The sequence below is a fragment of the Nicotiana tabacum genome, chromosome 6 (genome assembly GCF_000715075.1).
Source record: "Nicotiana tabacum cultivar K326 chromosome 6, ASM71507v2, whole genome shotgun sequence".
NCBI classification, from domain to species: Eukaryota; Viridiplantae; Streptophyta; class Magnoliopsida; order Solanales; family Solanaceae; genus Nicotiana; species Nicotiana tabacum.
The window spans coordinates 140891862-140963950 of NC_134085.1; the positions used below are offsets into that span (position 1 = coordinate 140891862).

Sequence of the window (72089 nt, forward strand, 5' to 3'; positions counted from 1 at the left end):
GAAAGTTGGTCCAAAAAATTAATCAATCAATCGATCATTTGACCAAATCCAAATCCAAATCCAAACCCGAACTCGAAGCCGAAACTTACCGTATTCTTAACTCTTTAATAGCTAGAAGAAGGACAATAGTATATATACCCATCAAAAATCTTTTCCTCCTCATATAGGACAATGTCCCATTGTCAAGGATGAAAAATTAAAATTTTATTTTTCTATGCATTTCCCAATCACCTCTTTTAAGCTAAAATAAGCTTAAAGGGGAAAAAAAAAAAAAAAAAAAAAAGGTAAGTTCAGGTGGAAGGTAAACTTGGTGTTTTGGAATTTCACCCCAACGTAACGACTTCAATTTTTCACGCCGACGTACGATACTAAAACTTTTTCTTTTCATCATTAACCTATTATTATATTGCTCGTACTCTTTAGATACGTCACAATTTTTATATATTAATGATTCTCTTTCAATATCGCCCCTTCTTTATATTCAGCAATAAATATCGATCCCATTGGTCTTAACGGCTCTCTCTACTACTATTGCTTTTCTCTTTATCTCTCTTATGTTCGTTCCTTCATATCCAAAACCAGTTTCACTCTCTCTTATTTTCTCGTCATATTTCCCTTTTTAGTCTCATTCACTCTCGGCCTTTTTCTTGATCTTGACATTCATAACTAGAAAATGGAGGGTGAGAGTTTGTCTGATCATTTCTTTGAGGATTCTGAATTTGACATCTTTAGTATTTTAGAGGCTTTAGAAGGCGGCGGCGCGTCGGAGTTTAACATGAGTAACCCCACAACAACAACAACGACGACGACAACTTCGGATGAAATTAATGGTTTAGTTTCGAAAGAAGAAGAGAAGAAAAGGAAGTTGGTTTCTCAGAAATCAACAGGTTCGAGTGCAACTTTACAAGAATACTCAGAAACTGAAGCAGACGGTGGTGTTACACCAAATAGCAATAAGAGACAAAAATTAGCAGCAGTAATTGGTGGGGTAGATGAGGGAAATAACCAAATGGAAACAAGGATTTCTCACATAACAGTTGAAAGAAACCGCAGAAAGCAAATGAATGAACATTTGTCTGTTCTTCGCTCTTTGATGCCTTGTTTTTATGCTAAACGAGTACGCTTCTAATTCTCTGTTCCAACTATATATTGCTATCTTTTCATTTTCTAGAGGTTAGTTTCAACCATATCTGCTTTTGAGTTTAATTAACTTTTATACTTTTTTCCTTCTTCTCTGTGGTTCGAAAACTTCACATAATACCTATCACTACATTCTCGTCCAAATCTTTTTTTTCAATTACTAAAACTGAATTTTCACACTAATCGTATCATGTTAGATAACTACAAGTAAAAGTTCAATAAAAAAAAGGTTAGGAAGTTGAAAACTCAGTCAGATTATCTGAGTTAAAATACATTAATAGTGTAAAAACCAGTGGGATTACACTAGGTTTGTTGTTGTTGTTGTTCAAGCATATACCGGGGCGAAACTATGTTGGCTCAAGAATGGTCAACTGACCACCATTTGCCGAAAAATTATACTATGTATAAAGGAAAATATTAGTACTTATTATTGACTAAAAATAGACTTTGAACACCCTTGCATAACCCACACGCAAAGGTGTTCAAATTTTAAACACCCTTATTAAATTTTCTGGCTTCGCCACTGAGCATATATATATATATATAAGTTAATTAGTTCTCAATCGTTTTGCTTACACTTTTGTTAATTACTTGTCTTGTATAATAATTTGATGAACTTACACATGTAAGAAACCTTAAATGAAATAATTTATTAGTGGGTGTGGGGGAATGCATGTCCTAAATGTGTTCTAGAAATCTTATACAAAGTTTGGAAATGTTCTACGTACTACACTTCTGAAACCATTTCCTTGTTTTGAAGTTTAGCATAAATTAAACTTCTTATTTCCTTTTTTTTTGGGTTGACATGTTTAATCAGGGTGATCAAGCATCAATAATTGGTGGGGTAGTGGATTACATAAACGAGTTGCAGCAAGTTTTACAATCATTAGAAGCCAAGAAACAGCGCAAAGTTTACAGTGAAGTTCTAAGTCCAAGACTAGCAATTCCAAGTCCAAGAGTATTACCTTCACCACTTAGTCCAAGAAAACCACCACTTAGCCCCAAAATTAACTTACCAATTAGCCCAAGAACCCCACAACCAACCAGCCCTTATAATAATAATAATAATAACAACAACAACAGGTTACAGCAACCAACAATTTCTGCTACTCCACTTGAACCATCTCCTACCTCTTCTTCAACTAATTCCTCCATTGACAGTGTCAATGAACTTGCTGCTAATTCAAAATCAGCAATTGCTGATGTAGAGGTGAAATTCTCAGGCGCTAATGTTATACTGAAGACGGTTTCGCCGCGTATTCCTGGCCAAGCTGTGAAGATAATTGCTGCTTTAGAAGAACTCGCACTGGAAATACTACATGTTAGTATCAGTACTATTGATGGAACCATGCTCAACTCTTTCACTATTAAGGTAAATTGATAAGTTTAAAGTTATGTACGTTACTTATACGACCAGATTAAATTGATCTATAACAATAGACAAGTTTAAAGCAAAGAATAAAAATATGTTACTATCTTCAATTAAATTGTACTGATATTTTTATATATAGTCAATGTATACTTAAATTCATACCTACATAAGGCTAGCTCAATAACTCTCAAATTACTATCTTGAAGCTGAATTCACCCTAGAAAGTTTCGCAGCTAGCACTATTATTACCTTCTTTTATGACCAAGTATAAATCTTTCACAAATTTGAAGTAAGTTCTACTACTATAATTTATTGCTAGCTCAAGTCCTGAAATGTATTTTCATGATAAGAACCTTAAACCACTTTATTTTATTATTTTTTCTATTTCAATCTCTTCCATTTAATGCACTTTTACCTAGAGGTGTACAAGAAGTTGAATATACATCTTTTTTGTTATAATTGACCTAAGCTTATTCCAGATATGACTATATATTACATATCATAGTTTGATATGGAGATAGAGTTGACAAGTCAGGACAATTGAGGAAATTTTTTACTAGCACAAAATGTTATACCTTCAAAAGTTCCTAGTAATCATTTGATTCCGATGGTGAAACAGACTTGTGGGCAATCATTTGTACTTTCTGGTTAACTTTTCTATATATGGCACCCTTGACAACCACACTTCTTCCAAAAGATTTTAAGTAGTAGTAACTTTTTTTAACTCCGGTATTATTTCAGTAAATTTAATTACTATCGGTATTAAAGCATTCTTCCTGTATTACTAACAGTGATATTTTTCAATATTTCATTAATATGAAGTATTTATAATCATACAAACACCATGACAACTTTAAAATCACATATCTTAAAAATCTTTTATTCTTTATTAAAATTTGTGTCAAGTCAAACTATGACGATCTTTTGAAAAGGAGAAGTAGTATTTATTAGAGAATGGGTGTGGTTTTATTAAATTAGTGAAGATTTCAAAGCTAATGATTGGTAATTTGTTGTGCTTTGACAGATCGGAATTGAATGCCAACTAAGTGCTGAGGAACTGGCTCATCAGATTCAGCAGACATTCTGCTAAGCACAGTACTCAATAATTACTGTAGTAGTAGTAATAGTAATTTAGTACATGCCCAGACCACCTTTTTTTTTTCTTTTTTCTTTTTAACGAAAAGAAGTGTCTCATTCCTCTAGATCGCGATCTGACTAGGGAGCTGTAATGTAACAATAAAAGAGAATGTGGGTAGGTTGAATTTACCACCATTCTGTTTTAACAGATGTTACGTATAGATTGTCATGACTTTTATTTACTAGCTAGTGATATGACCCTTATGTACTCATGATTTCGTTATGTTCAGTCTTTGTATTTTCATTTATAATGTGTTCTTTCACTTAATTTTATCTGTTTTTTGCTGCCAATTAATGACTTATAGATTTCTATGAAAAAAATAATAGCTCAAGCATCAAGGAATTAATTATATATCATTGTCAAAGAGTTTGCATGTGATCATATACTCTTAATAGAGCTCTATAATAGCCTGTTTGGCCAAACTTCTTTTTGGCCAAAAGTATTTTTGTTTTTTGCCAAAAGTATTTTTGACCAAAAATTAAGGTGTTTGGCCAAGCTTTTGGAAGGAAAAAAAAATGCTTTTGAGGAGAAGCAGAAACAGTTTTGGAGAAGCAGAAAAAAGTAGTTTCTCTCCAAAAGCACTTTTGAGAAAAATACACTTATAAGCAGTTTTTTAAAGCTTGACCAAACAATAATTGCTGCTCAGAAGTGCTTTTCAAACTAATTAGCCAAACGCAAACTGCTTCTCACGAGAAGTACTTTTAAGAAAAGCATCTCAAAATAAGCTGATTTTTGCAGCTTGGCCATACAGGCTATAAGTATTGTATATATAGCAGTTGGCTGCATTGTCATGCTTTAACAGTTCCTAATCTGTAAAACTTATCAAGTCGCCTTAATCTAATATATATTAAACTCCCAATTAGTGCTGCTTTTACAAGTAGTTTTTAGAAAAAATTACCTAATGTGGTCCGACCTTTCTTTGGATCGGACCTCACATATAGCATAGGAACAATATCAGGCTGAGGCGTAGGTATACGTCCAGATACGAGTTCAGCAGAACGACATAGTTTTGGTCAAACAATGTATTTGTACTAAGAAATTCATTAAATATATATATCAATTTTAGAATCCAATTATTAGCATTTAAAGTCTTCGTTCTAAGATTGAGAACCCATAAGTTGGTATTCTGGCTCCACCTCTAGCATCGTGTTGTCTTTTTTAATTTTATTTACCATAGGTGAATTTGTGAAATTAATATATTATGGGGTAATAGTTATAGAGATATTTATACATTCCAAATATAGAAGTGAAGATTAACATAGAGAACCCACCTTCTCTAGCTATTGCCAAATTGATACCTACGTTGTGTGAGAAGCTACAGTACATTTGAGCAGTGGGTGCAAATGCATTCATTATCATTTTACTAATATGATATTTAAACTAAATTAGCACATAAATGCAAAAAGATGAGTAGTATTGAATACAATGATAATCTTCACACATTCATGTAGAATTTATAATTTACATTTAGTATTTAATCCGTATGCCTCGTATCAGCCACATACAAAAAGCCTCTGGGCTGCATGCATTTCATCGATGAGTTTGCTAATTTGATGATGAAGCAAAAACCAATGTTTGCACCTTAATACATATGTTTGGAAACATACCGTTTGACAACAGGAGGAAATTATTTACGTTCTCCAGCCTTTTCCATTCCCACAATGAATTTAGGGGTCATGCACGAATTATATATATATATATGTTGAAGATATACTTAAATAAATAAAAATGTGATTTATCAAATAGCGTAAGTTTTTATATGAGAAGGCAATACACTTTAACATGGTATTAGAGCAAGCGGAGGTCCTGAATTTTGAGTTTCACCACCACTCATTACCAAAAAAAAAAAAACTCACTTGCTTGGCTCGTCAAAATGAATCAAGACACAGCACGTGAGGAGGTGTATTGAAGGCATAATTAAATAAAGAAAGATATACTCTAGCCGCTTAAACATATTGATGAAATTATCACACACTTCAAATCATATTAATGAACTCCTCTCTACGCCAAGTTAAATTTTGCATACCCATGAAAAATCACGTAGGTATATATATTATTAAGTTGGCACCATGGATCTACTAATATACCCATCTAAATATTACTTAACCAAGTGAGAGAGTAATAAGTCTAATGCAATATCGGATTCACCCTAGATCATTGAATGAGCTATGAGATCTTTATCAGTATGTCCCAATGATCACGACATGATTATCTTCATCTTCGTATCCTATCCTAGCCTACCCTAACAACTCTCTTTTGGAGTTTGTAATGAAGACCTGAACCTATGCTTCTAAATAGGTTCTGTATCGTTGTTCAATCTATACCCTGTTATAAGGCCAGAAACTAGCTACAAGACTAGAGTTGAGGCTTACCATTCAATTAATTGACTACTTCCAAAATGTAATAAAGATATATAAGAGTTTCTATAAGTCAGTTCAATCGTAATGTACTTGAATCTTCAGTAATTAATGATATAATAACTAATGTTACTCCCTTCATCATATTTTAACAGTTTTACAAGTTAAAGTTTAGGGTTGTGCTGAATTATTAGCCGTATATGATTTTTTGTTTTTTGTAGTGGATACTCGATGTAGAGAGGCAGAGCTAGCTTATAATTAGGTGCGGATTAAGCCGAACCCAATTACTCTTGCTTAGATACGGTATTTTTACTAGGAAATTCGTATATATATATATATATATATATATATATATATATATATATATATATAACATGATATTAGTTCTGAATTTGTCACGAAACCCATAGCTTGTTTAGTTATTAGATGGATTGAAGAGCTCAACACAACATGGTTAATATAAAAGTTATTGTAGGACATTCTTTTTTTTTTTTTTTGCTTTGCAGATGATGTGCTCCTGTTCTGCAAAGATGAATACCAATCTATTATGCTGATGTTAAGGGGACCAAACATTCTCCAACTCTTCAGGGCTTACAACTAATGCAGGGAAATCGAACATATATACTGTTAACATGGAGGCTAAGGAGATAGAGAATCTGTATGAAATAACTGGTTATAGTAGAGGCAACCTCCCTTTCAAATATTTAGGAGTTCCAATATCATCGAAGAAGATATCAAAAATGGACTGCCAAGTATTAGTGGATAATATAATAACAAGAATAAGGAGCTGGAGCTCAAAACATCTGTCCTATGTTGGGAGGGTGCAAATGATCAACACAATGCTAATGCATCTCCACACGTACTGGGCATCAATCTTTCTACTTTACAAAGCAGTGCTCAAAAGGATCACTTCAATATGTCGGAACTATCTATGGGATGGCAAGGTGGAGACAAATAGAAGACCATTAGTGGCCTGGGATCTTGTTTGTAGGCCAAGGCAAGAGGGAGGGATAGGAATAAAAGATTGTATAATTTGAAATGAAGCTGCAATAGGGAAGTATGTTTGAGATATAGCAACAAAGGCTAATTCTCTGTGGGTTAAATGGATCAATCATATATACTTAAAGAATACTGATTGGTGGCTATATAGTGTACCCCAGGATAGTAGTTGCTATTGGAAAAAAATATGTCATGTAAGAGACAAACTTGCAGAAGGTTACAACCAGGGCAGATGGCAAAGACAAATAGGAGGATATACAATCATGAAAGGGTACTCTTGGCTGAGAGGGACTCTGGATACTTTCCAATGGGGAAGATTGGTTTGGAATGTGCAAAATGTTCCAAAGTATAACTTCATTTGCAGGCTAATAATGCAAGGGAAGCTGCTAACTAAGGATAGGCTAACCAACAGAGGGATCAGTTCAGATGGCCTATGTGTATTGTGTGGAAATGCTCCATAATCAATATAGCACTTGTTCTATGAGTGTCACTTCTCTAAGTTGTGTATCAATGAAGTTCTGCAATAGCTGAAAATAAGCATAACAAACTATGAAGGGCAATATCTATGGAAAAAAATTGGTAGGAATATGGGGAGCAAATGAAGAAGGGAGTTCTCCTATGCTATATTGGCTGCATTGAGTTATCACATATGGAGGGGGAGAAATGAAACTTTATGGAAATGTGATGTGCCTAGGCCTCGCAAGATATGTGCCCGAATAAAAAAGGAATGCAAAATTCGTGTGATGGAGATAATCAACAAAAAGAAGCGGGACAAGGATAGAAGATGGATAGAATAAGTATATAGCTAAATAGAGGTTAGAAATAATACATGTACAATATAGGATGCAAATAGACTTATTTATGCCTAGACGAGTAAGTATAGAATTATATATAGTCAGGTGGTAGAGATGTCTTTTGCTTTACTTCAATGTATTTGTTTTGGTGATGAATAAAAAAATTTCATTCCACAAAAAAAAAAAAAATGCATGTGGTCCTATATATACATGTGGAAATGGTATGCAACTTTTACGCATTTGAATAAATTCCAAGTTTGTGTATTATTTAAGAGACATAGAAAAGTTTTATTCAAAAGTGTTATAAATGGTCCCGAAATTAATGGTGAGAAAATTTCATCAAAATAAGCTGTGATGGACCACACTGGAAGTGACGGCTCTGTGCTGCTATGCGCTATTAGCAAATTAATGATTTCCCTTTCTTTCTATCAGAATCTTAGTATTATTCAATTACATCAACAAAAAGAAGGAAATGCCATTAACGCTCTATGCTTTTGCAGGGATATGGAAGCCAATATGATGTTACGTGACGACGCTTTTGCATGAATTATGGTGATCTCTTCCTCTGGCACATATTAGTACTACTTGATGGGTATCAAATTAAGGGACAGGGTAGTTGAATTTGGGGAGGATCAAAATATCAAAGAGCTATTTTTATGAATTCCATATTCGTAGTTCGAAAGAGAGAGGATCCAGAAAATTTATTTGAATCTAATTCTCCCTAATTTTTTTATTCCAATCAACGGCCTCTTTCCACGTAAAACTGGACGGAGCAACCCGTCCAAATTTACGGGTTGGTCACCGCTATACTTAGATTTAACCGGTGGCTTGTTAGGCCAACTAGCCAAGGGACAGTAAGCATGAGAGTCTCATATACATATCATACTAATCTACCTTGGGAAATGTTTTAGGAAAATCTGGAAGGTGAGGTGAAAACTGTTATATGGGTACTATATATACCTATATGTTTATATACCATGTTGCTCCTCTGTACTTGTAAATAATGATTCTGAAAATTAGAACGTTAGCTTATAAACGTAAATATAAATAAAAAACAGAAATTAATTCGAGCCCACTGAATTCACAGTGTTTTCTTAAGGAATTTAATCTCCTCCTAGTACCCAAGGTTATAGATTATTTCCTCTCAGGATAGAACGAATTACACACTGGTATAGCGGTACTTCAAACCCCAGTGTTTCAGCGAACACAAAGTTCGACAGTAAATCACACTTATGGATGCTTTGTTTGTAGTTAAAAACAATGCAGAATAAGGAGGACAACTCAGAAGTCGAATGGAAATTCTGAGAGGAAGGAATGCAATGTATAGCCAATGTTGAATTCTTACTTAAGAGAATATCAGATTGCAATTCGTTTTTCCAGTGTATACGCAGTGTATACAGAGTGTATATCCAGTATATGCAGAGTGTATATCCAATGTATACAAAGTGTATATTAAGTGTATACAGAGTGTTTCAAGTGTTTTTTCCGATGTGTTCTTCTTTCTCTCCAACTTATGCTCTATTTATAGCAGTTATTTGAGATAAATCCGCCCGTTCCATGGTGCAACAAGCACTAGATCATGGAGAAAGCACTTACATGGTGGTATATACACTTGCTTGGTGGGAGGAGCACTTGCACCATTGTGGGAGGTGCACTAGGCTGCAATTGTTGTTTAGTGTTGCAACACAATACACGGATTGGAAAACATTCGTTACAAATACGGATTATATCACGTTAATATTCACTATTAACAAATAAATTTGGTCCAAAAAATTAATCAATCGATCGATCATTTGACCAAATCCGAATCCAAATCCCATTTCTCATTCACTCTAATTTTAAGACTATTTCATCTTAAACAAAAACTCAACAATCCCCCACATGAATGGGGAATGGCTATATCACGGAAGTATGCATGAAAAAACTTGTGTGATTTGCAAACAAGGATTAATTGCATCTGGATGAGTAGGTTTCCCTTTGAACTTTCCGTAGTGAACTTATGTCGGATATACTTGATCAATCGGTAGATTTGATATCTTTGAACCGTCGAACTTTAGTGTATACCTAGACAACCATAAGTCACACAATCAACCCTTAACCGTCTTTGGTTCTCATTGTTGTGTTCGTTTCAGCCATGAACACTGCCTGGTTTCATAAGTGCGTGGAGAATTGGCCTTGCAAAATTCTCCTTGAAGCATCTAACACTTCACACGTACATAGGTGATTCCTAAACGTGTCATCCCGTAGATACACTATTTGATATACCCTGTATCAAATTTAGAAATCATTAAAAAGCCTTAATGTTTTATCCTTGGTACTGAACATTGTCTCATCACGAGAATGGACTAAAACAAATTTTGTTGACAATGTTGAACCGTCATTAATGACCTTGTTTGATCTCTTTGAACCTAGATCTTGGGATCTCCAGTCTTCTAGGTAGAGTTACCGCCACAATGACTTGTTCTCGGCCATAGTCCCATTCCCTCGATGATTTCTCAACTACCTCTCTAGTTAGGCCTTTTGTAAGTGGATCTGACACATTATCACTTGACTTTACATAGTCAATCGTGATAATTCCTCTAGAGAGAAGTTGCCTAACGGTTTTATGTCTTCGTCGTATATGACGAGATTTACCGTTATACATAACGCTCCCAGCCCTTCCAATTGCCGCTTGGCTATCACAGTGTATGCATATTGGTGCCAACGGTTTGGGCCAAAATGGAATATCTTCCAAGAAATTCCGGAGCCATTCAGCTTCTTCACCGGCTTTATCTAAGGCTATGAACTCAGCCTCCATTGTAGAGCGGGCAATACATGTTTGTTTGGACGACTTCCAAGATACCGCTCCTCCACCAATAGTGAATACATATCCACTTGTGGACTTCGAATCAGTTGAACCGGTGATCCAATTTGTATCACAATATCCTTCAATCACCGCAGGATATTTACTGTAGTGCAAATCAAAGTTTTGGGTATGTTCTAAGTATCCCAAAACTCGTTTCATTGCCATCCAGTGAGATTGGCCTGGATTGCTTGTGTATCGACTTAGTTTACTTATAGCACAAGCTATATCTGGTCGTGTACAATTCATGATGTACATTAAGCATCCCAACACACGAGCATAATCTAATTGTGATATGCTTTGGCCTTTGTTCTTTGCTAGTGCAAGATTCACGTCAATTGGAGTCTTTGCAACTTTAAAGCCCAAGTGCTTGAATTTTTCAAGTACTGTCTTAATATAATGAGATTGTGACAATGCCAGACCTTGAGGAGTCTTTTGGATCTTAATCATCAGAATTAAATCCGCAATTCCCAAGTCCTTCATATCAAACTTGCTAGTTAGCATACGCTTAGTAGCATTTATGTTGGCAATGTTATTACTCATTATCAGCATATCATCCACATATAGGCAAACAATGACTATGTGATTTGGAACATTTTTAATGTACACACATTTATCACATTCATTTATCTTAAAACCATTTGACAACATTGTTTGGTCAAATTTCGCATGCCATTGTTTGGGTGCTTGTTTTAGTCCGTAAAGGGACTTAACAAGTCTACATACCTTATTTTCTTTACCTGGAACCACAAACCCTTCAGGTTGTTCCATGTAAATTTCTTCCTCCAAGTCTCCATTTAAGAAGGTCGTTTTAACATCCATTTGATGAATTTCAAGACCATACGCTGTAACTAATGCTACTAACATCCGTATGGACGTAATCCTTGTAACTAAGGAGTATGTATCAAAGTAGTCAAGACCTTCTCGTTGTCTATACCCTTTGACAACAAGTCTTGCCTTGAATTTATCAATAGTGCCATCATCTTTCATTTTTCTCTTAAAAATCCATTTAGAACCCAAAGGTTTATTTCCAGGAGGAAGATCAACCAATTCCCATGTATGGTTGTTCAATATGGATTCTATTTCACTATTGACTGCCTCTTTCCAGAACAATGATTCCGAAGAAGACATAGCTTCTTTAAATGTTCGAGGCTCATTTTCCAATAAGAAAGTCACAAAATCTGGTCCAAACGAAGTAAACGTTCTTTGACGTTTACTACGTCTTGGATCCCCCTGATTAAATGTACTTTCTTTTGTTTCTTCCCGATGTCATTTAGATCTTTCACCAATCGACTTGCATTCCTTTTTATACGGATATATATTTTCAAAAGAACTCAGCATTATCTGATTCTATAACCGTATTATTATGAATGTCGGGATTTTCTGATTTATGAACCAGAAATCGATATGCTTTACTATTAGTTGCATATCCTATGAAAACACAATCAACTGTTTTCGGTCCTATTTTCACCCTTTTGGGTTTAGGAACTTGCACCTTTGCCAAACACCCCCACACTTTAAAATAATTCAAGTTGGGCTTCCTTCCTTTCCATTTTTCATATGGAATGGATTGTGTTTTACTATGGGGTACTCGATTTAGTATTCGGCTGGCCGTAAGAACGGCTTCCCCCCACAAGTTCTGTGGCAAACCAGAACTTATCAACAATGCGTTCATCATCTCCTTTAATGAACGATTCTTTCTTTCCGCAATCCCATTGGATTGGGGCGTGTAAGGGGCTGTTGTTTGATGAATAATTCCATATTCTAAACATATTTGTTCAAAAGGAGATTCATATTCACCACCCCTATCACTTCTTATCATTTTGATTTTCTTGTTAAGTTGCATTTCAACTTCATTTTTGTATTGCTTGAATGCGTCTATTGCTTCATCTTTACTATTAAGTAAGTAAACATAGCAATATCGAGTACTATCGTCAATAAAAGTTATGAAATACTTCTTTCCACCGCGAGATGGTATTGACTTCATGTCACAAATATCTGTGTGAATTAAGTCTAAAGGATTTGAATTCCTTTCAACCGACTTATAAGGATGTTTAACATACTTAGATTCCACACATATTTGACATTTTGATTTTTCGCATTCAAACTTAGGCAATACTTCCAAGTTTATCATTTTTCGCAAGGTTTTATAATTGACATGACCTAAACGTACATGCCATAAATCATTTGACTCAAGTAAGTAAGAAGAAGCTGAAGTTTTATTATTAGTTTCAACAACTATTACATTCAGCTTGAAAAGGCCCTCAGTAAGGTAACCTTTTCCTACAAACATTTCATTCTTACTAATTACTACCTTGTCAGATACAAAAACGCACTTGAAACCGTGTTTTACAAGAAGTCCAGTAAAGACTAAGTTCTTCCTAATCTCGGGAACATGAAGGACGTTGTTCAAAGTTATGACCTTGCCAGAAGTCATCTTGAGAAATATCTTACCGTATCCTTCAATTTTTGCTGTAGCAGCATTTCCCATAGAGAGCGTCTCTTCGGGTCCAGCAGAAGCATATGTAGAAAATGCTTCCCTCACAGCACAAACATGGCGAGTGGCTCCAGAATCAATCCACCACTCCTTTGGGTTTCCTACCAGGTTGCATTCAGAAAGCATGGCGCACAAGTCATCATCATCATCATACTTTTCTACCATGTTTGCTTGACCCCTTTGCTTGTCTTTCTTCCGAGCACGACACTTCGTAGATTTGTGTCCGATTTTCCCACAGTTGTAGCAGTTTCCACTGAACCGCTTCTTGCTTAGGTTGTATTTCGGACCAGAAGCCTTCTTTCTCTTTTTGTTATCTTCAACAATATTTGCTCCCATTATTGTTGAATTTCCACGGCCTCTTCTCTCAGCAGCTTTATTGTCCTCTTCGATTCTCAATCGAACAATGAGATCTTCAAGGGACATCTCCTTTCGTTTGTGTTTCAAATAATTTTTGAAGTCCTTCCACAATGGAGGCAACTTCTCAATTATTGCTGCTACTTGGAATGCTTCATTGATGACAAGACCTTCAATGAAAATTCCGTTAGTAAAATTAGTAAAAAATTTACTTTCAATATCAGTATTTATTTGAAACATACCTTCAGCAAGTAGATCATGAATAATCACTTGCAATTCCTGGACTTGGGTAATAACAGACTTGCTATCTACCATTTTGTAGTCCAAAAATTTTGCGGCGACGAATTTCTTCATCCCGGCATCTTCAGTTTTGTACTTCTTTTCAAGTGCATTCCACAGTTCTTTTGACGTCTCCACGCCACTGTATACATTATACAGATTATCCTCCAGTCCGCTAAGAATATAATTCCTGCACAAGAAGTCAGAATGCTTCCACGCCTCAATCACGAGAAAGCTATCATTCTCTAGAGTTTCATCTGGAAGATCAAGAACATCTTCCTTGATGAACTTCTGTAGACATAACGTAGTCAAGTAGAAGAACATCTTTTGCTGCCAGCGCTTGAAATCCATCCCGGAAAATTTTCCGGGTTTCTCTGTCGGTGCCAACGCCGGAGTTCGACTTGTCGATGCGTTGGCAGTCATCATCGGAACAACTTGATTTCTGCCATTCGCCATTTTTACTGTAAAAATGACACAATCAAACGTTTAATAAACGTTTAAAACTGGAGTGAAAAATCACGTAGATTTTAATCTCCAACAAAATGCCACGAAGACTTTAAACTGGAGTAAAAATCACGTAGATTTTAATCTCCAACAAACCGCCACGAAGGCTTTACTCTCCAAACGGGAGTACACAAAAAACCACAAAGGTTATAGTTTCCAGAATAATAAAAGTAACACAACTACAGAAATTAAATTATTAAATTCTTAAATTCTTAAATTCTTAAATTCCTTAAGTTTGTTGCTCCTCTGTACTTGTAAATAATGATTCTGGAAATTAGAACGTTAGCTTATAACATAAATATAAATAAAAAACAGAAATTAATTCGAGCCCACTGAATTCAAAGTGTTTCCTTAAGGAATTTAATCTCCTCCTAGTACCCAAGGTTATAGATTATTTCCTCCCAGGATAGAACGAATTACACACTGGTGTAGCGGTACTTCAAACCCCAGTGTTTCAGCGAACACAAAGTTCGGCAGCAAATCACACTTATGGATGCTTTGTTTGTAGTTAAAAACAATGCAGAATAAGGAGGACAACTCAGAAGTCGAATGGAAATTCTGAGAGGAAGGAATGCAAAGTATAGCCAATGTTGAATTCTTACTGAAGAGAATATCAAATTGCAATTCGTTTTTCCAGTGTATACGCAGTGTATACAGAGTGTATATCCAGTATATGCAGAGTGTATATCCAGTGTATACAGAGTGTATATTAAGTGTATACAGAGTGTATATTAAGTGTATACAGAGTGTTTCAAGTGTTTTTTCCGATGTGTTCTTCTTTCTCTCCAACTTATGCTCTATTTATAGCAGTTATTTGAGAGAAATACGCCCCTTCCATGGTGCAACAAGCGCTAGATCATGGAGAAAGCACTTACATGGTGGTATATACACTTGCTTGGTGGGAGGAGCACTTGCACCATTGTGGGAGGTGCACTAGGCTGCAATTGTTGTTTAGTGTTGCAACACAATACACGGATTGGAAAACATCCGTTACAAACACAGATTATATCACATTAATATTCACTATTAACAAACAAATTTGGTCCAAAAAATTAATCAATCGATCGATCATTTGACCAAATCCGAATCCAAATCCCATTTCTCATTCACTCTAATTTTAAGACTATTTCATCTTAAACAAAGACTCAACATATCATATACATATGTTCCTTCTTATACATAGTTAAAAAACCTAGTCAATGGGCGGAAATTGTTAGATTATTAATTCGCAGTCATAGCAGAGATTAAGACATAATCATACAGATATAAGATCATAATCTTGAGTTAGAATCTAAGGAAACGTACTGTTAAACTTCATGGATTCAGCAGCGACAACAAACGTCGATTAAGCATGAGACCAACTTCCACGATCCACTAGCTACGCGCTCTCACAGACCGGAGAACTTGACTGATAAGACGTCTACCGTTACCACGTATTCAAGAGGCAGAATATGTTAGGGTTTTCTAATAGCTAGGAAAAGGGGGGTTGACCTCTATTTATAAAGAGTGTCTACCCATCACAAACCAATAGTTATTGAGCCTCACTTATCCACACACACAATATTTGATATTAGGTCTTTTATCTATCCACCACTTGGACCACGTCACTATCCTTTCAGGCTATAACCAATTAACGTAAGTCCAAATTCTCATATTTTCCCACTTGGACGCCAACGTTAATTGAGGACAAGAAAACAATTTTAAAACTTTTGAGTTTTAACAAAAAGATTTTGAAAAAGGATTTTAGACTCTACAGTGGCCACACTACTCACATAGCCAAAGATAGAATGACCCATATAACAATCCATCTATTCTCAATAGAGAAGACTAACAATGAATCGTAGCAGGCATCAGACCGTTTTAAAGTATGAATTCTATCTACGACCACATACGCTAGAGTTTTCATCAACATGGATCAAACGTGTGTGCTAAGCATACTATCTTTCTAATCAAGGTGAACAGAGTCACACCTCTTATAAAGAAATAATCTTCCAAGTGATATAATAACCATATCACCTTAGAAGCCTCCAAATTAAATGACACTAAAATCATATCACCTTAGGTGATTTCCCTTGTGCCTTCCCCGGGATAATCAAGGCAACAAGCAGCAAAACTCAAAGATAGCATGAGTATATGCAATATCCAATTGAAATAAAAATAAATAAATTATCATGTCAGTCAATAAGCATAACAAATGTACAAAATAACACAAGCTTGCATGAAAAAAAGAATTTATTAAAAGCAATATCTCAGTCAGCAATTACAAAGTAACTCCCACTGACTAAAGCACATCAAAGACTCTAAAATACACATATTTTTAGCATGTTCATTAAACACTACATGCCTAAGACCTTAAGTCAAAGGATCGGCCAATATAGATTCTGTGCTAATATGTTCAATACATATATCACCTTCTTTTATCATGTCTCTAGCCTCAAGAAACTTAAGACTAATATGCTTAGAGCCTCATGTACTCTTATTATTCTTAGAGAAGAACACAACTGCACTGTTTTCACGGAAAATAGGCACTGGCTTAGATATAAAATCTACAATTTGCAATTTAGTAAGAAAATTCTTCATCCAGATAACATGTGAAGCAGTCTCAAAACAAGCAATAAACTCAGCTTCCATTGTGGATGTAGTAGTGATACTCTGTTTCTCAATTTTACAAGAAATAGCACCTCCAGCCAACATAAAAATATACCCAGAAGTTGATTTCATAGTATCTTGACAACCTCCAAAATCAGAATCTGAATATAACAGTAGGTCCATATTATTAACTTTTTTGTACACAAGCATGAAGTCTTTATTGCGTTGTAAATATTTCATCACTTTCTTTGCAGCCACCCAATGTGCCCATCCAAGATTAGAAGAAAACCTTACCAACATATTAACAACAAATGATATATCAAAGCCTTATACAAACATGTATGTACATCAAACAACCAACAACACTTGCATATGACCTTACTATCTTAATGGACGTCCCAAGCTGTTTTTCAACTTCAGTCTAGTAAATTTTAAACTTATCAAGTGCTTTAGATTTTTCTTTTAAAAGATATATATAACAGTATCTTGAAAATTTAAAGTAATAAAATACTTATTATTGGTCAAAGTAGGTATATAAGGTCCACTAATATCAACATGAATAATTTCTAAGAGTTCAGAGCTCCTAGTGGAACCTTTTCTCTTAACTTTGGTCATTTTACCCTTAACACAATCCACACAGGTTTCAAAATATTTTGAATCAAGAACATGTAAAATATTTTTCTTTACCAACCGTTCAGTTCTTTCTTTAGAAATATAACCAAGACGTCTATGCCATAACAGGTAAGACGTTTTACTCATAGCAGACCTTTTGTGGGTAATATTTTCAACATGCATTGCAGAAAAAATTTCATTCAACACATTTAAACGATATAGACCATCACTTAAAAAGGCATCAGCAACAACATGTAAATAATAGAAAATTTTAAGAATACCAATATTTTGTTGAAATGAATAATCAGTTTTGTCTAAAAGTGAAACTGAAACTAATTTATGTCTCAAAGACGGTCCAAAAATAGTATTTTCTAAACGAATACTAGAATTATTTTTAAAAGGAATTGTCCATATAAACTCTACTTTTGCTTTGAGTCTATTGCTCACAACAACGCTGGCTTCATCTTCTTTTGGCTTATGTATGGTTACTAGATCCTTCAAGTCATTGGTTATATGAATAGTTGCACCACTATCTAATCACCAGGAATTTAAAATAAAATGAACAAGACTAATTTCAAATCAGACAAAAGCTAAAAGATTACCTAGTTTCTTTTTCAGAGGACAACCGGCCTTCTTATGACCTACTTTTTTTTGGTTAAAACATTGGCTCCATTGATCATTTATGTGCAAAAAGTTACAAGTTGAGTTTGGAATCCCAAACTTTTTACATGATCATTGAGGTGAGAATACTGATGTTAGTCCTAACCAAAATTGTAGATAGCTATACAAAAACTATGGTGGGTCATATATGACATGTCCTGGTTTGGCTATTTTGATCCTGAAAGATGGTAGAACCCATCTATTCATGTTGACGAGTCCTTTGACTTGATTAGGAAGATCAGCAAAAGAGTTGAAGACATGGATTATATCACTACTATGGCTGAGACTTGCTAATTTATCTGCAAGTCTGTTTGCTTCTCTGAAACAATGGTTGATAACAAATCCATGCTTTTCAACTATATCATGTATCTCTGTGATGATGCTATGATGCTTTCAATCTTCCAGGGAACTTTCCATTCTCTTCTAATGCATTTTGTAATGAGCATTAAGTCAGTTTCTCCCAAGGTTAGCATGTGGCCATTTACAGCACATCATTTGATTCCAAAGAGCATTGGTGCTGCTTCTGCGAAATTGCTAGTCCCTGGTCCTAGAGGAATAGAGTAGGCAAAAATGACTATTCCCTAATTATTCCTGACTAGGCCTCCTCCATCACATATTTCTTGAATACATCTCCCGTCACTATTAAGTTTAACAGCTTGGAGTGAAGTTTTGTTCTATTTGATAATTTTTGATATCCTCGGTATCCTCTTATGACCTACTTGTTTGCAGTTCCAATACTTGATTTCTTTCTTAATTACAACTTGAGGTCCAAGAGGATTATGAGACTGACCTAGGTTAACACTAGGCTTATTAGTATGACCACTATTACCACCTAGAAGATGAGACTGACCATGTTTCTTTTTATGAAATTTGGGTTCACCTTTTCTTTTATAAGAGGGATAATCAGCTGATCTAGACGAGCTAACATGGTTCACTACACCCTCAACTTTCTCCTTTTGGATCCTCCCTTACTCTACCACACAAACAGTAATAAGCTCATCAACACTCCACTTATCTTTTTGTGCATTATAGATTGTCTTAAGCTGGTTAAACTGCTCAGGAAGGGACCTTAGATATTGGTGAACAAGAAAATCATCGGTAATGATTACACCTATATTATTCAGTTTGGTAGAAATGTTAACCAATTTTATAATATGATCATGGACACTAACTACAAGGACATACTTTATAGTAGACATGAAATTAATCAGGCTACCTATCTCAACTTTATTAGATTCTAGGAATTTCTATCCAATGGCACTCAAGAAATCTTTTGCATTTCCATTATCCTTGATTGCACCTTTTATGTGATCAGAAAAGGATATCTTCATGATCATAAGACTCAATTTATTAGCCTTCATCCACTTCTCATACTTAGCCTTTTCATCAGCAGTGCTAGTAGTTGTAACATTATTTCAACATCATGTTTTCACTTTAGTTGCTACTAGTTAGAGTTTCAATGAAATTCAACTGAGTAGTCATGTTGTTAATAGTTGTATAAGCAGACAACACAAAAATTAGATAAAAGTATGGGCATGAACACATAAATTAAAAGAGTCAAAAACATCTATTGCACCCCTCCCTTTGGGTGGAAGATACAACTGTCTCCCTATTAAGGACCAAGGAGTCCAAGGCATTCATTGCACCCTCGCTTTTAGGCAAGAGATACAAAACCTCCTCCCCACATCATCAAACAGTACAAAGCATACATTATATCCTTCATTTAGGTAACAGATACAAAACCTCCTGTTATAACAAAATGTCCTCTTTTATACACAAAAAAGTTCAAGATATTATGTTCGCCCTTTAGGTGGAAAACACAATGTCTATCCTCGTCAATTAATTTAGCGTCACTAGTATCAAAAGAAAAACCTCCAACACTAGTGTACACTTATCAAGGACAATTTAGACATGGTGAATTGAGAATATTACAATGACTCAAATAAACAAACTACTTTGATGGAAACTATTTATTAATCATAGATCTCAATCCATGATATTTTTCACATGTATAAAGTTTTAAGAATTTTCAATGACTCCAAATAAATAGACTACTTTGATGGAAATTATTTATTAATCATAAATTCCTATTTAGACAATACCATACACATGTGAAATAAATTAAGCCAATTCATTTAAACCTTTTGAATATTAATTTATTCCACTCTCTAACTAATATTAAATAGGTCTCAACAATAGTTTATTGTATTAAAATATATTATAATATGCTAACAAACAAGCAGAACCATTATAATTATCAAACACAAACCAAAGTATTTGATCAACTAATAAATGGAAATTGAGGAATCTCATAAACACATTAGATTAATTCAGACTAAGCACTCCACATTTTGTTTTTTCCTTAAAGTGGTATTAACTTAAAAATTTTATAATTATGCATAGATTTGTGAGTTAAGGATTCCACATAATAAAGGGGACAACTATTTATAATTAAAGGATAAATATAAGTCCATCTTTAATAGTATTACGTTAAAGCAATGCTTCAATAAAAGCCTCATTAGCATCACCGCCGTCATGCATACAATTTCAAATAGTGAAATCTAAAATTATTTCATCAGGCAACGTTGTACTCCTTCGACGCCACTGACATCAATTTCTTTAACCAAAACAACCGTAAAATAATTTTTTGTTACGTTGTACCACGGTTTATATATATATATAACCCAATATAATTCATCGATCTTAATCCCAAACTATGATTGCTCTGATACCAACTGTTAGATTACTAATTCGCAGCCATAGCAGAGATTAAGACACAATCGTACAGATATAAAATCATAATTGAGTTAGAGTCTAAGGAAGCGTATTGTTAAATTCCATAGATTCAGCAGCGACATATATATATATATATATATATATATATATATATATATATATATATATATATATATATATATATATATATATATATATATATATATATATATATATATATATATATATATATATATATATATATATATATATATATATATATATATATATATATATATATATATATATTTATATATATATATAACCCAATATAATTCATCGATCTTAATCCCAAACTATGATTGCTCTGATACCAACTGTTAGATTACTAATTCGCAGCCATAGCAGAGATTAAGACACAATCGTACAGATATAAAATCATAATTGAGTTAGAGCCTAAGGAAGCGTACTGTTAAATTCCATGGATTCAGCAGTGACAACAAACGACAATTAAGCCTGAGACCAACTTCCACGATCCACTCACTACGCGCTCTCACAGCCCGGTGAACTTGACTGGTGGGACATCTACTGTTACTACATATTCAAGAGGCAGAATACACTAGGATTTTCTAATAGCTAGGGAAATGGGGGTTGGCCTCTATTTATAAAGAGTGCATGCCCATCACATGCCAGTAGTTATTGAGCTTCACTTATTCATATACACAATATTTAATATTAGGCCTTTTATCTATCCACCACTTGAGCCACGTCACTATCCTTTCAGACTATAATCAATTAACGTAAGCCCAAATTCCTAACATATATACCTAGCGTTTGGGTACTATATATACACCTATATGTTTATATATCAAATACGTATCTTCCTTCTTATACATAGTGAAAAAACTAGTCAATGGGTGGAAATAAGAAAATCAATTATCACCAACATATCATGTCTCCTTTTCCTTTGATTAATCAAACAACTTTTTGGTCAATGGGGCAATAATAAATAACGAATGGCTCAGAAAAAGTAAAAAGCGAGTAGAAGATGCAACAAAAAATGGTTAATTGCTTAACAAATGACATCCAGTAGGAGTGCAAACTGGCAGTGAATATTGACCTGGTCAGATTTTGTCTTTTGATAACCATTCTAAGATGTCTGAGAATACATGGTTGGGCCTATAAGTGGTTCGACTTGGGCTTGGCTGGGCTATTTGGGTAACAATCCCAAATGGATATATTGGAGGAAGAAGTGCAACATTAGTCACTTTTAAGCCCGCTATTTAAAATATATCTATTATTTATAATATATTTAAAAATGAGCAAATTCACTCAAACTCCAGTACTAAATATCCTGAAATTTGCACGAAATTGTATAATTTTTAAATACATTCTAAATTATAAAAATATTTTAAACAATATGCTTAAAAGTGAGTATTTGATATCATTTTTACTATATTGGTTCAGTATGGGCCCGTACAATGCATGACGCTACTTGATGACGTAAGAATCACCTCCACTAAAGAAGCAGGAATAGATGTAAAAATAGCACGATATAGTCAGTTTTCGGACTGGTCATTCAAAAATAGCCAGCGTTTACAAAGTCAATGAAAAATAGCCACTATTTTGCTGCAACAGAGACCGGTCCAGCATAATATACTGGAGTTCAGTGCACCTGTGTATGAACTCCAGCATATTATGCTGGACCGGTATACTTTGCTGACTCCAGTATAATATACTGGAGACTGGAGCACCGGTGCTCCAAACTCCAGTATATTATACTGGACAATTATACTTGCTGGAACTCCAGTATATTATGCTGGAGTTCTAGTGTACTTATGCTGGAACTCCATCATATTATGCTGGAGTTCCAGCATACTTATCTTGGAACTCCAGTATAATATGCTGGAGTTCAAGCATACTTATGCTGGAACTCCAGTATAATATACTAGTGTATTTTTCGGGTTTTGAACAGTGTTTTCGCTCAGATTTATCTTTTTATGAAAAATGGCTAAATCTCGATTACTTTTGAAACTGGGCTATTTTTGAACGACCAGTTGTAAATCTGGCTATTTTTGAATTTCTCCCGGAATAGATGGACCAACAATTGCACGTTGGCCAAACTTTAATAATCCTCAATGAACTCTTACAGTTTTTTTTTTTTTTTTTTTGGAAAAGTAGCAAGCTGTGCTTGATCGAATCATCTGAAAACTTCAGGCATTGTGTTTTGTCAATTTTTCTTTAAATAAAATACTTCCGCACGTCAATTTATGATTAAATGACATAGAAAATTCACTTTATAATAAGTATTAGTATTTGAATATAGGAAAATTTTAAATTTTATAATGAAATATTTTATTTAAGTTATGAAAGTTTTAAAAATAAGGAGAATGTGAGTAACAAATGAATTAAATTAATTAAGGAGAAACAAACAGGATATTCTTGTTCCGGAAACTATTTTTTCTACTTGTGTTAGAAGTTAGAATTCCACTTCCTCCTCTCAATTTAAAAAAAAAAAAAAACTACTCAAAAATCATTTTCCCCAAAAGCTTGGCCATAAAACCTTCCAAAATATGCATTCTTCTTTTTAAAGAAAAGACACTTTTATTAGTTTCAGAAGTTTGGTCAAACAGCTAACTTTAAAGCTTCCAATAGAAATAGAAATTAATTCTACAACGTAAAGATGACCATATGAGAACAAAAGAGATACTATTAATAGAAATTGGTTAAATTAAACTAGCATGCTCAATCCTAATGCAATGTTTGATAAAAGAAATAGTGCAAAATTGTCCTTGGCTCAGCTTCACCAGCTCGTTAATCCCTGGTTTTAGTGGTTAACAGCAGCTCATCATCTTGGTTAAGTTACTTCCTTTTGGAACATTTGGTAGGATTAGGAAGAGAACCCCTGATAATCAAATGGGAAGTTTGATTCATATCCCATTGAGTTAAATTGGTAGTCATTTGAACCATTTTGCTTCCCTCCAAAATTGTTCATTTCAGAATTAGAAGACATCCCAAAATTGTAGGATGGGGAAAAACTCTCCACAAAGTTGTTGCTTTGAATAATGGAATTAGGCACAAAGCTGTAATCTTGATCAGACTTGATATCGGACGATGAAGCGAAAGTTGAAAATGGCACATTGTTAGGATCAGTATTGAAGTTGAAATTATTGTCGTTGGAGATATTGAGGTTTCTCTGAAAATTCAAGAGGATTTCCTGTGGATTTTGTTGGGGTTCAGAGACTATTTGCTGATGTTCATTTCTTGATCCAGCTCCTAAGTTTTGTTCTTGATTTTGAGGTATTATCGTCAAAGGTTCTGGATTCATGACATTATTATTGGCATTACCACCACCTTGATTACAAGTGTGTCTTCCTCTATAAGTCACTTCAAATATTGTGGGATCTTCATCGGCTCTTTGAACTTGTTTTGTAGCCAAACAACCTTGGACATGTCGAAGTGTACACCTGTAATATCCTCTGCATTTCACAACCAAAATTTTGTTAGGTGGAATAAATATAAATTACTCTATATAAAGCTCTCATTATTCGCAGGGTCCGAAGAAGGGCTAAACCACAAGGATCTGTTGTACCTACATTTCTGTAAGAAACTGTTTCCACAGCTCCAACACGTAACCTCCAGGTCACATGACAATAATTTTACCAGTTACGCCAAAGTTTCCCTTCGACGTAATTATATATAAACGCGTGGAAAAGGTTTTTAGCAAGAATGGTACCTTGGATATTTGGCACCAAGAATATCTTTCTGCCCATATTTTCTCCAATTAAAACCATCATCAAGAGTCCCTTCAACTGGTACCCCGGGACAAATTTGAACTTGCTTTGTCCACCGTGGCGTATTGCTTTTTCTGTGACATTAAACTTCAGCATATCAGTATTAAAGTTTAGTGATCATACGTGAAAAGTAAACCTATAATTAATTTACATATGCATTGGGCAGAGGAATTTATAAGAAAAAAAAGACTATAAACCTCTTGCGAGTAGCAGGGTCTTTGGGTTCGAGGTCACGATCAGAATCTTCACTATGAGGGGGACTCGCAGTGAAAGATGGTGGAGATTCAGACCTTCCAAAATAGGGTATTGGCACAGAATTGGAATGTGGTAGTAGTGAATTAGAAGTGTCTCCAGTACTGTACTGGAGCAAAGAAAGAGCCTTGTCAAATTTGGACTGGATATTATGAAGCAAGAAATCTCGAGTTGTTTCGGGGGAAGAAGAGGAGGAGGAATAAGGAGCATTGAGTTGGAGTTGGAGCTGATGAACTAGGTCCTTACCTTGAGTTAATTCACTTATAATTCTATTAAGCTCTCCATTATTGTCAGCACCATAGTTTTCCATTTGAGAAATTAACTAGAAAATATACGTGGAATACAAAACAAAAAGCTGCAGGAGAGACAGCGTAGGAATATGATAGTTAAATATAATTGGTGAAACCATGCAAAAAAAAAAAAAAAAAGATGAAGTTTGCTTGTGATTTTGAATGCAGAAAATAGGAGGAAAAGGAAGAGAGATATAAAGGGAAGGTGAATTAGAATAGAACGATTAGCGAAAGTTTGACCGTAGACCAGTCTACGGTCAAGGGAATTGTAGTATAAGTAAGCTAGTCCAATTGCTGACCATTCAAACTAACCTGAGCATCAACTTATTTTTTAAGTTCAAGTTTTTAAACTCAAAATCCCATTTACCTCCCCCCTCCCCCCACCCCACCCCAAACCCCCAAATCCTATGTAAGGAGGGGGAAAAGTCGGTCTTTGGTAATCCAACGTAGGAGCAATAAACATGGACTTGATCGAATCAATGATGAGGAGTGAGAATGAGAGGTTTAGAAGTCAGAAATGTTGAGAAAATTGGGATGAAAGAAAATTGAAGACCAAAGAATCTTCAAACCTTTCTGCCGCGTTAGTACTGTTCCTCTAAGTTTTTACTTATAGCAACAGTTGAAAAAAACTAGTAATACGTATGTACCACTGTGTACCTTGGTTCATGTATATATATATATATATGTTCCCAGCTAATTCCTAATGGCTAACAACTACTTTTACAGTGTTTTTCATGAAATATGTAAAGAAAATTGTTTTCTATTTTGATTGGATATAAAAGAATATAGGTGATATATACACTTTTTCTGACTAGGTGATATATACTGTAAAAGATGGATGATATATATGACATGAATATATTGTTCTACATTAGTATATTTTTTATTACTAAAGGTGGACTCATGAAATCGAGTACTTATTGCGGTATTTTTGAAGAAAAACCATGCACGTCCGTAAGTAATCGATAGTCATTTCCTACATTTTGATAGAAAAATATATTCAAATAATTGATTTTTGATTCTTGTTTGAGCTAGATCGCCGAAGGTGTTTTTTTTTTGTTTTCTTGAGATGATGGTTGACCATGAAGAGGGAGGAAGAAAACACAACTGTTTTGGTGAAGTTGCAAGAATTAGGCTGCAACTTTAAACTTCTCAAAATGTTTTAATTCATTTTTCACATTGAAGCTTCCTTTTAAAACTGAAATATTAATAAACAACGGCCTGAATCTGATATCCAAGATGTTCGAAGGAAGAAATATATACAGAATGTGTTCTTTTTAAAAAAATAAGGACCAACTAGCTATTTATAATAGGAAATCTCCATGTGAGGTCTTCCAAACTAGATGACTAAACTTACTCTAATAGTCTTATGGTAGTATTTAATGTCGTAAAGCACTATAATATGTCTCCTACTAATGTCATATTAGCTGCTGGTTCATGCATGTAATTAACACATACTACTCCTTAACAAAAGCAGTACTTTGAAACCTACCAACAATGTCAAATATATCTCAACAGATTGAGATTGTATAATTCTTAATTAATTAATTTCTCTCTCTCATAGTCACCCACACTTTTCTACAAGTAAGACGCGAATAATTGAAAATATATATACATACATATTTACATTTATTATACACTCACACACACAAATAAACACACATAATAGCATGTGCACATATACGTGAATATAGGCTTGAAATACTCACACAGACGCCAATTTATTTCAAGTGTTTAACAATTTCGGACTGAAATTCTTTTCAAATTTTCAGTCAATGTGTATTATGATGGTCATGAATTAAATTAAAGCAACGACCCAATATATTAGGTATTGGCCAATCAAAATATTTGAAATATTATTTGTGCAATTTTTTTTTCTACTATCCTTAGCAATGTCTTTTTTTTTTTTGGTAATTTTTTTTTTATTTAACTTCCCCTGACAAAAACATTTACAACTCAGTAATCATGCTATGACTATAAGCTAATCTCATTAAGCTTACTTCTATGCATCCCTACTAGGTAGGTTTGCTCTCTAGTATGCTATCTATACAATGTATTTATCCATTCCTTTTTTTTGCTATTTTTCCTGCTACTTGTTATTTCCTGCACTCTATATTTGCTGTCTTTCTTGATTCCTTGCCACATCTTTTTTGGAATTGGTACTGCTTTGTTCCACAATGCCTCATTCCTAGCTTTCCAGATCCCATACATGATTGCTATGATGATGGATACTACAAACTTCCTGCATATTCTTCCTTTGATACATCTTCCTATCTTCTTCCATATATTGTTCTGATCCGCTTTGTTTATTTTAACCTTCAGCCATTTGCATAAGCATTCCAGTATTCTGCTTGAGTATTTACATTCAAAAAACAAGTGTTGGATTGTTTCATCTGCTCTTTCACATAGGAGACATGTCTTCTCTTGGCTCACCCCTATCATAAACAAGAGATCCCTTGTGAGTAATCTCTGCTTCATGATCAACCATCCAATGAAACAGTGCTTTGGAACATTTAAACTGTTCCAAATCCATCTAGCATATGGCCATTTGATTGTTTCTCCTCTTCTCCAGTCATAGCCATCTTTGATTGTGTACTGTATATTATTTCCTTTCCAGCCTCTTTGTTCAAATCCAGCTTCAAATTTCTCTTTAATGTCACATACTTTCTTCTAGTACCATGTGCAATCCTGTGGTGGTTTGTATTGCCACCAATCCTTCCCTTTTATGTATATATGATTCACCCATCATACCCATAGTGTATCACATTTCTGCTCAATATTCCATACGTATTTGGCAATTGCTGCTTCATTCCAGGATATGCATTCCTGTATCCCTAGTCCCCCTTCTTTTTGGTCTGCAGACAATATCCCAGGCTACCAATAGAGGCTTGTTGGTAATCACTCTCCCATCCCATAGATAATTCTTGCAAATGGTTACTATGGTCTTCATCACTTTCTTTGGCAGTATGAAAATGGATGCCCAATAAGTATGAAGATGCATTAAAACGGTATTGACTAATTGAACTCTTCCTGCATATGAGAAATTTCTGGACCCCCATCCCTTGATTCTTATTAGTATCTTGTCAATTAATCTTTCACAATCCACTGCATTCAACTTCTTAGGAGAAATAGGGACTCCTAAGTAGTTGAATGGAAGCTTCCCTTTCTTATAGCCAGTAATCTCACTCAAGTCTTCCATTTCATTGTTGTTCATGTTTGCACAAAATATGTTTGATTTCTCAGCATTTACTGTCATCCTTGATGTATTTGAGAATGTTATCAGTCCTCTCAGCATTAGCATTACAGAGCTATATTCCCCTATACAAAATAGAATCATATTATCTGCAAAACACAGGTGTGTCAGTTTCATCTCCTTGCATTTTGTATGATACTTGAATTCCTTCTGCTGTACTACCTGGCCCATTACCCTTGTGAAGTATTCCATACAGATGACAAATATCAAGGGTTATATTGGATCCCCTTGCATTATCCATCCAATGAATTTAGCTGGGAAATTCAATACATGTAACATCTCCCTTACAAATTCCCATTCAATCGAATCATAGGCTTTCTTCAGGTCCACCTTAATCAAGCAATTTTTAGTTGTGTTCTTCCTATTATGCAATCTGACTAGATCCTGGCATATCAAAATGTTCTGTACAATTGTCCTCCCTACCACACATGCACTTTGATTTTGTGATATAATCCCAGGTAACACCAGTTTCAATCTGTTACATAGCATCTTTGAAATGATCTTATAGACCACATTACAGCAAGCTATAGGTCTGTAATCACCTACTGTTGATGCATGAGTAGATTTTGGTATTAGTGTGATTGTTGTAGTATTCATTGCTCTGAGCATCTTCCCAGATTGGAAGAACTCTAGGACTGCCTCAGTAACAACCTTTCCTACTATGCTCCAACTCTCCTTAAAGAATTGGCTTCCATACCTATCAGGTCCTGGTGCTTTTGTACCTTCTATTCCCCATAGTGCCTCTTTGATTTCCTGCATTGTAATTCTCTTTGTCATCTGTGCTTTTTGTTCTTCTGATACCATTGGTCCTGCTTGTACTAATGTGCTTACTACATGACTCTTGTCCTTCTTATCTGTGCCCAGTAGATTCTCATAGAATTCCACAAAAGCTGCAGCTACTTCCTTTGTTGTTTGCACTGTTTCCCCTGGCTATTATGAATTGTGAAGATTCTAGTTGCTATCCTTTTTGCCTTGATCACAGAATGGAAGTATCTAGTGTTCATATCCCCTTGTTTGATCCATTGTACCTTACTTCTTTGCTGCAGGTATTTCATTTTTGCTTCCTTCCAGTACATATATTCCTTTGTCAAATTCTTCTCTTCTATTCTTAGCCCTTCATTTCTAGGATCTTTTTGTATTTTCTCCTGGCATTCTAACAGCTTCTTTAACCAGTTTTTTTCCTTTTTCTCAACTTCACTAAAACTGCCCTTGTTTAATTGTCTTAATACTTTCTTGAGTCTATTCAGCTACCCCCACTATCTTATACATATTTGATCCTTGGATATGTTGTCCCCAACTTCCTTCTACCTTACTCACAAATGATATATCCATGCTCCACATATTATAATATCTAAATACCTTCTGTCTTGGTCTATCATTCCCTTCATATTGTATTATTGCTGGACTGTGATCATATCCCTCTGCTAGTAGATATTGTACTTTAGCTACTGGTAGTTTATTCACCCACTTTGTATCGATGAAAACTCTATCAATCCTACTCGGTACTCTATCCTGCCCTTCCTGTTTATTGCTCCAGGTATAGTAACATCTTGATGATTTCATTTCATATAGTCCATAGTATTCCACACATTCTTTCAAGTCTTTGATTTTTACATATGTTACTTTGCTTCCCACTCTCTCCTCTTTGTTGAGAATTGAGTTCAAATCTCCCATTATTGCTCATGCCCCATTCATTTGATCTGCTATGGTCCTGATGTATCTCTATAATTCAGTCCTTAGTGCTTGATTACTCATTCTTTTCCCTGTACTTCTGTGTGTCACTGTATTATGAATCAATTGTTCTGTCACCTTTTCCACCTGTATAGTGAAGACTTGAGGTCTCCATAACAACCATATCCTCCCTGCATTATGCTTTGCATGATTAGTAGTGTACGACCATCCAGTACATAGATTAAGAGCAGCTTTGTTGGCTTTAGCTCTCTTAATCTTAGTTTCTAGGAGCCCAAACATTCCAACTTGTTGTCTCTGAAGGAACATGTTCATTTCCTTCTGTTTAGCTGGTCTATTTAGGCCCCTAGAGTTCCAGAATCCATTCTATCCATTAGGGTGTTAGGGTTGAGGCCCCCCAACCTGCCCTTTTGTTCTTCCTTCCTCATTGTTTTCTGTTCCTCTTTCCTTCTCTTGTTCTACATCATCAGTTCTTGCATTACTTCTGTTACTCAAATTAGAATTCATATTCCTATTTTGCTGATAATTGACTTTGTTTCTCCATGCTTTTTCCCTTGCACCACTTGCCATTTGTCCTGCTCATTTGCATTTCTGCCTGCTTCCTCATCCTGCTTCAATTTGTCCTTCTGTTTCTCTGTAATTTGTTCAATGGCATTATCATTCTCTAGCTGTTTTTCCTTCTGTATCTCACTGTTATTTATTTATTTTTTGTTTTCTATCCCATTCCTATTCTTTTCCTTTTCAGCTCCCTCTCTGATTTGTTTCCTGCATTCCTTAATATCACGCTCATAGTTCTCACATGATGCACAATATATTGGCTTCCATTCATAATGCATTTCCTGCTCCATGATTTCACTCCATTCATTCTCAAACATAATCACTTCTGGATATTCCTGATATGCTTCCACCTCAACTAGAATTCTAGCAAATTGAAGCCTCTGTTTCTGTGTAGTAGCCCTATCAGCTTTCAAAGGATTCCCTACCATCCCTGCTATTTTTGTTAGTGCATTTTGTCCCCAATATTTGATATCTAAGTTCATTGATACCAATTTGTGGGGTCCAGCCCCTTAATTTAAGGAAGAAGTTTTCTTCCTTGCTTCAGTTTTCAATATAGGCAGCAGCAGCCCACGTTTTCTTTGTCTGTCAAAGAAAGTAGGCTGCAGAACATTGAAATGTCAAGTATGGGAGGCTCGTTTTTTGCCTATAAAATGAGAGCTTCAGCTCTCATTTTTGATCATCAATCTCAGAGGAAAATATATCTGAGAGCTAGAAAGAAAGAGTGAGGTTTCACAGACAGGATATAAGAAAATAGTATGTGAAGAAAATAGAGAGTGTGAGCGATATTATAGTGAGGTGAAATATCAAAAGGGGGTTATTTCTTTTGAGTATTGTAGTGGTCTTTATAGTATTTTACTCAGGCCTACAAAGTGTAAATTCCTTACTATAGTGATATCAGTTGCTCCTCTCGGGGTCGTGGTTTTTCCCTTATTCAGAAGGGTTTTCCACGTAAAAATCTTGGTGTCATTGTTACTCTTTTATTCTTATTAATTACCGTATCTCTGTGCTACATTATTATTCCGCTTTTATTACCGTGAATATTATTTTGGTAGGGGGTTTATTCCCAACAACTGGTATCAGAGCACAGGTTCTGCTCGTTCACTGAAATACTATTCACTGTCGGTAGTACTATACTTGGTGAAAAATAAAAATGTCTAGAGTAAAGTACGAGGTAACAAAATTCAACGGAGATAACGGTTTCTCAACATGGCAAAGAAGGATGAGAGATCTGCTCATCCAACAAGGATTACACAAGGTTCTAGATGTTGATTCCAAAATCCTGATACCATGAAAGCTGAGGATTGGTCTGACTTGGATGAAAGAGCTGCTAGTGCAATCAGGTTGCACTTATCAGATGATGTGGTTGTAAGCACGTGATTTTTGCTTCACGGACAATCACTCCAAAAGAAATCAAAAATAATAACAAATGGCATCACTGTATAATTTTTCGATTTTTACGTGACATGTGTTGGTAGTCATTTGTAGTTCTGTCCATTTTATTTTATTTTATTTATTTATTTTATTTTTATTTATTTAATCTTATCAAACAAAATACAAAATATGTATGTCATGTACAATTAAACCATAATTCGGTCATTAAAAGAAAATTCACAAAAATATGCATCTTTTATTCTAGGGTGTGATTTAACCTATTTTTATATTTTGATATGTGTGTGATATTTGTGTTAAGTGTTAAATTAATGGTTGTTTTAATTTCGTTTTTTTTATTTAGTTTTAAAATTAGAAAAAAAACAAAAGAAAAGAGTGAAGAAAATCTGTTTGGGCCAAGAAATGAAACCAAAATAGGCCCAAACCAATTCAATTTGACCCAGTCCAAACCAGGCCTCAGGCAAACCCCCCAAACGACGCTGTATAAAGGCGTTTGATCTGAGCCGTCCGTCCAGGCCAATCCAACGGCCCAGGACCCTCTTCACTTACCCGTTACCTGACCTAACCCGATGAAACCGGTTTGACCCAGTCCCAGCATGAGAACAAACGACACCGTTTCCCTTCAGTAGAAAGATCACAGCCATTGATTGTCAGCAATCCAACGGCCAACATTCAATCACTCATCTACTATATAAGCTCATTCCTTTACCCCACGCCCCTAGCCTGACCCCCTACCCTTAGATCGTCCTCACCAAACCCCCAAACCTTAGGAACCCTAGCCGCCCCCTTTCCCCTCACCATTAATCCCGGCGGCATGGACGCCGGTGACCCCCACCTTAACACCATAGGACCGCCTCACCACCCTGAACATAGATCTGTTGTCCTTTTGCTTCGAATCAGTCCCTAGGTTCTCGAATCTTCATTTGAAGATTCGAGCAGGACTCCGTTCTACACCGATCTACCCCAGATTCACACTAGATACTCCCCTGATATCCCTCGTGACCAAACCATGCTTGGTTTGGTCTGAATCCACCCACAAATCCCCAAAAAATCGAATCTGAAAAAATCGAACCCTAGAACATAAAGATTTCGTGGGGTCTGTTTGAATTTAGACAAGTTTGGGGTCCGGTGAACCCTAATCGAAGTGTTCTTAGTCGAGAACACCTCGGTTAGGATTTGTTTGACTTCAAACGGGAAAATCAAGTCGGGCCTAGGGTCAGCTATGTTTGAGGTTTTTCAGGTTTGCTCATTTGTCCCTTTTGTTGTCCATTTTTAGTTTTGTTTGTTGGCATGTTTAGTTTGTTTGTCCGGTTCTGGGATTTTTGTCATCAGTTTGTCTCCCATCTCTACAAGACCTTTTGTTTGTTTTGTTGGTTTATTCTGTTATGTTCATGTGGTAGTGTGCTTATTTCAATTCAGTTGGTATCGTCAAACCAATAATGCCCGTTTGTTTTCCTGTATCGTTGCAAATTGTCAAGAACGTTGTTACACTTTGTTTTGTGTTGTTTTGTTTGGATGATTGCTTGTCCTGTGTCACAATTAGTACAGTCGAGTCGTTATACGTCGCTGAATAGTTCAGCTGTTTGAATGATAACAATTTGATTTGTTTCCTGCTAAAACTTTGTTTGAGTCAAATTAGAAACTGAGTGTTGTATGTGCTTGTTTGGTTTGAATCAGAAACATTTATAGTTTAGTTTGTGATTTCAGCTCAGCTTGAGTTCTGAGTTGATAGCATGTGCACCATAGTGCTTTAATAATTAGAGCAAATGGGACAACATGGGCTGTCAGGCCATTGGCAGCCTGCCCAAACCTTTGTTTAGTTTAATAAGTGGATTAAAAGGGGCTGACAGGGAATATCATGGGAGGTTTCTACTTTTAAAAATGAGTGGAAAAACAACAAAAAAAAGGGGGGTTCTGAGTTGTCCAACAGACTGTAAAGGGTTGATGCTAGGCTATAAAAGAGGCAGAACTTCCATTAGAACAGGGGAATGTTTTAAGAAAAGAGAGAGAGGTTTTAAGTTGGAAAAACTGAAAGAAAGAAACATAAAGAAAATTTCAGAATATTGTAAGCTGAACACTGTCTGAAAAACTGCATAAGAAATCAAGTTGGTCAGGCTGTTTTGGCCAAGTCAGTGGTTCTAGTGTGGCTGTTACTATTCCATTAGGATACTCTGATTTTCTTTGCAAGAATACTGTTGTTCTGGATTTTTCTGTTGGTTTACTACTCTGTTTCTGGGTCTGTCTTGTGGTGTTGAACCACTTGTGGTTAATTGCTATTGAACTGTTGTTGGGTGCTTTTGAGCTGGAGGTTACATTGTTGCTGATTATTGTTGTTGTTGGTTGTTAACTGTTGTTTACCTGCTGTTGCTGTGTTGTTGCATATTACTCGGCTGATCATTCTCCTTCTTCTCTTGCTTTTCTATATCAGGTACACGATTAATATACTGTCAATGTAAGCTGAATTTGAAGTATGAATACAAAGCAAGTTGGAAGAGTTGAAGTTTTTTCGAACTAGTTTAAAATTGTATTGAAAATAGGTTGTTTGTATGATAATGAATTTTATCTACTAGAACCATGTAAACTAGTTGTAGTGTAACTGTACTTTTATACATATCGTTTAGTTGAAAAATTCTATGTTGTGTTCATAATCAAAAGGGATTAGTATTTCTGTTAAGTTCACATAGTTGTCGAGAAGCATGTTAGATGGCCAATAGTTATCTCCTTAAACATATGGCAGTTCTTTTAGTTGGTAAGAATATGGTTCGACTAAGGTAAGGTGTACACTGCATGCTAGCTTCTACCCCCCTCCCTTTGTGTGAAAATGCTGAACATATATCGTATAAGTTGAATAGGCCCAATTGGAACAAGGGTGGCCCAGGCCGAGCTTAGCGTTACGCACAGTGGGCCCAGGCCCATAATATATAGACGCTTGCCCATGTGTGTGGCCACGTTGCCGATTTTGTGAAAGCAATCGGAATCCCGGTATAAATAACCTGCAAGCATGTAATTAACTAGGGTTATTTCTGCTTTCAATCAGTAGAGACAAATGCGACAAGAAACGTAGCTGCTATAGGATATCCTTTTAAAATAAAGACGAGATGAGCCTCGACAAATAAAAACGCACAAGCTGCGGGGCCCTCGTTAAATGTATATATCGAAGCATTCAGTTCCTGGGCGGGTCGTTTAGCAAACCTCATGGCCTTCCCAGAATAATAACACGATAGTCTCTTTAGGCGCGTATCTAATAATATTATCTCCTTAAAACTCGGGTGCACATTTATGTGACCCAAATCCAAATCTCAACGGAATCGAAATGTGTCTCTAATCACGGGTACATTGATTGTGGCGTGGTCTGAGATGCATTTCCATGACGTTGCTAATTCCTTTTAATAATGAATGAGACGATCCTCGACAAACAAAAAATGCACAAGCTGCGAGGCCCGTTAAATGTATATATTAAAATACTTAGAATTCGAGGACAGACCATTTAGCGAATTTTACGGCCTTCCCCAAAATAACAAGACACTAGTTGCTTTAGGCGCGCTTTTAATAATTTATTTTCCTTAACTCGGGTGCACATTTATGTGATCCAAATTCAAATCTCAACCGAGTCGAGATATGTCAAACAACTACGGGTGCATTGATGTAACGTGGTTCGAGATATGTTTTCACGACGTTGCAATTCTCGTAAAATAATAACAATAATTAAGAAAGCTGTAAAAAGATAAAATTCTGCATATAAATTCATATTTACATAAAAATCAGATAATCAAAGCCGAATATAACAGTTGAGCGACCGTGCTAGAACCACGGAACTCGGGAATGCCTAACACCTTCTCCCGGGTTAACAGAATTCCTTATCCGGATTTCTGGTGCGTAGACTGTAATACAGAGTCATTCTTTTCCTCAATTCGGGATTAAAATTGGTGACTTGGGACACCCTAAATCTCCCAAGTGGCGACTCTGAAATTAATAAATAAATCCCCTTTCGATTGTCCTTTAATTGGAAAAAACTCCCTTGTACCCACGCGTGTATGTAAAAAGGAGGTGTGATAGCTCTGGCGACTCTGCTGGGGATCATTATGTGTAACCCAGAACCACTGGTTCAGGGTTAGAGATTCGAGCTTAGAATAATTGTTCTATTTGGCTTTATTTATTATCTGATATTTTTATATGATATGTGTTTCATGTGCAAAATGATGTGTGTTACCGCTTTGATATTATTTGACTGTATATATAAACTGTGCCGAAACCCTTCTCTTCTTACCTCCGGGGAGAAGCTCGCTGGTCGAGACTCCTTATTCTATTAGTGTCATACCCAAGTAGAAATAGGCTCGGATAAGTTACAAAGCTGGACGACCCCGCGGGTCCCCGGTACGTAGCCTCCTCCTCGACTCGAGTTGTCCGCTCGTGTAAGCCAGGTCTAGAACAAAGCCCAGTTTGAAGCTTAGTAAAACATGACTTCATGCCGGATCCCTAGTAGGAAAACGCTTATTTGCATTACGTTGCATTTGACTTAGGGGGCTCAACACAGGGGTTGGGCCCGTCTAGGAATAGCAACCTGAAACAAAAAGGGAGACCATCATGTGGCATTTTGTCTGTTATCGCATTTAATTTGCTTCAAATTTGCATGTTGACCGGCGGGTGATAATAGGAATTTTGAAAACATAAATAAATAAATAAATAAAAAAGAAATAAAAATAAAAAATAAAAATAAATAATAAAAAAAAAAGCAATGTCCAAATATTTTTCATTTTGAGAAAACCCGTGATTTAGATAAATTTCTTACCCGAACTACGTCGGTTTGATTCCCACCGGATGTGGGATACGTAGGCAACCCTTATCGGGTACAACTCCCCGATTTTGTTTTACCAATAATTATATATATATACCCATGTATGTATATACATATATTATTTCTTTCAAAAATGTTTGGAGTCAAAATAAAAATCTTTTCTTTCTTGTCTAAAATCACCTTAATAAATGTGCAGAATGAGCACAAGTAGGAGTTCATCTGAGGTCATTATAAACAAAGTTCCTCTAGGCTTACGCATGTGGTGGAACGACTTGGGAGGATCAGGGCAAGATACGGTCAAAATATACTTGGGAAATTTGGTTGGATTGCTGGACATCGATCCACGAGGGGACGTTATCAGGGCTCTAATTTCATTTTGGGACTCGGCCCACAACGTATTTCACTTCTCAGATTTCGAACTCACCCCGACTCTGGAGGAGTTGGCAGGGTACATTGGATGTCCTAACATCCCTATGAAAAAGCAGTATCTCATTGCACCAAGGGCCGTAACCATACACAAGTTCCTGGATATCGTAAAGATCCGCAGAACGGTACATAACCCAGAGTTATCAAAAGGGTTTTGTAGTTTGGCATTTCTGTACGACAGATACGGTTATATGGGAGGGTTCAACAATCCCGAGAGTAAGATCTGCAGTGGGGAGAGCCGGTTGGAATGGGAGAGGCATAGATGTATTGCTTTTATGATAGCCTTTCTGGATTTTCTGGTGTTCCCTAAAAGAGATGGAAAAATTAACATACAAATCGCTGGGGTCGTCAATACTTTGATCAGACAAGAAAATAGCACTCTGGCACCAATGATAATTGCGGAAATTTTCCGCGCACTCACTATCTGCAAGACCGGAGGAAGCTTCTTTGAGGGATGCAATATACTACTGCAAATGTGGATGATAGATCATCTATGTCATCGCCCTCAAATTCTGAAATATGGGTCGTCACAAAAGACTTGTATAGAAGAGTTCCCCACTAGGATCGATGGGATCAGCTTTCCAGAAGGGGTCGCCGAATGGGTCACGCTACTGCGCTCTGTTTCAGCAAACCAGATAGAGTGGGCATTCGAGTGGCTACCCCTAGACGAGGTCATACACATGTCAGCCACCGAATCTTATTTGTTGTTGATGGGTCTCCAAAGTATCCAGCCCTACGCACCATGTAGAGTGTTGAGACAGTTGGGACGATACCAAATAATCCCGAAGGAAGAAGATCTCAGTAGCCAGGTGATCGAAATCGGACCTGGTGGGCAGTTCCCTGAAGCATTCGTTCGGAGGATCTGGAATGAATGTCAAACCCTGAAGTTAGATACTTGTGTACGAGATCGGGCCAAGGGCGAAGTGTCGCCGAAATACCTCCCGTGGTACAGAAGAGAGCTTGAACATCAGAGACCAACTAAGAGAGAGCTCATCCAAGGCTTTGAGGAATCTTCACAGGCAGAGTGGGGTTGGTTAAAAAGGGAAGAAGGCTACCGGGCTGAAATCGGGAAGCTAAAGCAACAAGTCGAGAGGCTTATATTTGAGAACAACATGCAAGTCACCTCGGAGCAGGGCGAAAAGAACAAGCTAGCCCAAGAGAACCAGACACTAAAGGCTCGCCTACGCCAAGCCAGCAAAAGTAACATTGACCGACAGAAACGTCGCTCCGACGAAAGGTTGGTAGCAAGTTTGAAAAATCAGGTCGTCCAAAGCCAAGAAGAATTAGAACAATCAGAAGCTCGCGTAGCAAGGATGAAGGTCAGATGGGCAAAATGCACAATGGCCCGGAGGCAGCGTCTGCAACAGGTCATAAGAGATTATGAAATGAGCATCGGGATATTAAGGGAAATGAACTCCACTCTACATGATTGGATCATCAAACAAGCACGAGATGCCCAGGCCGACAGAAGACATTGTTACGATGCAATGGCCTGCATGGAAAGACAAATGGAGTTGTTCCAGGATCGACTTGCCGACAATGCTCAGGCACTGGGATTGAAGAATCGACAAATCAGGCAATTGTTCATTGAAAGGGACAACATTCGAGGAAGGATCGACGAAATCGGGCATTACATCTACATGAAATGCCTAGCATGTGAGCAAATACCTCGGAAGACCCTCCTTATTTCCATCATGGGCTGCGTCCACCGGATTATGAACGAGTTGAAAAGCTTGCAGAGGGACCTCACACCAAGGGCCGCGGAAAGGCCGAATGATGCCTCGCGGGCCCCTAAGTTGGAAAATTAATCTTTGGTCGAGTCCTGTTTATTTGGCTTTGTTGCTTTTCCATATGTTGTTTTCTTTTCTTTTAGTCAAATCGGGTTAAGAACTGTGGAGTCTGTACTATTGTTGTTCCTTGTTTGAAGTAATTTGTAATAGCAAAATTTTGAGAATGAATTTAATGATTCCAAAAGAATTTTGTGTTTCTTTACTTTATGGCAGAACTACGCCCGGTCTGATTCGCGCGGGGACGTGATACGTAGGCAATCCCCATAAGATTCGACTGCCTTTAATAAAGAAAGAAAGAAAGAGAAAAAAAGGAAAATACAAAAATAAAATACAGGGTTTCCCAAAGTACTTTAAAAAGACAAATGAGCAAGTCGGGATGACGCATGTTGTTTGAAGTAAAGCATGTAGAAACGGTTAACTGCCTAGGAGCATTGCATCCTCTATGTGTTATCAAATCTGTTAAACTCTAACGCTAACAAAGTTTGTTGTTGTCTGAATCCAGACAGTTAGTTGTTAAAGAAATCTGGCAACACACCCTTACCAAACTAGATCCAAAGGACCAGTAGCAACAAGCATGACTACTTCAGAGAATAGTACCGAGGGAGAAAGGCCGATGAGCCAGTTGTTAAAAGAAGCGATGGAAAAGATTGAAAGGATGGGACTAGAGATGAATGCAATGCAGCTAGCTTTAGCCAAAGCACAAAAAAGCCCTGAGCCACTGGGGCACATGCCGGAATACCATCCCTCCGGCCCTTCAACAAGCCTCACGAATCCCCGTTATCATCAAGAAAGAAGACCCCACGATTCCCAAGCTCCACCACCGCATCAACCTCTCCCAACACCAAATGTTCCCACTTTTGTGGGACCCACATCAGCCGCCCTACAGAGAACGGCCGGTGAGCCATTGTTTCAGGCTCCCGATACGCAATACTATCCCCCTGAGCCTATATTTCATGCCCCCGAACCACATGCCTACAATCTGCATTTGAAGGTACCGGCAGAAATTGAAAAGCCGGTTAAAGCCCTAGAACAAGATGAGGTATTGAGGAAATTCAAAAGCCTGGAGCAGTCCTTCAGGAACCTGCACGGATTGGGCAACCAGGTCAGCGTGGCCTACAAAGATCTATGCCCTTTCCCGGATGTCCAACTCCCGGCTGGGTTCAAGATGCCTAAGTTTGATTTATATGAAGGGCACAGTGATCCCATGGTGCATTTGCGGGGATTCTGTAGCAAAATGAGAGGGGCAGACGACAAGGATGAGCTGCTGATAGCTTATTTCGGCCAAAGTTTGAGTGGATCGGCATTAGAATGGTATACCAGGCAGGATTCTAGCAGATGGTACACTTGGGATGATCTGGCGCAGGCTTTCGTAGGTCATTTCCAATACAATCTCGAGATAGTCCCTGACCGTCTCACGTTGTTGAGGACCGGGAAGAAGCCCGGGGAAAGTTTTTGCGAGTACGGGTTCCGTTGGAGAGAGCAAGCGGCCAGAGTCGATCCTTCCATGAGAGAGAGAGAGATGGTGGACTACTTCTTGCAAACATTGGATCCAACCTACTTTGGTCACTTGGTGACGACAGTTGGAAAATCCTTCAACGAGGTAGTGAAGATAGGGGTCATGATAGAAGAGGGTCTGAGGTCTGACAAAATCCTGAATTACTCGGCACTCAAGGCCATGACCCAAGCTATTCAGAGCGGCACGGGAGGTGCGCTGGGAAGAAGAAAGAAAGAAGAAATTGCCACGATCGAGGCAGGCAGTTGGTCCAGGGCTGGCAAGCCACACTACAACCAACCCAGACCTCACAGGCCAAACTACCCATACAACCCACCACAACATTGCTATCCGCCTCGAGAACCACATTGCTCCGTACACCAGGCCCAGACATACACTCAGCCTCCGGTTCGCCCGCAATGGCGCACACCGGCTCCCCAGAACACATATGCACCACCACAAAACATCTATCCTCCACTAGGGGCATATAGAAACCCTCCAGGGGCAGGCTTTTGGGGAAATCCAGCTGCTAGGAATGACAGGTTGCGGAAACATAGAACTTTCACTGAGTTGGGAGAAACCTACACCGCTTTGTTCCACAAATTGAGGCAGTTGGGTTAGGTTAGTCCGGTCGAAACTCGAGGACCAAATCCCCCACCCCAAAACTTGGACCAATCAATAAGCTGTGAGTACTGCTCAGGGACGCTGGGGCATGATACCGAAAAGTGTTGGAAGTTGAGGCATGCCATACATGATCTTATTGATACAAATAAGATCGAGGTCCAGACACCGGAAGCTCCTAACATCAACCAGAACTCACTGCCAGCGCACCACGAGACTCACATGATTGAATTGGTATATGAGGGATGAGAGTTGAGAAAACCCTCACAGACAGTGATGATGATCCAGGCTACCCCGAAAGAAGGATCAACCAGTAGAGGAATGAGGGTACAGTTACAGGGAGAAGGCGTCAAGCCAGTAGTGATATTGGGAAAGAGCCCGTCCGCCGTAACAAGCAAACCCGAGCCAAACAAGTTGGTAATATCAGGGACTCCACCCACACATGCAGTTGTGTTGAAAGGGGTATACAGGGAACTGGTCACCATAAAGCCTGTAGTCCAGCTGCCGATGATTAATAGCAAGGTCGTGCCTTGGAAATATGAAAAGGCAGTGGTAATGTACAAAGGAAAACAAGTGGAGGAAGTCAGTTGTGAAGCGCAAGGGTTGACTCGATCTGGGCGGTGTTTTGCTCCGGTGGAGCTGAGAAGAACCAACCCCGCTACAACCAAGAAACCTGTGTCCGAAGAAGAGGCTGAGGAGTTCTTGAGGAAGATGAAAGTGCAGGACTACTCCGTGGTCGAGCAGCTGAGGAGAACACCAGCCCAGATCTCACTACTGTCATTACTAATCCATTCTGAGGAGCATCGCCGGGCCTTGATGAAGATATTGAACGAAGCTCATGTACCCAATGAGATTTCTGTAAACCACCTGGAAACCATTGCCAACAAGATTTTCGAGGTGAACAGGGTAACATTCTCAGATGATGATCTGCCAATGGAAGGTACGGAGCATAATAAAGCTCTCTACCTAACTGTCAAATGTGAAAACTCGGTAGTCACTCGGGTATTGGTGGATAATGGTTCAAGTGCCAATATTTGTCCATTATCCACTCTGAACCAGTTAAAGATCCACCACGGAAGAATCCACAAGAATAACATCTGTGTCCGGGGATTTGACGGAAATGGAACAACCACTGTGGGGGATGTTGTGCTTGAATTGACCATCGGTCCGGTCCAGTTTACCATGGAATTCCAGGTATTAGAAGCCACAGTATCTTATAACATGCTGCTAGGATGACCATGGATCCACGCAGCCAAAGCGGTGCCTTCCACCCTACATCAGATGGTCAAGTTCGAGTGGGATAGACAAGAGGTCGTACTACACGGCGAGGACACGCCATGCACCATGGGTAGCGCCATTGTGCCATTCATAGAGACCGATGATGACAAAGGTCCTTGGGTCTACCAGATTTTCGATACAATGTCGGCAAACAAGATTTCTAAGGGTGAGATCCTTCAGTACCCTAGGGTAGCTTCCGCAACAATCATGATGGTCTCGGAAATGTTGGGCAACAGGTTCGTGCCAGGAAAAGGCCTGGGAGTTGAGCTTCAGGGGATTGTCCAACCTGTCTCCCTGCCCAAGAACTTGGAAAACTTCGGTTTGGGGTTCAAACCAACCACGGCAGATAGGAAGCAAGCGCGAAAAATGAAGAAGAGAGTTTGGTTTCTGCCCAAGCCGGTGCCACGTCTCTCAAGGTCTTTTGTCAAAGCAAGTGTCAAGGGGCCGCCAGTCCCAAATATTCTAGGACCATTGATTGGTATGGATGGGGACCTGAATCAGAGTTTCGAGAGGCTATTCGATGATGTCAGTATGGTAGAAGCTGGAGAGAGTTCCAGCAGAGCGGAGATACAATTTGTGGGGCCTGAGGCCAAAACCAACAATTGGACGATTACTCCTCTTCCTGTCCGAGGGGAGTCTTGGTAGTAGGCTTTGATTTATGTTTTTTGTTTGTTTTGTTTTGTTCGGATTATTCCAGGGTGTAATCCAAATTTTACTTTTGTTTTGTAAAAGTGTGAACCCTTTTATCCCGCAAATTTAATAAAGTTCTCTTCTTTTATCTCATTTTTAATTTTGTTTTGTTCTTTTTCTTTCTGAACAGTTCTCTTTTTACTGGTTCTAATGACATGGCATGCACAACGGATCATCGACCTAGTCTAATAAATCAATCTGAATCCGACTTAACGATACAAGAGGTCGTTTGTGACGATGAATCTGAATATGACGAAGATAAAGCCTTAGAAGAGATAAACCGAGAACTATGCCAATTTGAAGAGAAACCCAAGCCTAACCTAAATGACACCGAGGCTGTGAATCTAGGAGACACTGATAATGTCAGAGAAACCAAGATCAGCATCCACATTGAGCCAAATATTAGGGAAGAATTCATAAAAACCCTCGTGGAATTCAAAGATGTTTTTGCATGGTCATACGATGATATGCCGGGATTAAGCACCAATTTAGTGGTTCACAAATTGCCCACTAACCCGGCATACCCTCCGGTCAAGCAAAAGCTAAGGAAATTTAAAACAGAAATGAGTGTAAAGATCAAAGAAGAAGTGATTAAGCAGTTGCAGGCGAAGGTCATTCGGGTCACTCGATATCCCGAGTGGTTGGCCAATGTGGTACCAGTTCCAAAGAAGGATGGGAAAATCAGGGTGTGCGTCGACTACCGCAACCTCAACAAAGCAAGTCCCAAGGACAATTTTCCATTGCCCAACATCCATATCTTGATCGATAATTGCGCTGGGCGCGAGATCGGATCCTTTGTGGATTGCTATGCGGGTTATCATCAGATCCTAATGGACGAGGAAGATGCGGAAAAGACAGCATTTATCATGCCATGGGGAACTTACTGCTATCGGGTAATGCCGTTCGGACTGAAGAATGTCGGGGCAACGTACATGCGAGCAATGACTGCTGTGTTTCACGACATGATACACAAAGAGATTGAGGTGTACGTAGATGATGTAATCATAAAGTCTTGGCGTCAGAAAGACCATGTAGCAGACCTAAGGAGATTCTTCCAAAGACTCCGAAGGTATGATATCAAGCTTAACCCGGCCAAATGCGCATTCGGGGTTCCATCAGGAAAGCTGTTAGGATTCATCGTCAGTCGACGGGGTATTGAGTTAGACCCATCTAAGATCAAATCCATCCGAGATTTGCCACCGCCAAAGAACAAAACAGAGGTAATGAGTCTGTTGGGTAGACTCAATTACATCAGCAGGTTCATCGCTCAACTCACAGCAATTTGTGAGCCCATATTTCGGCTGTTGAAAAAGGATGTTGCGGTAAGTTGGACGGTAGAATGTCAAGAGGCTTTCGACCAAATCAAAGGGTATCTATCTAATCCACCCGTGTTGGTCCCGCCTAAGCCAGGGAAGCCCTTAATTCTTTATCTGACGGTCCTGGAAAATTCATTTGGTTGTGTACTGGGGCAATACGATGACACAGGAAGGAAGGAGCAAGCCATTTACTATCTTAGCAAGAAATGCACAGTATATGAGGTCAAGTACACTCAACTCGAGAAAACATGCTGCGCCCTAACTTGGGTGGCTCAGAAGTTGAAGCACTACCTTTTCTCGTATACTACTTATCTCATATCTCGTTTGGACCCCTTGAAGTATATCTTTCAGAAGCCTATGCCCACAGGAAGGTTGGAAAAATGGCAAATTCTGCTCACAGAGTTTGATATCGTCTATGTGATGAGGATAGCCATGAAAGCCCAAGCGCTGGCCGACCATTTGGCAGAGAATCCCGTTGATGAAAAATACGAGCCTTTAAGAACGTATTTTCCCGATGAAGAAGTGATGCATACAAGTGAGCTGGAGTTACCCGAGGAACCGGGTTGGAAGCTTTTCTTCGATGGAGCCGCGAACGCGAAAGGGGTTGGAATAGGAGCAGTACTCATTTCTGAAACAGGACACCATTATCCTGTTACGGCTCAACTACGCTTCTATTGCACCAATAATATGGCCGAGTATGAAGCTTGCATTTTGGGTCTGCGATTAGCTGTGGACATGGATGTCCAAGACGTTTTGGTCTTGGGAGACTCGGACCTCTTGGTACATCAGATTCAGGGTGAATGGGAAACACGGGATTTGAAACTCATACCCTATCGACAATGCTTGCACGATTTGAGCATGCGATTTCGATCGGTGAAATTCAAATATATCCCGAGAGTTCATAACGAGGTTGCGGATGCATTAGCCACCTTAGCATCAATGTTGCACCATCCTGACAAAATGTACGTGGACCCTCTGCACATCCAGGTTCGTGATCAGCACGCTTATTGCAACGCGGTAGAAGAGGAAGCAGATGGCAAACCCTGGTTTCATGATATCAAGGAGTACCTCAAAATGGGGATATATCCGGAACAGGCTACTGGAGACCAAAAAAGAACCCTTCAGCGTTGTAAGCACGTGATTTTGCCCTATATGAGAATTACTCTCAAGAAAATTCAAAATAAAATGATTTTCCTTGGTGTGCAATTTTGTAATATTTTGTGATATTTTTGAATAATCATTTGTATTTGTCTGTGCATCTTTATTTGTTAAATTAATAAAAATACAAAAATATGTCGCAATTTGCATGTAGGATTTAATTCTACAATTGTTAGTAATTAGTTTGTTTTACAAAAATCGAAAATTACAAAAATAGGCATCTTTTGCATTTTTAGCATTTAATGTCCAATTGTACAATTTTATGCTTAATTATTACTTAATTGTGCGTTAATTGTTATTGGGAGTTAATTTGCGCTTTTATAATTTAATTTAGTTCATAATAATAATTTAAGGATTTTTAGAATTTAGTTTTAGAAAAATAAAAGAAGAAAAGAGAGCAAAAATCGGGATTGGGCCTCTTCTTCAATTTCAATCCATAGGCCCAAAAAATACCCAACCTTCCCCATGACCCGGTCCATCTCCACACGGGTTGACCCGGTCCGCCCCATAACCCCAACACCTAACCCCTCTTCTTTTTTCATTTTTCCCAAACACAAAACAAAACAAAAAAAAAACCCAAACCCTAAAACACTAAACTACCCGCCCACTGTTGCGTCATCCCAAAACAAACCCTCCTATGGATACCTTCATCTCCTTCTTCATCATCCTCCAGCTGACCACCAAGAGCCTCCTCACGTCCACCGTGTCCATGGATGCCCTATCCGTCGTCCCCTTCACCCCTCATCCCAAACGGCCATGGTTGCCTTCTCCTTCGTCTGCATCGACGACCAGCAACCCAGCGAGCCCCATCGCTTCTGAGCAACCACCAAGCCGGCGACAAAATAAGCCAAACGTCGCTATTTCTCCTTCTTTGTCATGGCCGCTTCTTCCTCGGCCTCCAACAACTGTGGTCGCGGCATCGTCTTCAACTGCCATCGCCTCAACCAACAGCTCGTCCAAACAACCAGCTTCATTTCTTTCTTCTTCGACCACCCGACATCCAGCTCCATCACGTAACGACCATAACCATCTCCACGTCTACCAGCTACTCCACCAAGGAACCAAACAGTACATTGAGGTTCTGTTTCAAACCCGGGCTTCAAACTAGTAGGTTTCCATTTTCTTGTCTCTTAGTTTTCATTCAGTGAAGTCATCTTCTGTTCCTTTTCTCCTTGTGTTTGTGTTCCAGTGGTATGGTTCGAATTCGAACCCGGGTTTTTGTTTGTAGTAGAGATAATTTGTGTCCATTTTGTTTGAAGTTTGTTAAATTTTCATCAAGTGATTTGATGTCTTCAAATTATAATGTTGTTAGATCTAATTTAAAGTTCAATTGATGCTTTGAATTTAGTAATTTGAATCTATTTGTTTGTTATGATCAGTTGTTATTTTTGCTAAATCTGAAAGTAGGAGTATTGTTAAAAATTGTTCAGTGAAAATAATTCCTGCTTTTGTTGTTCATGGTATGATTTCAGTTTGCATTTTTCATTTCCGTTAATTGTGATTAATGTTGTTCAAGTTTATTTTTGTTGTTAATATTGTTGTTTCCTTGCCCATCCATTTTGGTCTAAGTTAACCAGGATTGGTTCCCGATATGGTTAATTTATTTCCATTAATTTAGAGTTGTGTTGTTCATCCGTGTTCATATGATTTGTTGTGGAAATTGTTTAGAAATTGGTTATATTGCCTATATTTTAGTTGAGTTTGATTAATTGAATTGTTTAGAGTTGATGGGGGTAGTTTGGTAAATTGCAGTACATTCAGAGGGTAGAATGGTAATTGCAATAAGGTCGGAAGGGTAGTTTGGTAATTAAACATTTTGTAATTCTTTATGTTAAGCATAGGGGATAAAATGTAATGGGGTGGAGTTTGATATGATTGTTTAATTTAATGGGGGACAAGACATAATGTAGTGGGGGGGAATATTGTAATTGTTTATGTTAGGCATGGGGGAAATGGGTTGGTTTGATATATTTATTTAATATAGTGGGGGACAAAGCATGTAGGCATGGGGGACAAAGGTTTAAAATAAAGAAAACATTAATTAGTGGGGACAAGACAAGAGTCTTGCTATAAATAAGAGTCATTCTTGACATGAAGGGGGGATTTATTAGAGAGGGTTATTTTCTAGAGAGATTTTTGGGGAGAATATTTTTGAGAGTAATACATTCTGAAAATCTGAAGAAGTATGGTAGAGAGTAGAAGAGAAAGACAATTTGAACTTTCACTTGAATAATTTCCGTTTGCCTTTTCTCGAGTGTTATTCAAAATCAGTAAACTACTGCATCTTGTATCCGTCTCTCTTCTGCTTTGACTGCGATTGCACTTTGGTATTGCTGATTTTTCAATCCGTTGCTGCGTTATTCTACTGGTTGTTACTGGTTTGCGGTGTTGCCGAACCTGCTGTTGCTGTGTTATTATTGCTGCTGATTTCTCCTTCTTTTGTTCTTGTACTGCCATTTCCAGGTACACATTTGTACACTCTCGGATTGAAGAGAAATGAAATATTAATCAGGCTTTGTTCCTGTTGAATCCCTCCTGTTTAGATTTGTGTTTGAATATAATTCTCCTTTCTTTGTATAAAAATGTAGTCGATTTATTAATAAGTAATAGGGTTGCATATGTATAACTTCTTCATCTAATAATGTTAGTTTAAATTAATCAAATACTAGTTAATTTGTTTTGATATTAGGGTGTGTCAATCTCATGTTCTACTATTATTGAATAATAGAATGAAAGCAGTTTTTCTTTGTACAAACTCGATCGCAATTTTCCATTTGCATTAGCCGTAAACTAATAACTAAATAAGTTCGACTTTTTCAGCATGTAATTAATTGAGGGATTTTCTTTTATTTTAGAGACAAAATTAATAGAAAAATGTAGTCACTGTAGATCTGTCCTTTTAAATAAAAATGAGACGAGCCTCGACAAATAAAAACGCACAAGCTGTGGGGCCCTCTAAATGTATATATAAAAATACTTAGAATTCGGGACAGGCCGTTTAGCGAATTTTACGGCCTTCCCAAAATAACAATACGCTAGTTGTTTTAGGCGCACCTTTAATAATTTAACCTTCTTAAACACGGGTGCACATTTATGTGACCCAAATCCAAATCTCAACGGAGTCAAAGTGTGTCAACGACCACGGGTACATTGATTGTGACACGGTTTGAGACACATTTTTACAACGTTGCAATTCCTTGCAAATAATAATAATAATAATTAATAATTATGAAAGCGGTAAAAAGATAAAAATTTGCACATAAGTTCATGTTTGTATAAAAATCAGATAATCAAGCCGAATATAACAGTTGAGCGACCGTTGCTAGAACCACGGAACTCGGGAATGCCTAACACCTTCTCCCGGGTTAACAGAATTCCTTATCTGGATTTCTGGTATGCAAACTGTAATTTGGAGTCATTCTTTTCCTCGATTCGGGATTAAAATTGGTGACTTGGGACACCCTAAATCTCCCAAGTGGCGACTCTGAAATAAATAAACAAATCCCGTTTCGATTGTCCTTTAATTGGAAAAACTCCCTTGTACCCTCGCGGGGGCGGAAAAAGGAGGTGTGACAGCTCTGGCGACTCCGCTGGGGATTTGACCCAGAACCACCGGTTCAGGGTTAGAAATTCGAGCTTAGAATAATTGTTCTATTTGGCTTTGTTTATTATCTGATATTTTTATGTGATATGTGCTTCATGTGCAAAATGATGTGTGTTACCGCTTTGATATTATTTGACTGTATATATAAACTATGCCGAAACCCTTCTCTTCTTACCTCCGGGGAGAAGCTCGCTGGTCGAGACTCCCTTTTTCTGTTAGTGTCATACCTTAAAATAAGAAAGAGGCCGGACAAGTTACAAAGCAGGACGACCCCGCGGGTCCCCGGTACGTAGCCCCCTCCTCGACTCGAGTTGTCCGCTCGGATACACAGTCTAGAACAAATACCTAGGTTATGAACTTAGAATAACTCAGCTTCATGCCGAATCCCTAGTAGGAACGTTTGTTTGCATCACGTGCATTTGACTTTGGAGGCTCAACACAGGGGTTGGGTCTGTCTAGGACATGTGTACCCAAAATGAAAATGACCATCCTCATGCATCTTACTTGCTGCTATTTGCGCATTTATTTGATTCGGACTTGTGTGTTGACCGACTTTTGAATATCAGGAATAATATTGTGAAATTGAAAAAAAAAAGAGAAAAATAGCGGTTAGGGAATTGATTGTTTATTTTTGAAAAAAAAAAACAATGCCCAAATACTGTCAAAACTCTGCCGAAATTTTGAGAAAATGAAAAAAAAATGTCTTATTAGTTTGTTTTATTAAAAGCAAAGGAAAATAGAAGAAAACAAATCATCATTGTTCTGTCTTGTTTTTTCAAAAAAAAAATAGAAAAGAAAATAGTTTGTTTTTCCATGAAAATAAAAATGAAAAAGAGTCTTGTTTTTAAAATGGTTTTTTATTTTATTTTGTTTGTCTATGTAAATGCCAAAAATAAAAATAAAAGAGTCATGCGTTGAACGTGGTTTTATTATTTGTTCCAAAATAAATATATATATATATATATATATATATATAATCCGAAAAGTTTTTTTTATTTCCAAAAGATATATATATCTTTATTTGTTGCAAAGAGTATTTGTCTTGCCAAGAAAATTCAAAGTAAAATTCCAAAAGATATGTCTTGCAAAAATAATATAAATATCTTTATTTTCCATTGTTGATAAAACAAAAATAATAAAAATGTTTTCTTTTTTTAAAAAAACAAATCTGAAAATATTTTGATTCTTCTTTCAAAATAGAAAAGAAAATTCAAAATTCAAAAAATACTTTTTAGAAGCATTTCTTTTATTAAAAGTAAAATTCCAAAAATATTTTCTTTTTTAAAAACATTTTTTAGAAGCATTTCTTTTATTAAAGGTAAAAATTCCAAAAAAAATATTTTCTTTCTTCTTTAGAATAAGAGAAAACAAATGAAAATTCAGAAAAAAATATCTTCCTTTTACTTTTGAAATTCTCAAAGTTCAAATCAAAAGAAAAGGAATTCTTGGAAGTCTTTCTTTCAAAAAGAAAATCAATCAAAAATCCAAAAAAAAATAATACTTCCTTTATTCTGCTAAAGCAGTTCTTTCACAAATTCAAAAAAAACAAAATTTTTTTTATTTACTTTATTCATGACTACCCGAACTACGTCGGTTTGATTCCCACCGGATGTGGGATACGTAGGCAACCCTCATCGGGTCCAACCCCCCTTTTTTGCTAAAATAGCCAAAAACAAATAAGTAAAAAAAAATAAAAAAAAACATGTCAAAATTTTAATTCTGTCATAAATAAGTCAGGTGATGTTGTTTTGTCATAAATAGTCGAATGTTCCCGAAAGGGACGCCGGAAGGCTGACTTTGCATAAACAGCCACCTTTTGGGTCATGTTTAAAATTTGGTCCAGTTGACCCCCACAGCCTTGAAAATCTTCGTCCCCGGGGCGCTGAAGAGCCGTGTTTGCAATACCAGGTTTTTATTGTAATTTGAAAAGGAAAAAAACAAAAAAAAACAACAAAGAGTCAGCGGTCAGGTGAATACCGTTTGAATTTTTGTCATAATAAGTCGAGCCAGCTTCGGTCGCGTCTTAAACCGTTCTTGCCGAAGTAGCTTTAGAGTATATTTCAGTTGTCGAAAGGTTATTTTCATAAAAGAACGGACAAGTTTGTAAAATAATCCTCCTCGGCCTCAAAATTCATGTGAAATTTGGAAGGGGCCACGTTTGCAAAAAATAACCGTTCGGTTGCATTTGTCAAACAGAGAAAGGGAGTTGGCCTTTTGTTTTGAGGTTATAAATCTTTTGACTAGAATATGTGGGTTATTTGATTTTTTGAGTGTTGGTCATCTTTCAACCTTTGAAACCCAATTTTTTTTATTATGAAAATTGATAAAGAAAAAAAAAGTTTCATTGCTTTTACCTTTCATTTGGTCTGAACTACGCAAGATCTGATTCATGCGGGGTAATGATACGTAGGCAATCTCCATAAGATTCGACCACGACAAAAAGAAAAAAAAATGAAAAAAAAGAGAAAACAAAAATAAAAAAGAGAAAACAAAAAAAATGATGGAAAAAAAAACAAAGGTAAAAAAAAATATATTGATAATAATAAGGACCGACTGAGTCCATTCTAACATGTTTTGTTTTGAATATTGAAGAAAGTTGAGGTGGTCGGTTTGTGGTAAGCGGCCAACACAAGATCCAAGGAAAAATGATAACTGACGTCGAAGCTGTTACAAGTGCTCAAGAGACTCAGGGTCGGAGGGTTCAACAAGAGTCTACTATGGTTGAGGAAAATAGAATATTGAAACAGCAAATGACCGAAATGTGTCAAGCATGGGCCGGTGGTCAAGGACAGCCTCGTCATGAGTCACAATTTGCGACACAACAAGAGCAGTACCACTCTCCTGAGTACCACTCGTACTCGTTTGATCTTCCTGCAAAGATTGAGAAGCCTGCCCGAAAGATGGTACAGGAAGAAATGACCCAAAGAGTAAAAAGCTTAGAACAAAGGTTGAATAACATGCAAGGGCTGGCAGGTCAAAAGAGTGTTGCCTTCAAAGATCTATGTATGTTCCCCGATGTCCACTTGCTGCCTGGTTTCAAGACTCCCAAATTTGAAAAGTACGATGGACATGGAGATCACATAGCCCACTTGAAAAGGTATTGCAATCAAATGAGAGGTGCGGGAAGAAATCAAAAATTGTTGATGGCTTATTTTGTGGAAAGCCTTACGGGAGTAGCCTCCGAATGGTTTATGGATCAAGACACGTCTCGCTGGTATGTCTGGGATGACATGGCACAGGCCTTTGTCAAACAGTTCCAATACAGCATCGACATTGCCCCAGACCGCATTTCCCTTTCAAACCTGAAGAAGGAACCAAGTGAAAGTTTCAGGGAATATGCCATTAAATGGAGAGAACAAGCAGCTCGAGTTAAGCCACCCATGGATGACCACGAGCTAATAACTATCTTCCTTCAAGCGCAAGAGCCAGATTACTTTCAAAACATGGTGTCCGCAGTTGGCAAATCCTTCTCGGAAGCAATCAAAATGGGAGAAATGGTAGAGAATGGTCTTAAGACAGGCAAAATTATAAGTCAAGCAGTTTTTAAAGCCGCAACTCAGGCTGTCCGGGCTGAGTCTGATAATCTTAGCGACACAAATGAGGAGATTGAAGAAATCATGATGACATCAGGGTCGAGAAGAGGTCCCAGGAGAACATCTCGAAGGTATGAGCAGCCTCCTCAGGTTTTCCATGGCTCCCCTGAGCAGTATTATCCACCTCAGAACCCTCAATACTCTGTCACTCCACCTCAGTATGTTTTCCAGCCACCAAAACACCCCAGGAGGCGAGCACGAGCATCACAAAATCTCCTGAAGTCTCCACAAAATTTTCAGGTGCCCTATAACCCACATCCAAGCCAGAGGTATAAAGGGGAACAAAAGTTGAAAGATAATTTTACACCAATAGAAGAGTCCTATGAAAGCTTATTTGAGAAGTTAAAGTATCATGACATGATTGCACATATTCCTCCAAATCATGTGGACCCACGTGCAAGAAGCTTTGACCCTTCTAAAAGGTGTGAATATCATTCCAATGCCATAGGGCACAACATTGAGAGCTGTCGTAATTTGAAAAGGGAAGTAGAGAAAATGATCCAAGAAGGGCGGATTGTGATCAATAACAGTGACATGGAGCACTCAAACCCTATCGAGAACTTGTCGACGGAGGTTGATGGTGTTGAAGCTGGTAATGGTCTTGGCAGTATTGATGCAAAGCTCAGTGGATAAGATGCCAGTTTTTGATAAAGTGGGAGGACGCTTCGTTCCTTGGTTAGCAAGAGAGAAGCTTGTGGTGGCTTATTTTGTTGTCATTTCTGTTGTTCGGATTATTAGGGTTATAATTCGGATATTGTCTTGTGTCAAATTGTCTTAACTTTCCGTTTTATCATGGCGGTTGTTTAAATTTTGTCCAGTTTGTTTTAGGATTTTATTCTGGTTTGTTTTGTTCGTTTTGTTATTCAAACCATTTCACCGGTAGTCTAATGCAAAATCCGGTCTTTTATTATTTCCAGTCATCTTTTTGTTTAGTCCTTTTGTCATTTTGTTCAGCGCCGATTCTAGTGACATGATATGCGCACACAGTTTGGGCCTAATCTTAAAAGTTAATCATAAAACCCCGAAAAGTAAGGACGGTTTGAGAATATTCGGAGCTTGAGTCATGTGGAACTAGGGCAAGTTAAACACAAAGAAAACCGTTAAAAGCAAGATTCGCCAAATGGGCATGAGGGTCGTTCATGATAATGAGAGTGTCGCCCAACGGTGCTTTAGAAATGACAAAGGAAAAATAAAATGTTTAACATAATTGTCAAGTCCAGCACCATCGGAAGAGACTATAAATCTATGTTCAAATGTGTTGTTTGCACTTGGCATGTTTTGAAGACTGGAATGACGAAGGCATTTTGTTCTGCTACCTAAACACTTTATCCTTCGTTACCCCTTTTGAGCCTTATTTATTTTCTTTCATACCCCTCGTTCGGAATCAGTAGCAATGAAAAGAAAAAAAAAAGAGAAAGAAAGAAAACAAAAAAAGAAAAAAAAAAGAAAAAAAAAAGAAAAAAAAACAACAAAACGAAAAAAAAGAAAAGAAAAAAAAGAGAAAGAGAAAAAAAAATAAAAAAAAAAATGATGATAACAAAAACAAAAAAAGAGTCAAATGAAAAAGAGGAATTGGGAACTATGTTTGACCTGATTCCTCAAAGAGGATACGTAGGCGCTTCACGGCTCGGTCATAGTTTTGAAAAATGAAAAAAATAATCAATTAAGATATCCCCAAGCAAGAAACTGGGGCAAATGTTGCGTTTGTTGTAAATAAATCTAGTTCCGAAGGTTGTAATTAATAACCCAAAATCGATGCAATTTTGAGCCTTTAATACCCTTTCTTTCTAGCCCTATCCAAAACCCACATTACGGTCCAAAGAAAGACCTTCTGATCAGTCTTCAAAAGATGCCAAGTCAGACAAATGAGAGTCTTACCGGTGAACATAGCACTCTATTCCACAGCAGAAAGGACTCTAAGCCCCAGCAGAAAGAGTCATACCGGCAACACTCCAAATCCCCAGCTGGAAAGTGATACAAATGAGAGAGTCTTATCGGTGAAAATCTTTACGGACACCATAAGGCGATGAAAGCTGAGAGAAAAACCAAAATGAGAGAGGCTTGATAGTGAAAACCCTTCGGGCACTACAAGTCAAATAAGATTGAGAATCGGATGGGGAATTGCCAATTGAAGGTCTTGAAAGACGATTGACGGTGAAGGATAGGCCACATGTGCATGTCATGACCATTAGAGTCGGTATCTGCGTTTGATAGGTTTTTATTTATAGTTTCTTTTGTTAAAGAGTCATCTTTTTCCTTTGTCTTTTTATTCTGTTCCCTTTTATCTTTTTCATTTCATAGAAAAATTCCCCAATAGAGTCTGTTTGGTCAGAACAAGTGAGAATTGACTTCAAAATATGCCATCAGCTTTCCAATTATACAAGATGAGATCTGACTAGTACATCCAAATGGTATAGTTAGCAAGGGACAAGCGCGAGGCCAGTGTCAAGAAAGATATCCCCAGCAAAAGGGAATTGACAAAAGGATTGACGAGTGTCAAGAGGGATATCCTTGACAAAACCAAGGTTATAAACCTCAAGGCCAAGGCCCATGAACAAAGCAAGGAAAGTAGTGAGCATGATTTGGGGAAATTCATACGAGACTAAAAGGTCGGGGAAATGCTAGTTTCCAAGCTATGCCACAAAAGAAGAGGGATATCCTCAGCAGAAAGGGATTATCCCCAGCAAATAATATCATCCCCAACAAGTTGTGGAGCGCAGAGCAGGGAAGGAGAAAAGGAAAAACCATCCCAGTAGGAGTATCACAACCGACCACCATGTTTTAAACTAACAAATTTTGTTTGATTTGAAACAGGTAAAGGAAATGGCATTGATGCCAGAAATGCATGCCCAAGGGATATTATCAAACTGGGGCAGAAAATTTTCCTTCCATTTAGAAAATTTTCTGGAAGTCAGGTACCCATTCGAGGAAGAATAAAGATAACGCCAGTCTCAAGGGAAGTGGTCTTAGAACCAGTGTTGCCCCCAACATAATAAGTTTCAATGGAGGAAGTTGTTCCCCAGCAAAGGGATGAAACTTGAGCTCAGAAAAAGCAAGAGGCCAGCATCATTCCCAACAGCCTTCCGAAGAGTGAAGCACTAGTTCTGAAGGAATCAGAATCCCCCAGCAGTGTTATCCTCGACAGCGTTATCCCCAGCTGATAACATTTTACCCCCAACAGGTAAGTAAATAGTTCCCCAACAGTGTTATCCCCAGCAGTTTCGAGGAGTCCAATACAAGTTTGGTGAAAATCGGTATCCTCAGCGGTTCCTTTTGGGGAAAGGCAAAACGAGTCTCAAAGGAGGTAGTCTTCGAAGGAAGACAAAAAAAAAAGGGAAGCAGTTTGCAGAGGAATGAAACATCCTACTTAAAAGGAAGTAATTTTGGAAGGAGTAAGATAACATATTTACTTAGCAGAGTTATCCTCAGCAGTGTTATCCCCAGCGGATCATCGATATGTAGAAGCATCCTCGACAGAGTTTAGGGCAACCCAGAGTGGGTAAGGAAAAAAAAAGGAAAAGTCATCCCCATCAAAATAATCCCCAGCAGTTTCGAGGGAAGACAACACATGTAAGTAAATAATTCAGGAAGAAGGAAATGGTTCACGCATAGGAGACACACTTCCTAAGTGAAGATTTCATTAATAGGAGACGCACTTCCTAGTTTAAAATCATTAAAGTCTTACCCATAGGAAACGCACCTCCTAAGTTTGTTTCACCCATAAGAGATGCATTTCCTCCTAAGTTAGTTTTTACCCATAGGAGAGGCATTTCCTCCTAAGTTTAGTTTACCCATAGGAGAGGCATTTCCTCCTAAGTTTACTTTCACCCATAGGAGAGGCATTTCCTCCTAAGTTTAGTTTTTACCCATAGGAGAGGCATTTCCTCCAAAGTTTAGTTTCACCCATAGGAGATGCATTTCCTCCTAAGTCTGTTTTTACCCATAGGAGAGGCATTTCCTCCTAAGTTGTTGTTGAAATCAGGAGCCCGCCTGAAGAAAGGAATGGCATTTTATATTTCAAGCGTTGAAGTTGGGAGCCCGCCCATATAACAGAGGAATATATTTCAGTCTTTACATTTCAAGTATCCGCCCATCAAAATCTTAGTCGGATGAATCTTTCTCCTAAGATAATAAAAAAGAAACCTAGTCTGATGAATTTTCTCCTAGGATCAAAGTCTTAGTCTGATGAATGTTTCTCCTAAGATAGAAAACTTAGTCTGATGAATGTTTCTCCTAAGATAGAAAACCTAGTCTGATGAATTTTTCTCCTAGGATCAAAATCTTAGTCGGATGAATCTTTCTCCTAAGATAATAAAAAGAAACCTAGTCTGATGAATTTTCTCCTAGGATCGAAGTCTTAGTCTGATGAATGTTTCTCCTAAGATAGAAAACTTAGTCTGATGAATGTTTCTCCTAAGATAGAAAACCTAGTCTGATGAATTTTTCTCCTAGGATCAAAATCTTAGTCGGATGAATCTTTCTCCTAAGATAATAAAAAGAAACCTAGTCTGATGAATTTTCTCCTAGGATCGAAGTCTTAGTCTGATAAATATTTCTCCTAAGATAGAAAACTTTGTCTGATGAATGTTTCTCCTAAGATAGAAAACCTAGTCTGATGAATTTTCTCCTAGGATCGAAGTCTTAGTCTGATGAATGTTTCTCCTAAGATAGAAAACCTAGTCTGATGAATTTTCTCCTAGGATCGAAGTCTTAGTCGGATGAATCTTTCTCCTAAGATAGAAAACCTAGTCTGACGAATTTTCTCCTAGGATAATTTGAAAAAAGAAAAAACATTTGAATTTGAAAAAAAAAGGAGTCATTTTTAGTTTTCTTAAGATTATCAATGTTTAGTTTTCCTAAAGCCAGGCGCCCACCTGTATAACGAGAGGAATACATTTCAGTCTTTAAATTTCATGTCAGGCGCCCACCTACATAACGAGAGGAATACATTTCAGTCTTTACATTTCATGTTTCAGGCGCCCACCTGTATAACGAGAGGAATACTTTTGAGTCTTATACTGCAGATCTTGGAATCAGTAACCAACCGGAAGGCAGAAGGTTAAAACAGGAATTCCCAGCAGGAAACAATAAAAATCCCCAGCACAGGGAAGCAGAAGGTTGCAACAAGAGGTCCCAGCACAAATTCAAGCGCCTGAATCAAAAGGAAGAAAAGACGCGTCTTGAAAAAAACGGCATGTGAACATTAAATTATGCCCAGCATAACAAATCTGATGAAGAGAGCCGTATCCTCAGAGGAACCGCCGAAAGCTTAATGAAGAAAGCCATGTCCCCAGCGAACCAAGCAAAATGATGAAGACTGGTATTCAGAAAAGCGAAAGGCCAGTATCATTAAGAAAAACATCGGAAGAAAAGCATAGGAGGAAACACAAGCCGACAAGAAAGCAAGGCAACAAGAACAAATTTTAGTCTAGCCTAGCTTCTTGTTTTCTTTTAAGCATGGTGTAACAAGGAGATCGGTAAGCAGTGATAACAGCATGCAACAGCAGTAACATTGCAGTCCCACGGTAGTCCCAGCTACCAAAACTTCCCGAACTACATTGACCTGATTCCTGTTTAGCCTAGGATATGTAGGAAACCTCTGAAGAAAAGGTTTGGTCAAATCTTTTTCAAAAAATGCTTCACACAGAGTACTCAGATGCGCAAAAAATCGCTCACTTTATCTTTGCACGAAAACCCTTCATGTCTTCGGGCAAAGAGGGGCAGTTGTAAGCACGTGATTTTTGCCCTATATGAGAATTACTCCCAAAAAAATTCAAACTAAAATGATTTTCCTTGGTGTGCAATTTTGTGATATTTTGTGATATTTTTGAATAATCATTTGTATTTGTCTGTGCATGTTTATTTGTTAAATTAATAAAAATACAAAAATATGTCGCATTTTGCATGTAGGATTTAATTCTACAATTGTTAGTAATTAGTTTGTTTTACAAAAATCGAAAATTATAAAAATAGGCATCTTTTGCATTTTTAGCATTTAATGTCCAATTGTACAATTTTATGCTTAATTATTACTTAATTGTGCGTTAATTGTTATTGGGAGCTAATTTGCGCTTTTATAATTTAATTTAGTTCTTAATAATAATTTAAGGATTTTTAGAATTTAGTTTTAGAAAAATAAAAGAAGAAAGGAGAGAAAAAATATAAAGAAAATCGGGATTGGGCCTCTTCTTCAATTTCAATCCACAGGCCCAAAAATTACCCAACCTTCCCCATGACCCGGTCCATCTCCACACGGGTTGACCCGGTCCGCCCCATAACCCCAACACCTAACCCCTCTTCTTTTTTCATTTTTCCCAAACACAAAACAAAACAAAAAAAACCCAAACCCTAAAACACTAAACTACACGCCCACTGTTGCGTCATCCCAAAACAAACCCTCCTATGGATACCTTCATCTCCTTCTTCATCGTCCTCCAGCTGACCACCAAGAGCCTCCTCACGTCCACCGTGTCCATGGATGCCCTATCCGTCGTCCCCTTCACCCCTCATCCCAAACGGCCATGGTTGCCTTCTCCTTCGTCTGCATCGACGACCAGCAACCCAGCCAGCCCCATCGCTTCTGAGCAACCACCAAGCCGGCGACAAAATAAGCCAAACGTCGCTATTTCTCCTTCTTTGTCACAGCCGCTTCTTCCTCGGCCTCCAACAACTGTGGTCGCGACATCGTCTTCAACTGCCATCGCCTCCACCAACAGCTCGTCCAAACAATCAGCTTCATTTCTTTCTTCTTCGACCACCCGACATCCAGCTCCATCACGTAACGACCATAACCATCTCCACGTCTACCAGCTACTCCACCAAGGAACCAAACAGTACGTTGAGGTTCCGTTTCAAACCCGGGCTTCAAACTAGTAGGTTTCCATTTTCTTGTCTCTTAGTTTTCATTCAGTGAAGTCATCTTCCGTTCCTTTTCTCCTTGTGTTTGTGTTCCAGTGGTATGGTTTGAATTCGAACCCGGGTTTTTGTTTGTAGTAGAGATAATTTGTGTCCATTTTGTTTGAAGTTTGTTAAATTTTCATCAAGTGATTTGATGTCAAGTGATTTGATGTCGTCAAATTATAATGTTGTTAGATCTAATTTAAAGTTCAATTGATGCTTTGAATTTAGTAATTTGAATCTATTTGTTTGTTATGATCAGTTGTTATTTTTGCTAAATCTGAAAGTAGGAGTGTTGTTAAAAATTGTTCAGTGAAAATAATTCATGCTTTTGTTGTTCATGGTATGATTTCAGTTTGCATTTTTCATTTCCGTTAATTGTGATTAATGTTGTTCAAGTTTATTTTTGTTGTTAATATTGTTGTTTCATTGCCCATCCATTTTGGTCTTAGTTAACCAGGATTGGTTCCCGATATGGTTAATTTATTTCCATTAATTTGGAGGTGTGTTGTTCATCCGTGTTCATATGATTTGTTGTGGAAATTGTTTAGAAATTGGTTATATTTGGCTATATTTTAGTTGAGTTTGATTAATTGAATTGTTTAGAGCTGATGGGGGTAGTTTGGTAAATTGCAGTACATTCAGGGGTAGAATGGTAATTGCAATAAGGTCAGAGGGGTAGTTTGGTAATTAAACATTTTGTAATTCTTTATGTTAAGCATGGGGGACAAAATGTAATGGGTTGGAGTTTGATATGATTGTTTAATTTAATGGGGGACAAGACATAATGTAGTGGGGGGAGGGGGAATATTGTAATTGTTTATGTTAGGCATGGGGGACAAGATGTAATGAGTTGGTTAGATATATTTATTTAATATAGTGGAGGACAAAGCATGTAGGCATGATGGACAAAGGTTTAAAATAAAGAAAACATTAATTAGTGGGGACAAGACAAGAGTCTTGCTATAAATAAGAGTCATTCTTGACATGAAGGGGGGATTTATTAGAGAGGGTTATTTTCTAGAGAGATTTTTGGGGAGAATATTTTTGAGAGTAATACATTCTGAAAATCTGAAGAAGTGTGGTAGAGTTTTGAAAAGAGAAAGACAATTTGAACTTTCACTTGAATAATTTCCGTTTGCCTTTCCTCGAGTGTTATTCAAAATTAGTAAACTACTGCATCTTGTATCCGTCTCTCTTCTGCTTTGACTGCGATTGCACTTTGGTATTGCTGATTTTTCAATCCCTTGCTGCGTTATTCTACTGGTTGTTACTGGTTTGCGGTGTTGCTGAACATGTTGTTGCTGTGTTATTATTGCTGCTGATTTCTCCTTCTTTTGTTCTTGTACTGCCATTTCCAGGTACACATTTGTACACTCTCGGATTGAAGAGAAATGAAATATTAATCAGGATTTGTTCCTGTTGAATCCCTCCTGTTTAGATTTGTGTTTGAATATAATTCTCCTTTCTTTGTATAAAAATGTAGTCGATTTATTAATAAGTAATAGGGTTGCATATGTATAACTTCTTTATCTAATAATGTTAGTTTAAATTAATCAAATACTAGTTAATTTGTTTTGATATTAGGGTGTGTCAATCTCATGTTCTACTATTATTGAATAATAGAATGAAAGCAGTTTTTCTTTGTACAAACTCGATCGCAATTTTCCATTTGCATTAGCCGTAAACTAATAACTAAATAAGTTCGACTTTTTCAGCATGTAATTAATTGAGGGATTTTCTTTTATTTTAGAGACAACTTAATAGAAAAATGTAGTCACTGTAGGTCTGTCCTTTTAAATAAAAATGAGACGACCCTCGACAAACAAAAATGCACAAGCTGTGGGGCCCACTAAATGTATATATAAAAATACTTAGAATTCGGGACAGGCCGTTTAGCGAATTTTACGGCCTTCCCAAAATAACAATACGCTAGTTGTTTTAGGCGCACCTTTAATAATTTAACCTTCTTAAACACGGGTGCACATTTATGTGACCCAAATCCAAATCTCAACGGAGTCAAAGTGTGTCAACGACCACGGGTACATTGATTGTGACGCGGTTTGAGACACATTTTTACAACGTTGCAATTCCTTGCAAATAATAATAATAATAATAATTATGAAAGCGGTAAAAAGATAAAAATTTGCACATAAGTTCATGTTTGTATAAAAATCAGATAATCAAGCCGAATATAACAGTTGAGCGACCGTTGCTAGAACCACGGAACTCGGGAATGCCTAACACCTTCTCCCGGGTTAACAGAATTCCTTATCTGAATTTCTGGTACGCAGACTGTAATATGGAGTCATTCTTTTACTTGATTCGGGATTAAAATTGGTGACTTGGGACACCCTAAATCTCCCAAGTGGCGACTCTGAAATAAATAAACAAATCCCGTTTCGATTGTCTTTTAATTGGAAAAAACTCCCTTGTACCCTCGCGGGGGCGGAAAAAGGAGGTGTGACAGGCATCTGTTGAATGGTTTCTTCCTCAGCGGAGGAGTTTTGTACAGAAGAACCCCGGACTTGGGATTGTTGAGATGCATAGATGCCGGTCAGGCCACGACGGTTATGGCAGAGGTACATGCTGGAGTTTGTGGGCCACATATGAGCGGATATGTGTTGGCAAGGAAGATCCTTCGAGCAGGATATTATTGGCTCACCATGGAGCATGACTGTATCACTTTCGTGAGGAAATGCCATCAGTGTCAGATACATGGAGATCTGATTCATTCTCCGCCAATAGAGTTACATATGATGTCAGCACCCTGGCCGTTTGTTGCATGGCGCATGGATGTCATTGGGCCTATCGAGCCGGCAGCATCCAACGGCCATAGGTTCATTCTGGTAACCATCGACTACTTCACCAAATGGGTCGAAGCTAAAACCTTCAAGTCGGTGACTAAAAAGTCAGTGGTGGATTTTGTTCACTCCCATATTATCTGTAGATTTGGGATCCCAAAAGTGATCATTACGGACAATGGTGCGAATATTAACAGCAGCTTGATGAAAGAGGTATGCCAACAATTCAAGATTACACACCGCAATTCTACCCCATATCGCCCCAAGGCGAATGGAGCGGTCGAAGCAGCCAATAAGAACATCAAGAAGATACTGTGAAAGATGGTGGAAGGATCTAGACAATGGCACGAGAGATTGCCCTTTGCTTTGTTGGGTTATCGCACTACCGTCCGGACTTCCATAGGTGCGACTCCTTATTTGTTGGTATACGGAACTGAGGCCGTAATACCAGCGGAGGTCGAAATTCCGTCCCTCCGGATTGTCGCTGAAGCCGAGATTGATGATAATGAATGGGTCAAAGCTCGATTGGAACAATTGATCTTGATAGACGAGAAAAGATTGGCAGCAGTGTGCCATGGTCAGCTGTATCAGAAGAGAATGGCAAAGGCATACAATAAGAAGGTACGCCCCAGGAAGTTTGAAGTAGGGCAGCAGGTATTGAAGCGGATCCTCCCGTATCAAGTCGAAGCAAAAGGCAAGTTCGCCCCAAATTGGCAAGGGCCTTATATCGTGACCAGAGTGTTGTCCAACGGTGCTTTGTGTCTGACGGATATCGAGGGAAGATGTGTCGACATGGCTATCAATTCGGATGCAGTCAAGAGATATTATGCGTAATTTCTTTAATTATGGCAATTATTGGTTCGTTTGTTTGTATTTGATACTTATTGGATAATGAGATGACGGAGGCAATTCTTTCTTCTATCCAAACACTGTTAACCCTTGTTTCCCCTTTTTTTGAGCCTTAAGTTATTCTTTCATATCCCTCTTTTGGAATCACTAATGGAAAAGATATGCAAAAGAAAGAAAAAGAAAAGAAAATTTTTAAGAAAAAAAAAATGAAAAAAAGAAGAAGATAAAAATCACAAGAAAAACAAAACCGTTGGGAACTACGTTTGACCTGATTCATCAAAGAGGATACGTAGGCGCCTCACGGCTCGGTCATAGTGTGCATAATGTCCATAGTGTGCATAATGTCCATAAGTGTGCATAATAGGCACAGTGTGCGTAACGCACGTAGCTCAACATAGTGAAAAAATAAAATCCCCCAAGCAAGAAAACTAGGGCAGAGGTTATGTTTTAAAGTTCCAGCAAAGGTTTGATTCCAAGAGTTGTAGTGGTTCACCCGTCAAAGTTATTTCAAGTTCTTGATAGCATTTATTTTTACCCCATACCAAAACCAACATCGATGTCCAAAAAGACCTCCCGATCAACCTCCAAGAGGTGCCAAGTCAGGCAAATAGAGCCGAGAATAATACACTGATCCCCGGCAAAGAAGAGGATCATAAAACTGGAAATGAATTGATGGTCCAAAGGAATCTCCAGAAGAGAGGGTCATATCGACAGCACTCCAATTCTCCGTTGAAGAAATAAAATGAGAGAGTCTTGGCGGTGAAAACCTTCGCAGGCACCACAAGGCAACGAAAGATGAGAGATATAAAACGAGAGAGTCTTATCGGTGAAAACCTTCACAGGCACCATAAGGTGCCGGGAGCTGAGAGAAAAGAGAGAGTCTCATTAGTGAAAACCCCTCGAAGGGCACTATGAGGCGACAAGACAGATCAACAAAAGGATCCACATTCGCAAAGAAATGGACGCCCATTTATCCCCAGCAAGTAATGTCATCAGGCAAGTTGATTGATACAAATAGACTGGGTCGGGAATCTATGGTGCACGTCATGATCACAAGGACCAGTCATGTCATCCAGATAAGTTCTTCTCTTTTCCTTTTTCCACCAAGTATTGGTTCAGAAAGATTTTCCTATCTTTTTCATTTTTCTTTCTAAGAATTCGTTTTGAAAAAGATTTTTCAAAGTTTACTACCAGAGGCCGAAGGGGTACAAAAGCAAATACGAAAAGGATAGGCCAAGAGCCGAGGCAATAAGACAAAAGGCATCGGTTGCGAAACCAAAGGACGAATTGTGTAGAAAGAAGGGTGACTTAAAAAGAGCGAAAAATGACGGGTGAAGGACTTGTGGACCAAGTTCCGAGAAGGTTTCCCCGTAGAATGTTGATAAATCCCGGACCCAAATCCGAAGTGGTCAGACGCCACGAGAAAGGGAAATCAATCCGGTGCAAGATATCCCCAGGCAATGAAATTCTATGCCTTGCAATTCCGGAAGGAAATAAAACTCCTAAAGGAGTGGTTTCGGGAGGGAAGCGGACTCCCACAGTTTGACTCTATAAAGAGAAAAGCAGAAAAGGGGTTAAATGGAAAACCATCCACATCAGACAGGTCACCCCCAACAAGCAACTTTGTTCCCCAACTAGTGGTGGGGGCACAGAGCAAGAAAAGAAAACCGGAAAATTAACACTAGGATTGAAACTAACAAAGTCCTTTTGTCTGCTGCAGGAAAATAAAGGTTGATGATGGTAGAAGGACGCGATGCCAGAAAGGTCACCTAAATCGGGGCAGAAAATTTTCTGCCGTTGTCAAAATTTTCTCGGAGGAACGAGGAAACAAATTGGAATACATTTCATGTTCTAGGTCGCCCAACAGTATAATGCGGGAATACATTCATGTTCTAGGTCGCCCACCAGTATAATGCGGGAATACATTTATGTTCTAGGTCGCCCACCAGTATAATGCGGGAATACATTTTTGTTCTAGGTCGCCCACCAGTATAATGTGGGAATACATTTCATGTTCTAGGTCGCCCACCAGTATAATGCGGGAACACATTTTCTGTTCTAGGTCGCCCACCAGTATAATGCGGGAATACATTCATGTTCTAGGTCGCCCACCAGTATAATGCGGGAATACATTCATGTTCTAGGTCGCCCACCAGTATAATGCGGGAATACATTCATGTTCTAGGTCGCCCACCAGTATAATGCGGGAATACATTCATGTTCTAGGTCGCCCACCAGTATAATGCGGGAATACATTCATGTTCTAGGTCGCCCACCAGTATAATGCGGGAATACATTCATGTTCTAGGTCGCCCACCAGTATAATGCGGGAATACATTCATGTTCTAGGTCGCCCACCAGTATAATGCGGGAATACATTCATGTTCTAGGTCGCCCACCAGTATAATGCGGGAATACATTCATGTTCTAGGTCGCCCACCAGTATAATGCGGGAATACATTCATGTTCTAGGTCGCCCACCAGTATAATGCGGGAATACATTCATGTTCTAGGTCGCCCACCAGTATAATGCGGGAATACATTCATGTTCTAGGTCGCCCACCAGTATAATGCGGGAATACATTCATGTTCTAGGTCGCCCACCAGTATAATGCGGGAATACATTCATGTTCTAGGTCGCCCACCAGTATAATGCGGGAATACATTCATGTTCTAGGTCGCCCACCAGTATAATGCGGGAATACATTCATGTCTTTTCATTACAAGCATTGAAGTTGGGAGCCCGCCCATATAACAGAGGCATACATTCAAGATCAAGTCAGAAGACAATAAAATAGAGGGTTACAATAGGAATCCCCAGCAGGAAACAATAAAAATCCCCAGCACCGGGAAACAGAAGGTTGCAAACTCAAGGGCATGTGTCAAAAGGAAGGAAGACACGTCTTGAAAGAAGCGGCTTGTGAACATTAAAATTATGCCCAACATAACAAATCTGATGAAGATAGTCGTGCCCCCCAGAGGAACCGCCGAATAGCTTAATGAAAAAAGCCATGTCCCCAGCGGACCAAGCAAAATGATGAAAACTGGTGTTCAGAAAGGCAAAGGACCAGTGTCATCCCAAAATTCACGGAAGAAAAGCACCAGAGGAAGCACAAGCCTACAAGAAAGCAAGGCAACAAGAACAATTTGAAGATAGATGAGATCTTATGATCCACACTCTAGCCTAGCTTCTTGTTTTTCCTTTTAGAACAATGTAACAAAGGTGACCGGTAAGCAATAACAGCATACAACAGCATGTAACAGCACACAACAACAGCGAACATGACACACAGTAGTCCCAGCTACCAAAACTTCCCGAACTACATTGACCTGATTCCTGTTCAGCCCAGGATATGTAGGAAATCTCTGAAGCAAAGGTTCGGTCAAATCTTTTTCAAAAAAAAAAATGCTTCACACGGAGTACTCGGTGGAGCAAAAATCGCCCGCTTTATCTTTGCGCGAAAACCCTGCGTGTCTTCGGGCAAAGTGGGGCAGCTGTAAGCACGTGATTTTTGCTTCACGGACAATCACTCCAAAAGAAATCAAAAATAATAACAAATGGCCTCACTGTACAATTTTTCGATTTTTACGTGACATGTGTTGGTAGTCATTTGTGGTTCTGTCCATTTGTTTTTATTTTATTTATTTATTTTATTTTTATTTATTTAATCTTATCAAACAAAATACAAAATATGTATGTCATGTACAATTAAACCATAATTCGGTCATTAAAAGAAAATTCACAAAAATATGCATCTTTTATTCTAGGGTGTGATTTAACCTATTTTTATATTTTGATATGTGTGTGATATTTGTGTTAAGCGTTAAATTAATGGTTGTTTTAATTTTTTTTTTATTTAGTTTTAAAATTAGGAAATAAAACAAAAGAAAAGAGTGAAGAAAATCTGTTTGGGCCAAGAAATGAAACCAAAATAGGCCCAAACCAATTCAATTTGACCCAGTCCAAACCAGGCCTCAGGCAAACCCCCCAAACGACGCCGTATAAAGGCGTTTGATCTGAGCCGTCCATCCAGGCCAATCCAACGGCCCAGGACCCCCTTCACTTACCTGTTACCTGACCCAACCCGATGAAACCGGTTTGACCCAGTCCCAACATGAGAACAAACGACATTGTTTCCCTTCAGTAGAAAGATCACAGCCATTGATTGTCAACAATCCAACGGCCAACATTCAATCACTCATCTACTATATAAGCTCATTCCTTTACCCCACGCCCCTAGCCTGACCCCCCTGCCCTTAGATCGTCCTCACCAAACCCCCAAACCTTAGGAACCCTAGCCGCCCCCTTTACCCTCACCATTAATCCCGGTGGCATGGATGCCGGTGACCCCCACCTTAACACCATAGGACCGCCTCACCACCCTGAATATAGATCTGTTGTCCTTTTGCTTCGAATCAGTCCCTAGGTTCTCGAATCTTCATTTAAAGATTCGAGCAGGACTCCGATCTACACCGATCTACCCCAGATTCACACTAGATACTCCCTTGATATCCCTCGTGACCAAACCATGCTTGGTTTGGTCCGAATCCACCCACAAATCCCAAAAAAATCGAATCTGAAAAAATCGAACCCTAGAACATAAAGATTTCGTGGGGTCTGTTTGAATTTAGACAAGTTTGGGGTCTGGTGAACCCTAATCGAAGTGTTCTTGGTCGAGAACACCTCGGTTAGGATTTGTTCGACTTCAAACGGGCAAATCAAGCCGGGCCTAGGGTCAGCTATGTTTGAGGTTTTTCAGGTTTGCTCATTTGTCCTTTTTGTTGTCCATTTTTAGTTTGGTTTGTTGGCATGTTTAGTTTGTTTGTCCGGTTCTGGGATTTCTATCATCAGTTTGTCTCCCCATCTCTACAAGACCTTTTGTTTGTTTTGTTGGTTTATTCTGTTATGTTCATGTGGTAGTGTGCTTATTTCAATTCAGTTGGTATCGTCAAACCAATAATGCCCGTTTGTTTTCCTGTATCGTTGCAAATTGTCAAGAACGTTGTTACACTTTGTGTTGTGTTGTTTTGTTTGGATGATTGCTTGTCCTGTGTCACAATTAGTACAGTCGAGTCGTTATACGTCGCTGAATAGTTCAACTCTTTGAATGATAACAATTTGATTTGTTTCTTGCTGAAACTTTGTTTGAGTCAAATTAGAAACTGAGTGTTGTCTGTGCTTGTTTGGTTTGAATCAGAAACATTTATAGTTTAGTTTGTGATTTCAGCTCAGCTTGAGTTCTGAGTTGATAGCATGTGCACCATAGTGCTGCAATAATTAGAGCAAATGGGACAGCATGGGCTGTCAGGCCATTGGCAGCCTGCCCAAACCTTTGTTTAGTTTAATAAGTGGATTAAAAGGGGCTGTCAGGGAATATCAAGGAAGGTTTCTACTTTTAAAAATGAGTGGAAAAACAACAAAAAAAAGGGGGGTTCTGAGTTGTCCAACAGACTGTAAAGGGTTGATGCTAGGCTATAAAAGAGGCAGAACTTCCATTAGAACAGGGGAATGTTTTAAGAAAAGAGAGAGAGGTTTTAAGTTGGAAAAACTGAAAGAAAGAAACATAAAGAAAATTTCAGAATATTGTAAGCTGAACACTGTCTGAAAAACTGCATAAGAAATCAAGTTGGTCAGGCTGTTTTGGCCAAGTCAGTGGTTCTAGTGTGGCTGTTACTATTCCATTAGGATACTCTGATTTTCTTTGCAAGAATACTGTTGTTCTGGGTTTTTCTGTTGGTTTACTACTCTGTTTCTGGGTCTGTCTTGTGGTGCTGAACCACCTGTGGTTAATTGCTATTGAACTGCTGTTGGGTGCTTTTGAGCTGGAGGTTACATTGTTGCTGATTATTGTTGCTGTTGGTTGTTAACTGTTGTTTACCTGCTGTTGTTGTGTTGTTGCATATTACTCGGCTGATCATTCTCCTTCTTCTCTTGCTTTTCTATATCAGGTACACGATTAATATACTGTCAATGTAAGCTGAATTTGAAGTATGAATACAAAGCAAGTTGGAAGAGTTGAAGTTATTTCGAACTAGTTTAAAATTGTATTGAAAATAGGTTGTTTGTATGATAATGAATTTTATCTACTAGAACCATGTAAACTAGCTGTAGTGTAACTGCACTTTTATACATATCGTTTAGTTGGAAAATTCTATGTTGTGTTCATAATCAAAAGGGATTAGTATTTCTGTTAAGTTCACATAGTTGTCGAGAAGCATGTTAGATGGCCAATAGTTATCTCCTTAAACATATGGCAGTTCTTTTAGTTGGTAAGAATATGGTTCGACTAAGGTAAGGTGTACACTGCATGCTAGCTTCTACCCCCCTCCCTTTGTGTGAAAATGCTGAACATATATCCTATAAGTTGAATAGGCCCAATTGGAACAAGGGTGGCCCAGGCTGAGCTTAGCGTTACGCACAGTGGGCCCAGGCCCATAATATATAGACGCCTGCCCATCTGTGTGGCCACGTTGCCGATTTTGTGAAAGCATTCGGAATCCCGGTATAAATAACCTGCAAGCATGTAATTAACTAGGGTTATTTCTGCTTTCAATCAGTAGAGACAAACGCGACAAGAAACGTAGCTGCTATAAGATATCCTTTTAAAATAAAGACGAGATGAGCCTCGACAAATAAAAACGCACAAGCTGCGGGGCCCTCGTTAAATGTATATATCGAATCATTCAGTTCCTGGGCGGGTCGTTTAGCAAACCTCATGGCCTTCCCAGAATAATAACACGATAGTCTCTTTAGGCGCGTATCTAATAATATTATCTCCTTAAAACTCGGGTGCACATTTATGTGACCCAAATCCAAATCTCAATGGAATCGAAATGTGTCTCTAATCACGGGTACATTGATTGTGGCGTGGTCTGAGATGCATTTCCATGACGTTGCAAATTCCTTTTAATAATGAATGAGACGATCCTCGACAAACAAAAAATGCACAAGCTGCGAGGCCCGCTAAATGTATATATTAAAATACTTAGAATTCGAGGACAGGCCATTTAGCGAATTTTACGGCCTTCCCCAAAATAACAAGACACTAGTTGCTTTAGGCGCGCTTTTAATAATTTATTTTCCTTAACTCGGGTGCACATTTATGTGACCCAAATCCAAATCTCAACCGAGTCGAGATATGTCAAACAACTACGGGTGCATTGATGTAACGTGGTTCGAGATATGTTTTCACGACGTTGCAATTCTCGTAAAATAATAACAATAATTAAGAAAGCAGTAAAAAGATAAAATTCTGCATATAAATTCATATTTACATAAAAATCAGATAATCAAAGCCGAATATAACAGTTGAGCGACCGTGCTAGAACCACGGAACTCGGGAATGCCTAACACCTTCTCCCGGGTTAACAGAATTCCTTATCCGGATTTTTGGTGCGTAGACTGTAATACGGAGTCATTCTTTTCCTCGATTCGGGATTAAAATTGGTGACTTGGGACACCCTAAATCTCCCAAGTGGCGACTCTGAAATTAATAAATAAATCCCCTTTCGATTGTCCTTTAATTGGAAAAAACTCCCTTGTACCCACGCAGGTATGTAAAAAGGAGGTGTGACAGTGGTAAATAACATCATTGATGAAGACACTGCACGTGGAATTTGGACAAGGTTGGAAAACCTATACATGTCCAAAACGCTGACAAATAAATTGTACCTGAAGAAGCAGTTATACGCCCTACACATGAGTGAAAGTACAAATTTTTTGTCACATTTAAATGTGTTTAACGAACTAATCACACAGCTTGCCAACCTCGGAGTGAAAATCGATGAAGAAGATAAATCCATCTTGCTATTGAACTCGTTGCCATCTTCGTACGATAATTTGGCAACAACCATATTGCATGGTAAGACTACTATTGAGTTGAAAGATGTTACATCGGCTCTTCTACTCAATGAGAATATGAGAAAGAAGCCTGAAAATCAAGGACAGACTCTCATCACAGAAGGTAGAGGCAGGAGTTATCAAAGGAGTTCGAACAACTATGGTAGATCCGGACCTCGTGGGAAGTCAAAGAACCGATCCAAATCAAGAGCCAGAAATTGCTACAACTGTGATCAACCAGGTTACTTCAAAAGAGATTGCCCAAATCCAAGGAAGGGCAAATGTGAAACCAGTGGCTAGAAGAATGACGACAACACAGCCGCCATGGTGCAAAATAATGATAATGTTGTCCTCTTTATAAATGAGGAAGATGAATGCATGCACCTGTCAGGTCCAGAGTCGGAATGGGTGGTTGACACAGCGGCATCTCACCATGCCACACCGGTAAGAGATCTTTTTTGCAGATATGTAGCAGGTGATTTCGGCACAGTGAAAATGGGTAACACAAGTTACTCAAAGATTGCGGGGATTGGTGACATTTGTATCAAGACAAATGTCGGATGCACATTGGTTCTAAAGTATGTGCGGCATGTACCTGATTTGCGGATGAACTTAATCTCGGGAATTGCTTTAGACCGAGATGGATACGAGAACTATTTTGCGAATCAAAAGTGGAGACTCACTAAGGGATCAGTGGTGATTGCAAAGGGAGTTGCTCGTGGCACGTTGTACAGGACAAATGCAGAAATATGCCAAAGTGAATTAAACGCAGTACAAGATGAGATTTCTGCAGATTTGTGGCACAAAAGAATGGGTCATATAAGCGAGAAGGGATTGCATATTCTTGCCAAGAAATCAC

At 38.0% G+C, this 72089-nt stretch overlaps 2 protein-coding genes across 2 annotated transcripts; one reads left to right on the forward strand and one right to left on the reverse strand.

Annotated features, from left to right (window-relative positions):
• Nucleotides 1-546: 546 nt before the first annotated feature.
• LOC107765572 (transcription factor SPEECHLESS-like) lies at nucleotides 547-3872 on the forward strand. Its single transcript, XM_016584237.2, has 3 exons — nucleotides 547-1117; nucleotides 1958-2512; nucleotides 3537-3872. The coding sequence occupies exons 1-3, from the start codon at nucleotides 674-676 to the stop codon at nucleotides 3600-3602; spliced, it is 1065 nt and encodes a 354-aa protein (XP_016439723.1). The 5' UTR covers nucleotides 547-673; the 3' UTR covers nucleotides 3603-3872.
• A 19614-nt stretch (nucleotides 3873-23486) lies between these two features.
• LOC107765570 (putative WRKY transcription factor 41) lies at nucleotides 23487-25362 on the reverse strand. Its single transcript, XM_075254400.1, has 3 exons — nucleotides 24844-25362; nucleotides 24589-24720; nucleotides 23487-24331 (listed from the first exon to the last, which is right to left on the reverse strand). Exons 1-3 carry the CDS (start codon nucleotides 25206-25208, stop codon nucleotides 23743-23745), a joined length of 1086 nt encoding a protein of 361 aa, XP_075110501.1. The 5' UTR covers nucleotides 25209-25362; the 3' UTR covers nucleotides 23487-23742.
• Between the last annotated feature and the right edge of the window lie 46727 nt (nucleotides 25363-72089).

Coding starts and splice junctions, on each gene's coding strand:
- LOC107765572 (XM_016584237.2), top strand. CDS start 674: ATGGAGGGTGAGAGTTTGTCTGATCATTTCTTTGAGGATTCTGAATTT. Junction 1,118..1,957: donor CTTGTTTTTATGCTAAACGA/GTACGCTTCTAA, acceptor ATGTTTAATCAG/GGTGATCAAGCATCAATAAT. Junction 2,513..3,536: donor TCAACTCTTTCACTATTAAG/GTAAATTGATAA, acceptor GTGCTTTGACAG/ATCGGAATTGAATGCCAACT.
- LOC107765570 (XM_075254400.1), bottom strand. CDS start 25,208: ATGGAAAACTATGGTGCTGACAATAATGGAGAGCTTAATAGAATTATA. Junction 24,721..24,843: donor GACCCTGCTACTCGCAAGAG/GTTTATAGTCTT, acceptor TTAATGTCACAG/AAAAAGCAATACGCCACGGT. Junction 24,332..24,588: donor CTTGGTGCCAAATATCCAAG/GTACCATTCTTG, acceptor TGTGAAATGCAG/AGGATATTACAGGTGTACAC.